The following is a 72,089-nucleotide window of genomic DNA, read 5'->3' as shown; positions in this document are numbered from 1 at the left end:
ATGAATATCACTAAAATTTGTATTCAGGCAGTGGAAGAATTCAGTGCACTAAAAAGTCTATTCCTAAAACTAAAATAAAATAGACAGACTATAACTCTTTGCAGTTAAAGTGAAGACCTTGAATCCCAGCAGATCATTAGTTGCATCCCTGTCTTTATACATGCAGATTTTTAATAGAGAAATGCTCATAGGACATTTAATCTCTGCTCTGTCAGAAACATTTCACACACTCAAAAAGAACCAGATCAGAAAGATAGCTATTCATAGATCATTGACATGGAAAGATTCTCAAGAGGTTATCTAATCCATAGCCTTACAGTTTAAACCTGAATAGAAAAATAACAGTATTCTAATTTTTCCTCAGCTTGTTCTTTATTATCACCAAGAACAGAATTATTTGGTAGCACATAGTACAACAATCACCTTTATATTCAGAATGCTCCTCACAGTTCTCATGAATCTCAATATTTAAATTCACTATTCAAATTGACCTCAGTAGAGACCTAAAATGTCATCTTCTACCAAATCCTCACTGTCTAACCAATACTTCTGAGACAATCACCCCCTCTCCACAATCTGATTGCCATCAAACTCCTTTTTCAGACTTCTCTCATGTCTACTATTACTCTGAATGATACCCAGGCTACTATACTCTTATATAGTCCCTGGGACTAGAAGACCTTCCATCTTAGCTTAGTGTGCTAAAATCTAGCCCGGTCTGTCACTCCTACATAAAGACTTCTTTCATCATGCCATCCAAAAGTGGTAGACTCTTTCTGCCTCTCTCTGGCACTATGCATCTCCAGCTTTTTAATCTAAATGTCAAGGGTGTGTGATTTGCTGGGCTGTGAAATTGGTCCATGAGAAGGTAATGATATGTGCTGGACTTCCTAAATATCTCTGAGAGTTATACTTCCTGTTGACATGGAAAAAGGATAAGAGAGATATGTTCTTCGGATAGTCTTTCCTTTAGATAGTCTTTCTGCTCATTTCTTAATAATATTATTTCCTTTTCTTTTTTTATCCTGTCTGAGATATTTTATCTAATTCTGTATTTTAGCAATACTGACTGTAACTGGTGTGTGTTTGTGAGAGAGAGACAGAGAGAGAGAGAGAGAGAGAGAAGAGAGAGAGAATAAGAAACTATATAGTGCCCACAATCCTAATGGTATTAGACTTGAGTATTTTCAAGTAGAAAACTGGACTTATATTCTCACTTAGATACTATGCAAATGAGTCAAAATTGCATAGCTCTTCACCTCTAAAATAAAAAAGGAAGTAGTAAGACCTCATTACACAGGCAGAAAGTGAAATGAAAGTAGTTCCTAAAAATGTCAGAGTAAAATTTTATTACCTGATGATTTACAGTTCATTCTATGGTTTTAGTGTGTAAAGGATAAGCATATCTAATAGAAATGGATGAATTAGGTCAAGTAAAATTGGAACCCATTAAAATTTCAGCCTAAAACTTTGAGGTATAGAGAAGCTTGGCCACCCAAGTGATATATTATATAGCCCATTATTTGCTTCTGGGTTTCCTCTTTCATCTGACCAAGAAAATGGAGGGCTCAACAATCCTCCCCTCAATCCAAATTCCTTTTGGAATCCAAGTTGGAATAGTTAAGAAGAAATGCAAAATCAGAGTAATGTTTTGCCCACTTAAAGTTTAAAAAAATCCTAATACAAAAAATTTTGAATAACTCAGGTTCTTATATTTATCTTGAAACTCACTTTGTCACATGATGCCTAAACTCTAAAGGCATGTTTCCGTTGAAGGTCATGATTTTGACATTAAAACAAAGGCACCAAAACAAGCCTACATTTCCTATCCATTCAAAGAGGGAAATCTGCATGCTTCTCACTTGTTTAGAACAACTTGTTTCAAACGATGCAGTATATTTATATGCATAAAGCAGTATCCCCCAATTATAATTTCTTTCTGACTATTGAAGAAAAACACAACAGATGTATTTCTACCAACTCTTGGACTGTCACATGGCAAAAGAACAATTGAATAAATGCTTCTAATAAATGTTCAAGCACTTCGACTTGAATAATTTTTAGCATATCCTTGTTGCCATATTATAGCATTTAACCCTAATGCTGTCTTTGTTGGGAATGCAGATGATGAACAAGGTGGTTTGCATTTTACTCAGATCACTTTCCTCTGTGATCAGTAAGCATCAGAAACAGAATCTACAGATCGCAGAGCAATTGCATTTTAAATGTCACATAGCTGCTTTATTATTCCAGCTGGCTTATGGAAAGAAAGGTCCCTCTGTTAATGAGACTAACACTGCCAGTCCCTTTATAATAGATTTAAGCAAATAAATAACATGTTTGCCATTTCTTCTCTTGTTTTTCAAGCACTATTTTTGTCACTGATCTCGTTGCTACAGACATTTGAGTGGAATAACTATAATTGTTGCAAAACTTAGGAACTGAAAATTACCCATGGAGTCTCTATTTATTTTAGACAATTCAGCATGTTAATCCAGCTTGTCCCCAAGGCCTGTCCTCCTCATGGTTCTTGCCCGAATTTGCCACTAATGCTAACATGATAAAAAGATACAGTGGGTTAGGTTGAGTGGGTCACTAATGCATGGTGGTACCTATTGCACACGTGACAAGAGAGGAATAATAACCATGTAACTTCAAAAGGAACAAAGTCTCCTGTAAGCTAAACAAAGGAATAATACAAGTTCTGTCTAAATTATTGCCAACTTTGAAAATAGAGACCACAGCTCTCTGGTCTTATGTATCAGTGAAATTAAAAATCCACTGGAAAAATTCCTATCTGTATTAAGAAGGCATAAATATCATTTTTATGGAAAAGGTGTTTTTTTAGTTGCCCACAGTAAATTAGCATGTTTAGATACTGACTCTGTCAATGAGCAAGTTGTACTATATAACCCATACTTTCTCATTCCTTTTCGATTTAGAGTTCTCATGTAGACACTACATGGATCACATAAAAGTTCTTTAATTTATTGAGCTTTTCACTATCCACAGGCTCTCTCTGGGTCACCTAACGAGTAGTATGTCTCTTTTTTTTTTTTTTTTAACATCTTTATTGGAGTATAATTGCTTTACAATGGTGTGTTAGTTTCTGCTTTATAACAAAGTGAATCAGCTATACATATACATATATCCCCATATCTCCTCCCTCTTGTGTCTCCCTCCCACCCTCCCTATCCCACCCCTCTAGGTGGTCACAAAGCACTGAGCTGGTCTCCCTGTGCTATATGGCTACTTCCCACTAGCTATCTGTTTTACATTTGGTAGTGTATATATGTCCATGCCACTCTCACTTTGTCCCAGGAATAGCATGTCTTAAACACCACCTTATACCGATGACCCCCAAATGTAGAGTTCCAGTCCTACCTGTCCCTAACTCCAAATGCATATATCCAACCGCTTAGTTGACTTTGCTACCTGAATGCTTAAAAGATATCTCAGATGAGTGTAGCCAAAACAGAACTCTTTATCTACAGTCTTCTAGAACTTTTCTTTCCTCATCCTTCCCATTCAGTACATCACATCACTATCCACTTGCTTACTCAAGGCAAAAATCTCAGACTAATCTTAGACTTCTCTATTTCTTTTCTTCATGCCCTCCCAACACACACAAACATCAGTAAAACACATCTATTTATTCTGCCTCCAATATCCCTCTGTTCCTATCCCTCTGTTCACCTCTCTTTTCTCCACTACTAAGACTGTGGTGCCAACTGCTGTGTTCTTTTACCCAGACTACTTCAATAGCTTCTTTGTCCTTCATACCTCCTCCCTCCCCTCCCCACTCCTCTCCACCCCTTATTCTCCTCTCCTTTATTTCTAGGATAAACAGTCTCTGTATATCGTTTTACAGTGAATGGAGTCAAGAGTTTTCTAAACTGCTTTCAAACAGAAAATAAGAATAGTGGAAATGGCATATTAATATTTTTATCTTACAGAGATTTTCAAGCTCAGAGAATAGTTTTACATACTGATCGATTTAAATGCAGACAGGGAATACACCAATAGGTTTCTTTTTTTTAAGGTTTATTTATTATTTATATATTTTATTTTTTTTTTGGCTATGTTGGGTCTTAGTTGCAGCATGTGGGATCTTCGTTGAGGCATGTGGCATCTTTTTGTCGTTGCACCCGGGCTCTTCGTTGTGCTGTGTGGGCTTTTCTCTAGTTGTGGTGCGTGGGCTCTGTAGTTTGCAGCATGCGATCTCAGTAGTTGTGGTGCGAGGGCTTAGTTGCCATGCGGCACGTGGGATCTTAGTTCCCTGACTAAGGATGGAACCCGCGTCCCCTGCACTGGAAGGTGAATTCTTTACTACTGGACCACCAGGGAAGTCCCTCCCCATCAACACGTTTCTTGATGTGTAGTTCAGTGATTCTGGAAACCCTTCCATGTAACATAATCTCTAGCATAAACTGTTCATTCTAATTATTTTTAAGTCTGTTGTGTTATAACAATTCAATAGCTAATTATAACATTTATATTGCTAAATTATGTATCATTTTATATTGGTTTACTGCAGATATAAGCCCTAAATTGTTCTAAATATTTAGGTACTTTTGGAGTTACACATCAAGTTAAGACTGAGAAGTACAATGTCCTCTCAATTATCTTTATTGTTCAATAATTTAGGAATAATGAAACTTAGAATAACTTAATTTTAAAAAGGAGGCTCATATTATTTCACCTACCTGGGATCAAGCAAATGTCAAATAGGTTTACAAAGCAAAAGTAAACAGGCGGAGGAGGTGATTTTGTAATGCAAACATAAAGTTCTTTCTAAATGTATCAGCTATTTTATTGTGTTGTTGTTGTTGTTTTGATGTATTTGTTCTGGGGCCTTTGAGGGGAGAGAGGAGAGAGATCCAGAAATAGTGACATCTGTGTATATTCCAAAGCTGAGAAGTAAAATCAGTACTACTCAAGAAGCAACTCTGAGCATGTCTATCTTAGTATATTTTCTTTTAAGCTTCTGTAGTGAACATCTAAAATTGTTGTAGTATACACAGATAATAATCAGTGAGGTTTTTCACATTGCTTCTGGAAAAACTGCTTTGTGTTCCAGTTTTAATTAGTGTATTATTATCCATTGCTAATTTGAGGGATTTAGTCTAGAATTAGCACACAGCTGCAGAGAATGCAAGCGCATGAATTGCTGAATTAGTTGGAGTCCATACAAAGGGGAAGGAGTAAATGAGGGAGATGCAACAAACCGTATCCTCCAAATAGCTCCTAAAATTTACCAGCTATTACCTATAATTTAAAAGTGGATTCCTTGATGAGAAGGAAACTGTCTTTCTATATTTGGTTTGTTTTATAATACAATAATAAAATATAGAGTTACCTTCTTTTCTTTTTTAAAAAAAGATTTAATACACTCAGAAAACTAAAGAGAATAATTTAACAGACATTTACCTACCACCCAAATTTAACAAATATCATAGTGTTGCCATGTTTGCTGTAGATTTTTCTGAAGGCAATACAACTTTGCAGAGGCAGTTTTAGTTGTCTTTCTAGTCCTTCTCATACCCTCCCTCATTCTTTGCTCACCCTCCCAAGATGTAGGCAAAATTCTGAAGTTAGTAAGGCCACTATCTTGGCTTTTATGCTTTTGCCAGGTGTTTGTAAATTTACAACATAACCAGTATTTTTTTTTCATGTTTGAAGCTTTTATAAATGATAACACACTATACATATTATGCTGCTGCAACTTAGTTTTCTTCACTCAACACTATGTTTGGCTGACTGCTCCATTGTGATACATAAACAGTTCAGTTTGTTCATCTTAACAGCTGCAATAAAAGTCTTGTCCATGCTTCCTAGTGCATGTGTGCTGGGATAGGAATTCTTCATAGCAGAAGTTTTCAAGTGGGCATGATGCTACTCCCGAGGGCACTTGGAAATTCAGGGGAGCTTTCTTTCTATCACAGTATAATCCATTTCTAGGTCTTCCGTAATAAAGTGCCACAAACTGGATAACTCAAACAACAGAAAGTTATCTTCTCACAGTGTGGAAACCCAAGATCAAGGTGTTGGCAGGGCTGGTTTCTTCTGAGGCTTCTCTCCTTGGCTTGTAGATGGTCATCTCTCTGTGTCTTCATAGGTCTTCCCTCGATTACATGACTGTATCCAAATTTTCTCTTCTTAAAGCAACACTAGTCATATTGGATTAGAGTTCCCCCAGATGATTTTATTGTAACTTAATTATCTCTCTAAAGACCTTATCTCCAAACACAGTCATATTCTGAGGTTGAAGGTGTATATAAAGGTGTATACACATGATTCAAGTTACCTACTCTGTGAATTGTTTCTCATAATATTTACTCATTTTTCTAATTATTCTTTATATATTCTGGATACTATTCTCTTATTATTTCTATATTTTTCAAATGTCTTCTCTCAGCATGTAACTTGACTTTAACTTTGTTTCTAGCATCACACTGAAGAATAGTTTAATATAGTCAAATTTATCAGTATCTTCCTTTGTGTAAGTGGTATTTGAGTCATCTTTAAGCCTTCCTTACCTGAAGGTCATAAAGATAGTCTCTTTCATATCTTTTAAAAGATGTAAAGTTTTGCATTTCAAATTTAGGTCTTTATCTAAATTTTTTTGTTATAATGCAAGGTAGGAGTTTGTTTAATTTTTCAAGATGAATAGCCAGTTGGCCCATCACCATTTAATGAGTGTGTAATCATTTTTCTACTTCTTTCAAATAATAACTTTCCCGTTCAGTGCGGTTCTCTTTCTGGGTCCTCTACTTTGACCAATTTGTCTTTGTGTCTATGCTACCAGTTAGAAAGTCATAAATGCTATAATTTTTTGCAAAGTCTTGATATTTCCTAGGGAAATTGCTCCTTATTGTTTTTCAAAATTACCTTATTTTTCTTGGCCTTCACTTTTCCATAGGAATTAGCTTGCCATGTTAATGAAAAAGAGAAATTAGTGAATTTTCTTTGAAAATTAGTTAAACTAATAGATGAATTTGGGAAAAAATATTCATCTTTCAATGTTAAGGCTTTCTATCATGAGCATATTATATCATTAATTCAGGCTTTCAAAAAATTGTCTTTTAGAAATTATAATTTATTTGCATATTATTCATTTTAATTAGCTTTTTCTATATCTTAAAATGTTTATTGATATTATGAATTGTATCTTTTCATTCTCACGTTACTAGATTGAGTAATTTTTAAATTTTGAATATTATTATTTAAAAAAATTTATTTTATATTGGAGTAGAGTTGATTAACAATGTTGTGTTAGTTTCAGGTGTACAGCAAAGTGATTCAGTTATACAAATACATGTATCTATTCTTTTTCAAATTCTTTTCCCATTTAGGTTATTAGGGGTTACTAAAAGGATGATTTTGATTTTTGAACATTGATCTTAGATTCCAGCAAAGTTACTCTAAATTTTCACTTTAGTTCTAACAGTTTATCTCTGGAGCTTCTTGGATTTCATATGTAATTTAATGTTATCAACCACAATGATCATATTATTTTTTTAATAAAATCTTATACCTCTTTTTTTGTTTTTTTTTTGCATTGGCTAGACCTTAATAAAAATGTTAAATAGTATCAATTGGCATATATAACTTTTTGTCTTCTTTTAATGAGAATGCTTTTCAAGTTTCACCATTAAGTGTGATGTGTATTGTAGGTTTTTTATAGATACTTTTTGACAACCACCAGCTCCTAGTTTGTAAATATTTTTCAAAGATTAATCTGTTTTGATTTTTACCAAAATTTTTCTGTGTACCTTGAAATTATCACTTGGTTCATCTCATTTAGTGACTTAATGTGGTGCATTTCATTCATAGTAGTTGAATTCCTGGGACTAATCTTGGTCAAGCTGTATTATTTATTGTTTTTTATGCCATGACAGACTTGCTTTTCTTATATTTTATTTACATGAATGTTTATCAGCATAATGTTTCTGTAATTTTCTTCTTTTTACTCTCCTGTCCAGTTTTGATTTTGCATCAAAGTTACACTAGTTTCAGCAAATCATTTGATTAGTGCAGCAGAGACATCTACTTACCTCCTAAAACTCCCTCAATCTCTATTTTCCCTTTCTTCTCTGACAAGAGATATCTTGTGATATTCTGGAATATTTCCTGTTCACTTTTTTCTAGATTGTGACCAGGCAATAAATTTTAGTATGAATGTCATATTACTATGTAAAATGTTTCTCCTGGAATTATGCACAATATTGGAATCTTATATGATGGCTCTCTATGTGGGGAGATATAAACAGAAGTGTTGCATGAGATTTTTCAGGAAGTTTTCTTAAAAGGGAAGGTATGCACTCTTATTCTTCTGCTTTCCTTCTTCTATCGGGCACATTGGACATGATTGCTAGAGCTCTGTCAGCCATACTGAATCATAACATGACCTTGAGAATGGAAGCCCACATACCGAAAATGGTGGTTGAGATTAGAACCTGGATTCTTGAAGATGCCATAAAGTTGTCCTGGCATGTCAGCCATGAAAAGAGTGTGTGTGTGTGTGTGTGTGTGTGTGTAAGTTCTCTCTTGTTTAAGCTCCTATTATTTTAAGGTTTTCAATAATACCTAATGCTTATTTATTTATTTTTTTTAAGATGTTGGAGGTAGGAGTTTTTTATTAATTAATTTATTTATTTTTGCTGTGTTGGGTGTTCGTTTCTGTGCGAGGGCTTTCTCTAGTTGTGGCAAGCGGGGGCCACTCTTCATCGTGTTGCGCAGGCCTCTCACTATTGCGGCCTCTCTTGTTGTGGAGCACAGGCTCCAGACATGCAAGCTCAGTAGTTGTGGCTCATGGGCCTATTTGCTCCGCGGCATGTGAGATCCTCCCGGACCAGGGCTCGAACCTGTGTCCCCTGCATTAGCAGGCAGATTCTCGACCACTGCACCACCAGGGAAGCCCCCCTAATGCTTATTTGCACTCCTAATATTTTTCTTACTTTTATTTTAGTCACTGAAATAATTTGTTTATGATAAGGATTATCTATCCCTTGAAGTCTTGTTAACAATGTCCTGTAAATACTCTGGACTTAAGTTTGTAGTTTGTCTCACTAACTCCTGCACCTGAGTTTTCTTCTCAGGAAAGGAGGCTGCTGGTAATCATGTAGTTGCTATGCTCCCAACATCCATGAAGTAGGTCTGCATGGTCCAGGGGTGGACTGTGATACTCAAGGAAGTATACTGCTCATACCTTCCTTCAAAAGAAGCTGCCAGGGAAGACAGAGGAGACAGACCAACATCATATGCTGAAGGCATTCCCTACTTATTCTTTTTTTCCCTTCTTTATTCCTTCACAAGATTTCCCTCAATAACTTTCTTCCATGTTTAATTTCTTTAGGGATATACTTCTCAGAGAACTTGTCCTAGCACAGAGTTAAGGCATTAAAAATGAGAAAGAGAGGCACTGTCATCTAAGCAAAGAAATGATCCACTTGGAAGATTACCTAGATAATTAGTAATAAAGTCAGAAGGTCTCAAATTACAAAGAAACAAAAGAATTGTAAAGAAATCTGAGAAATACAAAGCCATAGTAGTAGGACTATGGCTCCTGTGTCTGCAGTTGGCCTCGAGTCCACTAGCCACCTTGGGCTTATCCTACCTGATCAGCATGACGTCACTGAGGAAATAGCTTCACGTGCTGCTCTGCAGGGTATCCATTAGAGAACTCCCACACTGGGCAGAAATAGCCCTCCTCTAGTACTTCTGCCAGGCTCATGCATTGTCTGGGAGCAGTTCAGGGTATACATGGCCTTAGCAAGAATCCCAGGAGGGAGCTGAGAATGCAGGTCAGCTGCAGGCTCTTAGTCAGTTATCTCTCCCCTTGACCTGGCAGCCAGTCCTCTCGAAGGGAAATCTGGGAGGCATAACTCCCTGACTGCCACAGACCCTAAATTTCATTTTGTCTGATATTAATGGTAGAAAATCTATCCACATAGAATATTACACATGCTGTATTTGATATTACACTTGATATAACTGCTATTTCTACTACTACTTATTAGGTTATTGATTATCTAGATTACTTAATGAATTGTTATTTGGTTAAATGTATGCCATTTTCCTTATTATTTCTTTTTGTCTTATATTCTATTTTTTATGTTATTAATATTGCTATACCATGTGCAATATCAGTTTCCTGGAATTTTATAAATGTAGCATCTATTCTCTTCCTCACAAGTAAATACTAGACTTTTTCTCATTTTCGAGGATGTAGAAATAAATAAAAAAATAAGCATTCAAATAGCAGAGCTCTTACAATTATGCATATTCAATCTGAATCTCATAATGGAAAAGGAAGTCTCAAATGGAAAAGTAATTCTCAGCAAATAATTGCAATTATGAAAGATATTGGGGGGAGAGGAGGAATCATAGTGAAAATAAAATATCCATTATCTCCCATTGTCTTTCAGGGACAGCAGACAAAAAATAATTCCAGTCCATATGTGTAGAAATTGTGGGGACTAATGAGATAAGAACTAATAAGGGCCTCTGTTTACTTCCACCAAAACCAATTCTGGTTGGAAATAAAATAGAAACTAAATGACACACCAAATCTGAAAACCTTGAGACATTCCCTTGGAGACTGAAGTCTGTTTGTGAACTGATTTATATGTATTGATTATGTATATGGAGACAGGATATGATAGAGCAGCCTGGGGTAGAAGTCAACCAGAAGTAGGAGGAGATCTGTCAGAGTTGAAAGGTTTTAAGTCCTGCTCTTACCTCTTTTCCACATTGCCTTGGAACAGTCTTTGGCTGTCTCACCTCCATGCAAATCAGGCTAGCTCTGCTTGCATTAGAGAGATATTAACAGGACAGCACAAAAGTCTACTGGGTAAAGAACTTATGGAAAGAAGTAGTTCAGATCCACCACCTTCAGCTCTCTCCAAAGTTCTGAATCCTTTCATTTACGTTAAATACATAATATATAGATTTAAAAAATTATGCCTCTGCTAATGCTATAATCGAGTCCCTTTGAGTTTTTTCCCCTTGTCTCTCATTTTTCTTAGTTTTCATTCAAGTTGAATTATTCCTTTATGGGTGTAGTTACTTTTTACTGAATATCAGAAACTTTGAAGAAAACTTCCTCAACCAGATAAAGAGCATTGATCTAAAACAAAACAAAACTATCTGCAGCTAACATCATACTTAATGGTGAGAAACAATGCTTTTCTCTTAAGATTGGTAGCATGGCCAAAATGACTACTCTTAACCATTTCTGTTCACTGGAGGTCCCAGCTAGTACAATAAGAAAAAGAAATAAAAGGCATCTAAATTGGAAAGAAAGAAATAAAACTGTCTCTATTCACAAATAACATGATGATCTGCATTACAAATGAGAAAATCTATTAAACAGCTACTAGAACGAATGGATGAATTTAAAAACATCATTGGGGACAATATCAATATATGAAAATCAATTGTTTCCATTATACTAGCAATGAAGAATTAGAAACTAAATTTAAATAACACAATGCATTTTACAATAACACCAAAATATGAAATAGTTTGTGATAAATCTAACAAAATATGTGCAAGGTTTATATGTTGAGAACTATAAAACAATGCTCATAGATTGGAGGAGTTAATATTGTTAAGAAGTTAATTCTCAAAAGTGTTCTTTAGATTTGGTATAATCCCAATTAAAATACCAGCAAACTTTTTTGTGTGAAAATCAAATAGCTGATTATAAAGCTTACATGGAAAAAGCAAAGAAGCTGGAATGGCACCCCAAAAGCTGAAAGAAATAAAAATAGGAAGACTCAGGGTACCTAAGACCTATAGTGAGGTAAGTAATCAAGACAGTGAGGTAAAGAGAAAGGACAATCACATAGATCAATGGAACAGACTAAACAGTCCTGAAACAGCCAAGGCATGGAAGCAACCTAAGTGTCCATCCACAGATGAATGGATAAAGAAGATGTGATACATACACACACACACATGCACACACACACACACACAGGAATATTACTTAGCCACAAAAAAGAACAAAATAATGCCATTTGCAGCAACATGGATGGACCTACAGATTATCTTATCAAGTGAAGTGAGTCAGACAGAGAAAGACAAATATCATATGATATCACTTATATGTGGAATCTAAAAAAATGATACAAATGAACTTATTTACAAAACAGAAACAGACTCACAGACATAGAAAACAAACTTATGGTTACCAAAGGGGATAGTGGTGGGGGGCGGGGGATACATTAGGAGTTTGGGATTAATATATGCATACTACTATATATAAAATAGATAAACAACAAGGACCTCCTGTATAGCATAGGGAACTATACTCAGTATCTTGTAGTAACCTATAATAGAAAAGAATCTGAAAAAGTATATATATATATATATGTATGTATGTATAAAAGTATATATATAAGTATATATGTATATATAAAACTGAATCACTTTGCTGTATACCTGAAACTAACACAACAGTGTAAATTAACTATACATTGATAAAATGGTTAAAAAAAATTTAAAAAACAGTCCTGAAATAGACCCATACATATATGGCCAATTGATAATCAACAAAGTTTCCAAGGCAATTTAATGGAAAAATTAGTATTTTCAATAGCTGTCATTGGAACAATGGAGCCACATGCAAATAGATGAATGTCAACTCATACTTACACTTTAAGCAAAAGTTAACTTGAATTGTAGAATCATAAACCTTAATGTAAAACTTAAAATTATAATACTTCTTAAAAAAAACATGGGAGAAATCTTAGTGACCTTAGGTTAGGGGAAGATTTCTTAAGGCAAAACACAAACCGTAAAAGAGGAAAGTGACAGATAGGACTTCAAAATTACCTCATCAAAATTAAAAATGTCTATTCTTTAAAAGACACTGAAAAGACACACCACAGAATAAGATAAAAATAGTTGCAAAATACATATCTGATAAAGGACTTGTATCCAGGATATATGAAGAATTCTCACAACTGAAGAGAAAAACAAAAATACCCATTAAAAATATGGAAAAAAGATTTGAACATCAAAGAAGATAAACTGATAGAAAATAAGCATATGAAAAAAAATTCGACATCATTATTCATGGGGAAATTGAAAATTAAAACCACAAAAAAGATACCAATACACATTTATAATGGTTTACTTTTTTTTAATTAAAGAAACAACAACAACAACTTGACCATATCAAATGCTATCATGTATGTGAAGCAACTGGAACTCTCTGGAACCCTCATACATTGTTGGAGGGAATGTAAAATGGTACAACCATTTTGGAAGTCTAATGAGCAGTTTCTTTAAAAGTTAAATATATACTTATCATGTGAAATCCCACTCCTAGGAATTTATCCAGGAGAAAATATATATCCACACAAAAACTTGTGTGTGTGTGTGTGTATACACACATTCAAAATGTCAAAATGCTTTATTCAAAAATACCAAAAATTAGAAACTATTTAAATGCCCATGAACCAATGAATGATAAACTATGGTACATTCATACAGTGGAATACTACTTAGTAATAAAGTGGGAAAAGATGATGGATTTATGTAAACATAGAGATGAATTTCAAATGCATTATGCTAAGTGAAAATATCCAGATTCAAAAGGCAACATTCTGCATGATTTCATTTATATGATATTTTAGAAAAGACTAAACCACACTGGCAAAAATCAAATCAGTAGTTGCCATGGCAAAGGGTGGGGAAGGGAATTGATCACAAAGGGACTTGACGGAACTTTGGGGGATGATAGATTTTATATCTTTACCATGGAGGCAGTTACATGAGTGTATGTGTTTGTCAAAGTTCATAGAACTGTACACTAAAAAGAGGGAATTTAACTGAATGTAAATAGACTTCAGTAAACTTAACTTGGAAAAAATCAATTAAGGATGAATATGATGTCATTTTTACATTAGTTTTTTAGTAGACAACTGGAAATCTGGGATCATTTTAATCACTAAAATTGAATTAAAGTGACTTGAGGCTGGTATCAGTCTCTGCAACAGCTGGTCTATAACCAAATAAACCTTATTCACGGAGTAAGAAAGTAGCCTTGAGAGTCCTAGCATTAGTGCATAGGTCTCCTAACCCTTGGTGGTTCCTATAGCTTTGCAGTTTGGTCACAAATTTTGCTGACTTCTTAGCTTCTCACTTGCCTATTCCAGAATTGGCAGCTATCCTTAGGAGAAACTGTCCCCAAATGCTGGGCTTATTTCTCTAAATTTCTTGTCTTTTTATTAATTTTATTCCCCTGGTTATTTGCTCTTTGATGGTTATCTGGTATCTTTAAGTAGTTTTAATAACAATAATAAGAAGAATATAAGAGTAATTATCCAAATTTTCTAGTCATTCTCATTGTGAGTGTTGGTTTAATCTACCTATTCCATCATTGTGCAGGGGAGCTCTGCCATTTTCAACATTCATCTTCCAATGCTGCCTTATTCCTATTTCTAATCAACAGGAAAAGTGTGGATGTTTAGAGCAAAAGCTTTTGGGTTTGTTTTATTTCTTTTTGACCATTGAATTCTATGCTTACATTCCATTGAGAAAACTTTAGTCTTGATCACACATCTCTAAGGGAGTCTGAGAAATGTAGCTGTAGATGCACAGCCCAGGAAGAATGAGAGACCAACCACCTTTGCAACATCAGGCCACAAATAATATTCTAAATTAATTCTTTGGTTCTTGTAGCTCATTGACTCAGAGATCTGCTCTTCATTTGAATCTTTAGGATGATAAATATTTTTTCTTGTTATGCAGTATTGTTTCATATGCTTCATGACGAATTTTTAAAAACTTATCCTATAGTAAAGATATATTTATCTGGGCTCACCCTTTGTATACTCTCATGGCTTCTGGCCTGTTCCTCCCCCTAGAGAGAAGATCATGCTCAACTCCTAGTCTAATTCCCAGAGTTTAGCAGGCTTTTGGCCACTACCGTCCTGCTGACCGGAGGTGAATTCTTTGCTTGGTCCTCACTTGCATTTGTGTTTTAATTCCTGAACATGCAACACCACCTCCCAAAGCAACCCACTGACTCTCTGCCTGAATTTCTGTGAGTTTCAGTGGACCACCTCTTTCTGTTCAAAGTTAGAAATCATAGCTAGTGTGAAGGGAAGGAGGAGACAGCATTGTGCTGCCCCAGAATGTAGCATCCTGGGCCCCTAAAGCAGCTGTCTGGCATTGTCTTCAGTATAGACAATTTTCTGAGTCAGGGTTGAAGCAGTAGGAAAGAAATAGGGGACTTTAAATCACTTTTGGTGGACTGGATTTCCACTGTTTCTAATTGTACAAAATCTGGAAGTGGTTTTATTATTTTGTTCCTTTAATTCTTAGATAATTGGAAACTTCTAGATTCTGGTATTAGTTAACTTCAGATCCAGGTTTGGTGACAACATATGAGTATTCATCCATTCTGATTTTTAAAGAAAATATTTTAGTGGGAAAATTGGGATAAGTTGGGTAAATGAATGCTTTCCACATACCATTTTAAATCAGAATATTGTATTTGGCTTATTTTACATGTTATATTTTTTCACCACTTAATCTTGAATTATCTTTAGAAAAATTTCCAAATTCTTCAGCCTCCTTCTTCAGGTTTAGGGACACTAAATTTAAGCCTCCCTAATGTCTGCAGTACTTGGAAAAACAAGATAAATAAAATCAAGGGCGTAGCATTGCAACTGTGAATTGCATTATGTATTGAGAATGATTCACTATTTGGCAAGTCATATGAATAATAAGGAAGCATTAGAAATATTTGCTACTCATATCTGCACAAATTCAAAAAACCGTATCACACAGACCAGAGACCACATTTTGTGTCAGTGACTGTTAAGCTCTAGATGCAAATTTTTAAGCATAAAAAGGGAACAGAGACAGAATCATATAACTATGGAACTTGCTTTTGTGACATTGTCTTGTTTTGTTTTTAAACCCAGTGAATCAATTTAATATGTTTTATTTGTGATAAAAGGGGGAAAAAAAAGAGGTTAACCACTTAATGCATTCCAAAAAGAGGGTGAAAATGAAGGGCAGATTTTCAACTTTCATGGTTATTATTTGTGGGGCTATAATTATATCCTCTAGAATAATCATTATAATTCATATATTACATATACTTAACTCTCATCCTTTTGTGGCATAAAACATAATGATCCTTTCCACATCTACATAATAAACCTCCCCACCCTGTATCTTTACAAATCACTGTGACATAGCTCCCACACTAGACACTCCATTAAATTGATGAGTAAATAAATTAAAGGGAGTAGCCCTCCTTCCTAATTTATATGCTACTTAAAGGTGTTATAAAACATAACTTTCTTTTAATATTTCCAAGCACTCCACTCATCTAAATTAAATAAAATCCACATATTTGATGAGTAGAATATGCTATTTATATTTATGTATCAGTGACTGCTCCCTTTACAAGCCGCTAACCCATCCTCAAGTAAAGCAAACACAGTGCATGATTATTCCACATTTTCGGAAAACCTACGGATGCACGTTGCTTCTACACACACTGGCAGAATGCATTCCTTATGTCTTGGAATAGGAAATTCACATACAGCCAGAGAGGAGGAGATAGTTCACATTTTCTTATTTAGGTATAGTCTGTGTTGCTGTTTCCGCCATGTTTTTGCTTTTTATTCGGATTTTGTTTGTTTGCTCCTCTGTGTGCTGGACGTTGTGTTTTTCTTTTTAATACTAATGGGATGTTCTTAAAAGGCTATCCTGCCAACGAAAATACTTAAGCTCTTGTTTTTACCTTTTCAGAACAATATCCCACTTCATTTTCCTAAAGTCACTAGGCCTTTGTGGTTTTTTCCCACGTGTTCCTTGAGAAGCTTGGCAGATCTGGAATTTTACGAGGGGAACTGCACTCTGGGTTTCTTTTTTCAAATCATGCTTGCGGAGAAGTTTTTTTTCCGCCGCTCTCCAGGTTCAGGTCACAAGCTCTCCTTGCAGCATGTGGGGAGCCAATTAGAGTGCGTGCTGGGGCCGCAATGCCCTCTTCTTTCGGACGCTGCTGCTCTTTCTGAATATGCTGGGCTTTTAAGGCGTTGTTGAAATCGGCTCCTGCTTGACTCCTACAGCTGGTTTTGATCAGGCCTCTCTAAAGAGGAAGTTTCAATTAGCACAGCTCCAAATGTGCTCTGGAGGTATATTTTTATGACTACTCAACTAATAGCACTCTTTGTTCCTAGTGGTGTGTGACTCCTTAACAGACTCAGCCATTTGTGTGAGTCACCAAGTGACTTTACAGCAAGGCTAGGCTTTGCCAAAACCAGAAGAATGAAGCAGGCCAAATTGAATTAGTTGTTGAAACGCATTAATTTATGCTAGATAAATGTTATTGTGGTCCCGTGGGCAAGTCCTCCGGTCATAGGCTTTATGAACTATTTGCAGCAAGAGGGCTTGTGGCAGTCATCAGCTCCAGCAGCAGGACTTTACAAAGGATGTAGAACCACTGACTTTTACTCCCTTAAATTTCTTCCGCCTTTCCCCCCACATCACTGTCTTCCATGGAGATAGCTCACCATTTTGTACATGGTTTTGTGATATTTAACGTATAAGCAGTTGGATTAATGATTTGTGTTGGCTTTGCCTGACTCCGGTGGAGACGTGGCCATCTATTATGCCTGTGGCCCTCGCCACAGGCAGCTGTGTGTTTATCATTCCAGACTGCAGATCTCAATGGGTACAGAACTCTGGCTTAGCACCAGCTTCCGGAGTCTGTGCAGCTGTGCAGTGAATGGAAACCTCGACGCCTCAAACACAGTACACACCACCAAGTCCTGACAGGGCTGTTTCTCTTCTGGGGAAGAATTAGATCCACTTAAGGCCTGATTATTTCTAGAGTAAGAAAAGTAGAAATAAGTGTTTTCTGGCTGCAAATTGTGGCAAGTGAGAGATGACGCCAAGAAAGAATTACGCATAAATGATAGTGTTTAAACTTGTTTTCATGTGTTTAGATGTGTCTCTTCCAAAAAACTGACAAGGCCTCTTTGTTGGCATTTTTTCAGGGAGACCACTCACACACTGAACATTGTCTTTGTAAAGAAATAATTGCAAATCACTGGTGTCTAGGCAGGTGATAACCAGTTTACCTTAAACATGATCTCTTGCAAAATCTAGGGCGAACAACTGGCTGGGCAAAGAGTAATGAATCACTGCCACCCCACTTCACAACCACCAAAAATGCCTGTGCATCAGTCAAGGCCCCTGCATATTTAATGCAATGGATAAGGGCATGGGCTTTGGGGTAGGTTTAAATAGTGATTCTGACTGTCATTGGATTTGCAAGCTTGAGCAAATTGCTACTCTCTTTGTCTTCACATGTAAAATAGAGATAAGAGTAATACCTACTTTTGCGGAATGTTAAGATTAACGAAGTTCATAAATGTAAACCATTAATTAAGTAAATGGGGTACAAGGTAAACTCTCAACAAATGATAGTTTCTATTAATTATTGTTGTTGTTATTATTATTGCTGCTGATCTAAAAGAAGAAAGTCTGTTTCTATTTCAGTTCCCCAGTGGCTTTTGGAAGGAGCTGCTGGTACAGGAGATGTTGCCTTTTTCCTGCCGTAATCTATATACACCTGAAGAATATTCAAGCTATCATATTCTATTCAGCCCATTGACCTTGACCTATCTAACTTTTGGTCCTCCTCTACTCCGCCATGTTTGTTTTTTATACTTGAAGACAGCTGCTGTGGCACTCATCTTAATGTGAGAGCACAACAGGTGCTCATCACATTTCTGGTGAATTCAATTTCATGTTGACAGATGCCCATGTGTGTATGCTTACATGTATAGACTTCTCCAGGGTGAAATTTTCTCTAAAATTCAGCATAAATTCCCAAGATGAGACAAGATATCTTTTTTAGATTAAAAAAGAAAAAAAATTGCTGTTGCCCCTTTTGCACTGGAAAAGAAAAAAGAAATAATGCAATCTACTCCCCAGGCCTTTAAGCTTTCTGAATTAATTCAGTCCTATGAATGTTGCTGTTAGCTGAGTTCCCAACTAAAGCTCATTCAGCTGTTTGAATTTAATCTATTGTTTGCTCTGCAGTCATTATCTAGTTACCTGATTTAAAAGACAAAAACATAAATTTAGTCAAAACTTTCTAACCTATCTGTGTGGGTAAGAAATTTTTATTTGTCCTACTTTCCATTTTCAGTTGGACTTCCACTTTAATTGGACCAGATCCTATGTCTTCTCAAATTCAAAAACTGTCAAGTATCTTTTTTCAATATGTACCTTCTGAATATTACATAAAATGATATACACAGCTTATTTTCTCATGGCCAATCTAACTTCCTAAGTCATCAAACAGAATTTTTCATCCTATGGGCTTTTTACTGAGTTCCTAAGGAACGTTACAGTAGTCTCCACTTATCTGCAGGGGATATGTTCCAAGACCACCACCCCACCATGAATGCCTGAAAGCGTGGATTGTACGGCACCCTATATACACTCGGTTTTTTTTCAATACATACATACCTAATTAAATTAAGTTTAATTTATAAATTAGACAGAGTAAGAGATGAACAAAAATAACTAATAATAAAATAGAACAGATATAGCAATGTACTGTAATAAAAATTATGTGAATGTGGTCTCTCTGTCAAATAACTGTACAAATTTAATGCCTCTTCTGTCTTAACTAAGCACTTATCAAGCACTGTAGCCATAACTTTTGTAGCTGGAAGTGTGACAGCAAAATTAGCACAGATTTCTTTTTGCTTCTTCACCATTTCACAGATAGAAAATTTATTCTTACATAGATCTTAATAACTTCAGCATACAGCTTTTTTTCCTTTCCTTATTAAGACAATAGCTTTCACCTTTTCACTTAAAGGAAGCAGTTTATGGCTTCTCGTTAGCAGATCGGAATCGCCAGCATCACTACTGTTGGGCTTTGGGGCCATTAGTAAGTAAAATAAGGGTTACTTGAACAGAAGCTCTGTGATACCACTTGTTGATCTGATAACACAAGCCTGATACGAACAAGGTACGCTGGACGAGAGGATGATTCACGTCCTGAGCAGGACAGTGGGAGACTGTGTGAGATTTCATTGTGCTACTCAGAATGTCGCACGATTTAAAAACTTAAGAATTGTTTATTTCTGGAATTTTCGGATCATGGTTGACCTCGGGTAACTGAAATCAAAACTGCAGAAAGTGAAACCGTGGATAAGGGGGACTCATGTGAGTATAATCTAATGCAGAAATCATTGATGGGCTATTTCAAATACCTGAGCTTTTCAAAAATCTGCTATCCTTCATACTAAAAGCTCCACAGGAGCAGGGATACTGACTGTCTTCTCACTCCCTAGTTCAGTCTCAGTGCCTGGAACGGTTCTCTGACACACAAGCCCTGAGGTATTTGTTCACGTAATTATCTAGTTAGTGAGAAGCGGTTGAACAATAAACTGACTTATTCCTTCTCCATATTTCTGACTTTTCCATCGTCATGTTTTATTGTTTTCTTCATTCAGATAAAACTTTTTTTTTTTGCTTCTTTAACCATATATTTTTTACTACTGAAACCACCTCCTCAAGGATCAGTTTCTATGAATAAAAAACAAATTGGAACTGATAGTATTGTTTTATAGTAAACATACCGTGAAATTTGCATAAGAATTGGTCTCGGGCTTCCCTGGTGGTGCAGGGGTTGGGGAGTCCGCCTGCCGATGCGGGGGATGCGGGTTCGTGCCCCGGTCTGGGAAGATCACACTTGCCGCGGAGTGGCTGGGCCTGTGGGCCGTGGCCGCTGGGCCTGCGCGTCCGGAGCCTGTGCTCTGCAACAGGAGAGGCCATGGCAGTGAGAGGCCCGCGTACTGCCCAAAAAAAAAAAAAAAAAAAAGAACTGGTCTCATCCCAAGGATGCTGAGTTTTAAATTACAACCAATAAATGTGGTTTCTCGTGACAATTTTTGAGTGGCTCAAACTGCTAAGACAAGTCCTTGGTATGTTAACAGGCTGTAGTCCAGTGGGTAAAGTCACCAAGAGCATTTGTCTGGGGCCAGGAGTCATGGGGGTTCTTAAGCTTCCCTTGGAGATGGTTAATCAATAAAAGTTCTGTGCTTGGGATTTTGTACATTTTGTTAATTAGGCCAAAGCAATAGGCTTTTGTGGCAATTATTCAGACGGTGATGTAAAAAGATAGCCAGAAAAACAAACCTCGGTAATCCACTTACGTCTCACAGAAGCCAAAGGGTTGGAAAAGCCTATTAACAAGCTCCCTGCCTGTCTGTTTGGAGACGTTGTTAAATCGAGACTCTCAGCACCTGAGGCGGTCTGTTAATAAAGATCGTTTGTAGCAGATTTCTGTTCCACTAAGAATGGACATAAAACGGCATAATTTAAAACATGTCAATAACTCAAGGCAGAAATGCCAAACATAGTCTGTTCTGTCTTCGTAAAATGGAGCCAAGTATACACAAGAAAAGTGCCAGGAAGACTTCTGCTGACTGAGTTTAGAGATTGTTCATGATGAATAACGTCATCCTTCAAGTTAAAACGACGTCATGGGTGGGTATCTCTGTGTCTTTTCTGCACTAAACTCAAGGGATCTTTTCTATTTTAGGACCAGTGAGATTCCTAACCTCCAATCCCAGAAGATGCCTGGAAACCTGTGCCCTTTGCCAGCCTCGTGAATTCATAATAGCTTGTGAGTGCTTAATTTTTGTCTTTTTGTCTTTCTCCTGAGTGGCATTTATGGGTTGTTTGGGAACAGATCTTTATGGACACTGAGCTAGGGTTGGAATGTCTTAGGAAGATTCGCTAAAAAATCTAAAACCATGGAACACCATGTCACCCCTTGTTTTACACATTTGATTAAATATGCCAGTCATTTCAATGACTGTGTTGTATTTTCAACACAACAACAAGGGCCAGCAAGTCAGTATTTCTCCAGCATTTCTCTGGCACTTACTGTATTACGGTGGTGAAGGCTGACTGAAGGCATTCTCAGTGAGTGCTTTGGAAGGAGGAGAAGAGGATATAGAATGGATGACAGTGCATTACTGCAGGTGTGGACTAAATCCTGCCCCGCTTAACAGGCCGCCTTAGATTAAAATTTAACATGCTGTGTCTCCCACATCAGGTTTGGGTAGATGGTTGAGTCTGAGTGATATTGTCTGCTCTATTAGAAGGCCTCTCATGAAGTGAGTGGTGGTTTTAATTAAATCCAATAGGTTGAGAAGAGTGGTTTGGCAGTTTCAGTTGATTTATTGTGTTTGTGACATCTGGTCCTGATTTATCATATTGACTTGAAGAATTGTTTTTGGACACTCACCCTACATATTTTCATTCTGGTTTAGGAACTCACCTGGTTAGGAACTTCTGGAAGGAAGTTTAGGAACTTCTGGTTTAGCCTATTAATTTGTAGCATTTTAAGTCTACTGTAATTTTATATTCTCTTTGTATTTTTCTTATTTTGGTAGGATAGTGAACTATTGAATCCATCTTGTTAAAAATGTGACTGTTTGAAAGCATGAGGTTTTGTGGGTCTGTGTGTATGACAGGGCTGCTTAAAAGTAGGACTGGGTTGAATTCATTATCATCATCCCACCTAAATTTGTGGGAGGAGAGAGTGAGAGATTGACAGTTTTTTCCTTTAATTTAGTCTATAAATTGATCAACTGTTTGCTCTGTGTTATTATGGCTTTCTAAATTTTAAAGTTTGGATTTTAGATATAAATGTGAACCCTAAGTCATAGAAAGTTTGTTTTTAATTCTGAAAATAGTGAGCATGTCCAGCTGGACATTACAGCCAACTGTCCCCTAACCTACATGTTACTATAGGCAAGTCAGTTTTAGAAAGTCTCCATTTCAAACTCCACAAAGCATGTGTAAGAAAGGATGGGAAAGAAGGGAGGGGAGAGAAGAGTCAAATTGTAATTTCTGCCAAAGGAGGAGGGCAGAGAAGCAAGCAGGTCCCAATCAGCTTGAATGCTTTGCTAGTGTATGAATGAGTGGTTGCACATCCCGGATTACAGACACCGTAATGATGTGCATGGCTCCCAGCATTATAGCTCTCTATTTCCTACAGCTGAGGCCACTTAGCCCCTACCTGAACCCCCAGCCCAGCCAACGTTCTGGAACAAATCAGGGAATGTAAGGAAGTCTAGGTAACTCTCTCAAGCAGATCAACTTCAGGTCAGCCTGTGGCTTAGCTCCCTTTGAGCTTCTGCCTCAGCGTTAGAGGCTGGACACTGCCATTGTTCTTTGTAGTCAGCCTGTAAGGGAAGTTTAGTCCACTTAGAATGGCTTCCTATTTTTCATTCTTGAACCCACATCTCTATGTCTGTAGACTATCCTGTTTGTCTTCATAGATTCTTTTCCAAAATACGCAGAGTACTGATTTGAGACCAAAGCTGGGACATGTCTTATACTAACCACCTATTGCCTGCTGCCGATTCCACTGATGACCACATATTGCCCAGATGTTTCTCTGTGGGCTACAGACTACTCATTGTAGTCTGTCCCAATAAACTAGGCTCACTCTTATATTGGTGATTATACCTCTTAATGCATAGCATGATCTTTAGTCTTTCTTTTAAAACCCTGATTTTTTTTCATTTCCTCTTGTGAGGTTATCAGTTTAAATAGAAAATGATTGCTCATAGCTATGTAGGGTTGATCTGAAAACTTTTACTTTATTCTCCATGGCACCTGAGTTGCTTCAGATAACTCATGAACTTATTTGGTTTTCTGGTAGCTGTTTAGTATAATTGTCCAAACTGGATGAGATAAGAAAGGAAAGTTTAAAGGAAACTCAGTCATAGGAGGCACTTACTGATCATCCACCTATATTTCAAACATAAACAGGCATGGATTTTCAGCCCAGCATAAAATCTACAGGGAAAAACCTCATCCATATTAAACCTAAGTAGGAATAGGAAATAATGCCAAATTTCTTTTTTTTAAACAGCTTTGCTGAGATATAATTTACATACCATTAAATTCACCATTTAAGTGTACAATTCAATGATTTTTAATAAAATTTTACAAAATTGTGCAGGCTTCACCAAAATCCAAATTCAGAACATTTTATCACCTCAAAATAGCCTCATCTCAAAGAGATAATTAGTTAAGATTTTATGTGCGATTTATCTTAAGTTAATCATAGAATGATATTTTGTAAGTTAGGAAGAAAATATAAAGAATATTATATGTTTAAAAACAGCATATTGGAGTGCTCTCATGGTTGGTTACTTCAGATGACCTCGTTGCCTTGATCCAGGGATATAGGCTCTGCAGTGTTGTCTGTCCTTCACAGAAAAAAAATCTGAAAGAATTTTGAAAATAATTCGTTCTAAAGTCAAATAAATCTATATTGGGCAAAAGTATATCATGTATTAGAGAGATGGAAAGAACTGTGGCTTCTGTGGTTAAGTTCAGATGAGGAAACACATCCTCATTATTAAACCATCAATCTGAGTTACCTGTGCACTGGGCTCCCTGATCCTGTACCTGTAAGCTCCTGCACCTGCAAGGTAAACACCAAGATTTCTGGAGCCACATTTCCTAGTGACTGCAAAGAGCTGGCCTTGGAAGTACAGCATGAAGAGAAGCTGGAAGGAGCATTCTCAGCAGTGGTAAGTGTACATTTCTTCACTGTCAAAGATAATGACCCTAATGGTGTTTATCAACTGTGATGGTCATACTCAGTAGACTAGAGTGCATACTAGCAGGATTTCAGATGTTTAAAAAATTTGGTGCATGAGCTTGGTGTGAACTTAATGAAGCATCCCTAATGAGAAACTCAAAAATTCATTTGAATTATTCAAAATAAAAGGCTGACTGTTTGCTTTTACTTGCACTTAAAGATAATATGACACCAAAGAAACAGCAGTGATTGGAATGAAGAGTTTGGTTTGGCAGGTTCTCCAATGTAGTTTACAAGTGTTTTTCAAGCAATTTTCTTTTTATGAACAAGACTCTATTAGACCATAGAAAGAAGTGCATAAGCAGATGTTCAACCTTAAAGAGTTTATAATCTTAAAGTTGAAGAAGTGGACAAATTATCAGAGTCAGTTCTTACTGCAGGAAGTACCTTACTTTAAATAACTGTGATAGTGATTGGATATAAAGGAAATTTGCCAAGATGGATACTTGGTGATGTCTGATAAATATGGTCATAAACAGAAGCTACCTAGATCCACCATCCCTTTCCTTTCTACCTCTTTATCTAAGGAAACAGAAAGTTTCCTGTTACTGAATTGATCAGATAAGTAGTAATTCCTTATTTTTACTGGATTAACAATGGATTTTCAGAGTAGAAAAGAAGAAACAAAGGAGTTGAACAAGGCGACGACCGAATTCCTCTGAAACAACTCTCCATTTTTCCTACAAAACATTCTTCATTCCATGTTTGTATCTTCTCTGCAACAATCTGCCAAGTAGTTTTCCCTGGCATGTAGCAAGTATTGGAACCCAGCAACTCCTGGGATCACTCTTTCTAAATATTTATGGATAGATCAGATTTCTAGGAAGAGCTTCCTTGGGGTGCAATGAAATCTGTCTCCTATAGCTTCTACCAATAGATCCTACTTTTGCACTTAGTGGATCATGAGGAATATGAGCCTTTAAACCATTATTGGGAAGAATTGTGCTAGAACCAGACTTCCTTTCTAGCACCAAATCCCTTTCTTCACCATCTAATGTCCTCACCGTTTCAGACCCTCCTTCTAAAACTAACCCTCCTTCCTGGACCTTCATCTCGGCTGTACCCCAATTAGTAAAGGAGCTTGATCCAATTATTAGTTCTTTTCTCACTTGAATCCCTAATTACCTTCCCTCTACTTTCATCACTCCCTTTATGAATTTGCTCAGGTCTACCTTGGACCACATAAAATAAAATAAATAAAGCCTCGTCTTAGCCCTGCTACTTCCCAAACAACCACAAAATCTTGTGCCTTTCTTTTTCTGTCAAGGTGTTTTATTAGATTTGTATAAACAGTCTGTTTTACATTAATTTTTATAGGCTGCAAAAGTGCTATTCAGGGGCCTCCCTGGTGGCGCAGTGGTTGAGAGTCCGCCTGCCGATGCAGGGGATGCGGGTTCGTGCCCCGGTCTGGGAGGATCCCATATGCCGCGGAGCGGCTGGGCCCGTGAGCCATGGCCGCTGAGCCTGCGCGTCCGGAGCCTGTGCTCCGCAATGGGAGAGGCCACGACAGTGAGAGGCCCGCGTACCGCAAAAAAAAAAAAAAAAAAAAAAAAAAGTGCTATTCAGCAAACTGCTTAATGGATTTGAAATAAACCTAGTAGTTGACAGAGTTCCAAAAGTAGGCAGTGTTTAAGTTTTGATAGGAACTAGTTTATCAGATTTAAACAAACAAGTTGATAGTGTCTAATGGATGCATGCATATCTCTAGTCTAATCTCTTTGTATTTATGAATAATCTTCTAGGAAGATTTTTGTGTGTATTTCATATTTAAATAACATAACTCTCCTTCCCAAATTCAACCATGCAAAGTGGGAGTGGAGTAATATACTATTGAAAGATGTTGTAATCTATTAATTTTTTGTGATGAGTAGAACACATTAATAATGTAGTATGGGGGCTTCCCTGGTGGCGCAGTGGTTGAGAGTCCGCCTGCCGATGCAGGAGACACGGGTTCATACCCTGGTCCGGGAAGATCCCACATGCCACGGAGCGGCTGGGCCCGTGAGCCATGGCCGCTGAGCCTGCGCGTCCGGAGCCTGTGCTCCGCGATGGGAGGGGCCACAACAGTGAGAGGCCCACGTACAGCAAAAAAAAAAAAAAAAAAAAAAAAATAATAATAATAATGTAGTATGTTATTACATTATAATAACATATGTTATTATATATAATATAATGCATTACATATATTGTATGTAATAATATAACATTATTACATTGTAATAACATATTACATTATAACATAACTGTAATTTAAAAGGAAAATCCCAATTACCACAGACTTATTGTATCGCTCAATATGCGTGTGGCAGAATGGATTATCTGATGCCCTTTGCACACTTATTTTCCTTCCCCCTCTCACCCTTGAGAAATGGGAGTCTTTGGTAAGACACATTAAAAAACAGAGACCGTTACCATGAAAGCATCAAGATTTTCTATGAAAATATTTAATAGTCAGTATTTTTAAAATAAGGGTTTATTTGTTTTATGGATATGTTACTCTGAATAATCTAAAAATATAAACTCAATCCAAGGACTATTGTAAAAAGCTCCTGGTCCTCCCTGACAAAGGAGAAAATGAAAAAGAGAGCAGAGGCGTTAGAAAAGACCTGGGAAAATATGAAGATAAACCCCACTCTCCAAAAACAAATGCCAAAGAGAGCAAATTTTTGAAAAAATAAAGATAATTATTCATAATATAAAAATAATTCTTCATTATACAGAATTTCTAACAGGGTTCTCTTGAATAAAGAAGTCCACTGGCACTTCCATAAGTGATTCATTCTCTGATGATTCAATTCTTGCGATATAAATTGCAATTCTTGCAAATAAAATTCACTTGTATTTATGTACATTAAAATCTTATGAAATAATCCAAACTCTAACATTCTCATATTTCAATAGATTTCTGTAACACACAGTAATATTCTAAAGTTCCGTAAATTCTGAGCATCATTTATAAAATCAAATTTGATTAAATTGGTTTCCTTCGATGGAAGAGAACATTACTTAAACCTTTGTGATTTGTGACCTATGATTGCTCTCTCTTAAATGTGATTCGAAGGTCTAACTTAATGCCATGGAACATGGCACAAATTCATTAGCTGTAGTGGCACAGCTAAGATCCCATGAACATCTGTACCTCTGACCCAGAACTGTGAAGGAAATCCATCTCTCTGATGTTGCAAAATCATTCTGTCCTGCATTAATGAGATCGCAGAGGCCCTTAAGGAAATAAAGGTTTACACTATTCACCAAAACATCTATGGAAATACACTACTGCTGTCCTAAAGTGCAAATGCAGATCACACAAAAAGGAAAAGTACCATGTATTTCTTACCAGCAAATGAAGTCACTAATAGATGTGTTAACTCTATGAACTAGGTAGCTTACAAAAGCAAATGAGAAAAGTAGCTAACAAGCAGAATTCATTATGTAAGTTCATGAAGTTTCTCAACTGGAAAAGATTTTGAAGTTAATTCAGCATAGTCCCTTGTTTCAAAATTAAGGTGACCAAAGACCAGAACATTTAAATTACACAAGATTGTACAGCTTGTTAGAGGCAGAGCCAAGGTAAGAGCTCCGGACTCCTGACTTCAGTCTAGAATATTTTACCAACAATTGGTTGCTAAGACAACTTTTTATTCATAAGATGTCTTTAGGTATGGAAAGTCAACTACAAGAAGCATATATTTCCCTAGACTATGCATTTTCAACAAGGGCTATGTCATCCACAAAGTGGGTGAACATTAGTTTCTGGGGATCAAAAAATTCTTAGCTGTTAGATATTACAATGGTTTGCGGCCTTCCTAAGGACCAGAGTATATAATCAGATATAGAGTATGTCTGTGTCTTCATCATTGTATACTAGAGGACAAACAAGAAGAGGTTACACTGTGTGCTCAGTTCTATGAAAAAGGTACATGTAGGGAGCATTGGAATCCAGAAAAAATAGGCTTAATGGAAAGAAAAATACAAAGAAAGTTCTCAGGATCTGAGTCTCACTTCTGTCATGTATTAACATTTACAGTATTTGAAAATTTTTCTGTTGAGGTTCTCCAAGTCTCAGTTTTCTTACCTATAAATTACCTATCTGACATGATTTGGGAAGAAATAAAAGAAATAACATATAGAAAGCAATAAACCGAGAACATGGCATACACCAAATAAGTAATAATCTGTATCGTTATTACTATTACCTGTTAATACTTCAGAAGCCGTGAAACCTACACTGGTTCTTCATCAGTTTACTCAGTTGGCAATTTGTTCTTGGAGACTTTCTCATCTCCTTTTGCAAAAAAGTCTCCCACTTTGTCTTTGCCCCCCACAACCTCATTTCATTCTCTTCCACTCTTTGACACTCCCTACCCCTGCCTTGGGCTCCCTGGTGATCTGTTTGCGCCCAGTTCTGCCTGCACAGGGATACCTGAGCCAATGGAACTATTGGGATTCAGCACAAGCATCACCTTTACCATATATTTCTGCCCTCCCATCCCCAAGATGCTAGAGGAAGATATATCATTGATTTATGTTTCCCCATAAGACCTTTAACTCCTTAAGGGCATAGGTTCATTTATTCAACAATTATGGGTCATTTACTCTATGCCAGGCACTGTTCTAAGTGAAACCATTCCAAGTATTGTTCTCCAGTTGTGAAGAAAACAAACAAAACGACTGCCCTCGTGGAATCTGTATTCCCACAGGATAGAAAGACAGTACTGTAAACAAGTGAACCATAGCATTTGTTAAAGGTAAATGTCTAAGAGGTAAATCAAGTAATAAAGGGGGATAATAAGTATAGCAAGGAGTATAATTTTAGAAAAGTGGCCACATGAAGTCACACGTGTGCGCGCGCGCACACACACACACACACACACAGCCATTTAAGAATAAGATTTAGAAGAAATGAGTAAATGGGCCATATTTAGGGGAAGAATCTTATATCCTGAGAGCAGAGAGGCACATTTTTATGGCTGCCACAGGGCCAGATGTGTAGGCCACGTAGATCTTTTTTTAGGATGTTGGCTTTTTACTCTGAATGATATGGAATCATGTCTTATGCTTCTTAATACCACAGGGACTGAGTCCAACGCCTAAAATATATTAGGCATTGAATAAATGATTGATGAACAAACCAGTTCAGTCAACAGTACATGTACATGCACACAACCAATTAAATGGCATGCAAAGACTGGCTTTGTGATGTCCTATTTAGACAGGTACACATAGACTATGTATTCTATTCAGATAAACATAGAATCCATTGCAGACAATATCATTTAAAGAAATCATAGCAACATATATGGATTTATATCTGTCAGTTGTATGTTAATAGACAATAATTACAGATTCGATTAAGAAGTTGGGGAGAGGTGTAGGCAGAATGAAGCGGTAGGGGGAGTCTCAGCCAGCTGGACAGCAGCTAGAATTGTTAGATTTAGCCAATAAATAAATACATAAACAAACTAAGCAGCTCTGGATGCCAAGTTAGGTTTGTATTTCAGGTAAATAAGTAATTTTTAGTATAAGTATGTCCCATCAGTAATGTAACTGGGTGTTCAGTGTTTTACATGGCAAGCCTACCTCCAACAGACAAGAGTTAAATGGAACCTTGGTGTCAAAATTGAATTCTCAGCAGGGCCTGGCTACTGTGAGCTCTCACCTAAGCAGTCTGGTTGAGATGATTCATGGAATGAGTCAAAATAATCAAACTTTTACCTACATAACTTTTTATCCCATCATTTTATATTTATCTTGTTGTATATATTGTATAATGTATATAAGTAGTATAATAGCACAAGAATGTGTATAATTTACATATAATTTATATATAAACAATTTTTGGAACTGAGTAGTCAAACCTTTATTCCTGATAAGGAAGAGGAATAAAAAAATTTGGAGACTACTGTTCTATTCAATAGATAAGCAGCATTGAGACAAAGAACATCTATTCCTTTTCCCTTAAAAGAAAAAAAAAGATACTCATATCAAGAAAAACTTTTATTTGCTTGGTAAAATTGTCACTAAGCTATTTAGTTTGGAGAATTTGTTAAACTGACCAGATGTGCTGAAATATACTTTCTTGTCACAGATTAGCTGATAATCCACTAGGATAAATCACTGCGGGGTAATGACTTTCAAACAATTCATTTGATGCATTCTTCACCTTACTTAGGAAAACAAAAAGTTTGTTTGGACTTGATACTTACACTTCACATGGTCAGTCATATTTGGTATTTTTGTTCCAACAGTTGCCTGTCCATAATTCAAATTTGAAAAGATAATCATGTGGAAAGAAAACAAGAAGTCACAAACCACTTCCACTGTGCAGAGTGACAGCATTGTAATACCACAGAATCTAGAGACAGATGGCAGCTTATAGCGGACATCAATCTCCAATGAGAGTAAATTTAGGATAATGCCCCTCTTTGGTAATGGACATATCTTTGCAAAGTTATTGCTGACAGCATCCTCTAACATGCTGATTTGCTAAGACAAGGTTTTTATTGCATCTAATCTTGTCGTAAGGCATGAAAAAAGTAGTTGGGTACATGTTTTTCATGTATAGTTTTTACAAGAATTGCTTGCATTAGAGAGTGGCTAAATTGTTTTCCATATTTTATGGCACATTTTTAATGTTCCACCACACACAACATCGATCACTCAGTCCATTAGCTTATTATGATATCCTGAAAGGAGACACTTCCTTTGGGAAAAGCTATTGTTTGAAATGAGATGAAGGCTCAGACGACATAGGACAAAACCGGATGGGATTTTTTGAGCAGCTGCTTAATTTCATCAAGGGAAATAGCCAGGAAAAGAAAAAATATATGTAAATGTATATATTTTTTCAAAATGCCTGACCTATCCCAATATGCTTTGTTTTCTGAGTATCTTCTAAGTGTCTTCTGAATTGGACTCTTTCCAACAGCTCAAAGTATCCCCAATAAGGACAGAAACAGCTTTTATGATACAAAACTTTTTCATAGTTGTATACATTAGGAAATATTCATAGTATTATCAGGGTTCTAATAGGAAAATAGAAACAAATAGAAGGACTTTAACAGTTTGTAGAAGAGCTGCAGAGGCACACAGGGGCTTTGGAACATCCCAGAGATTAACACCAGTAGAAAGTGCCAGCACCACCAGGTGGTATTTCCAGATTGGGGCCATCTAGCTGGAGCTAGATCCAGCCTGGTGCTGTCTTTGGGAGCTGGGACCATGAAAGGAAGGGTTTTCCAATAGGCCTGGAATCACTGTGGAGATATAGCCCCCTGGAGGAGACTCCACTGAAGGGAAATGAGAAAGTACTTGATTCTCCCCTCTTCCTAACCTCCAGTTTCCAACAGTTCTTCCCTTTGGCAAGGATGCCTTGTAAATGCAGTTCCCAGTAATGCAGAACCAAAAGGAAGGTCAAGGAATGAAGCTAGGAGCCAAAAGATAAACAGATCACTTAAACACATTAAAATACCTTCTTTTCTTCCACACTTTTTAAAATATGCTTCTGAGCATTGTAAACTCTTTTCTACACATAAAGATACAATTTTTCCCAACCAGTAAAGTTTGAAATCGTTACCAGCAAGGGTAAGGGTCAAGGTGGAGGTTGGGGACGTAGAGGAGTAGGTTTCCTCAGAATGTATTTTGATAAAATGTTCTGAGATGGCTTTTCAGGCTCCTAATGCACTTGTGCTTTAAGAAATGTAACCGAGTGGGAAAATAATGGGTGCCCCACTATATTCCACACCTACTATATCTTAGAAGCAATGCAAGGTGCTTCTCCACATGTCACTTCCTCTTCAGAGGGGCCTAAAAGGGGAATTCATGTCTCTGTAGGGATATAAGCTGTGATATCTTTATCTCCCTCTGAAATTCCCAGTTCTCTGTAGGGGGTCCTTTGTATCTGCTGTTGAGATAGGTTGACAATACCAAGTTCTTCTTTGACAAGAAGCACAAACAACTCCAATTATGTAAAACCTCCCATCTAGGAACTTAATAACACTTGAGTTACTGTAAAGTATCCGGCCTCGGGTCCAGTCAATTATTTTGTCTCTGACAGTAACACAGATGATTTAAGGACTGTCATGTTTGTTCTCAAATAAAATTCTTAAATACTTTTAAGGTTGGGCTCCAACTAATAACAGCTAGCACTTATTGAGTGCTTACTAGATGACAGGCACTGCTGTAAGCATTCTACTTTTATTAATTAGTTTAATCCTTGCTATAAACCTGTGAATTGGTTTTATTATTATCTCCATTTTACAAATGAGGAAATAGAGGCAAAGAACGTTTATACAATTTGTCTAAATGTATTGAGCTAGTGATGGGCAGAGTTGGATTTGAATCTTGTGTCCTAAGAGTCCTAAATAACAAGACTTTCCAGTATACCATGATGACTTGTGGCTCATGGATTTTATGGATTTGTGGCTCATAATTGTATCTAATTCTTTGTATAAGAAATTTCCTAATGAATAGTTGTGATTATTTCTCTTGAGGAAAGGCAAAGTTACAGTCATACTAAATATGTGCATGTTGAAATATTGAATAGGTTTGGTTATCACTGTGCTCTTTTGAGTAAAGAATTAGATACATCTTTTTACTGGATCACAACATCTGACCATAAATATTTTTTGCATCCCAGTATTAAAGTAAGTAAAATTTTCTTTAAGCCAAGATAAAAGAGTAGGAATAATAATATTAGGATTTTTGTTTCTTGGAATATAAAACCCCAGGGGAAGGGACTGGTACAGATCTGTTCTGATGCAGGGACTGGGCGCTGTGATAACCCTGGAGCCTAGTCAAGTTATGGAACCACAAAAGTACCCACCTGTTTTCTCAGATTACATTTGAGGCCTGATTCGGTATCTTTGTCTTTTATTAAGCGAGCAATTGGTGATATGGGCCTAGCACTAGACAAATTAGAGAATAACAGAGAGCACAAACACAATCTAATGCCAGCCACCTCCACCATGAAGAATGCTAGGACAATGAGCCTATCCTGTCTTAGGGCCAGGGGTGGAGAATAAGTGAGTTTTTATCATTTTTAGTCATCTCCTTCTCTGTCCACTGCAACCAGTATATGGTTACTGCTCTTTTTATAAATAAAACTTCATGAACAGGTCAGGATGGTTCTTAGCTCTTATCTTAATTCCTCTTGCTAACTTAGAAATTCATTGCAACACTCACCTTTTAATTTACTTATCTGTGCAAATTTTGCTACCTCCAGGAAATCCATATTTTTCTACTACTCACTGCAGAGGGAGGCCTTGGTATTTGCCTGAAACTGTCAGGAGCAAATGTCACTTCTCCTCGTAGTCTTTGTCTTTGCTCATTTTATCACCTTTCATGATTTTTTTAATAGATCACTATCTTATCTCCTAGCATAAATGCTACAGATTTAATAGATTTATCTAATAGACTTAATACATTTAACCTTTAATCCAGAGACCTGTAAGTTTTGTTTTTGATAAGCAGCCCCATTTTCCCCATTGTGATGATATAGTCACACTAAGGGGTCACATGAGCTTATTTGCCACGTTCATCTGCATTCCATCCCTACTTGATCCTACTTAGGATTCACCAGACCAGCGTCCATGGTAACAGACATCAGGCTTCTTTTGTACAGTTGGCAAACTGTCATTTTCCTGGCCAGGCCTCCAAGCTCTGAATGCTTGCCGTGTCCCTTCCCTTCTGAAGGCAGAGCCTAACACTGCTGCTTCCTCCAGCATGCTTTGTCCTTGGGCAACTGTCCCCCTGCTCATGTTCGAGCTGGATTGGCTTCTGAGAAGTAGCCCGGCTGTAGAACTTGGTTAATAGATAGATCCTTTTCTGGAGAGGGAAGAACTGACCCAATCCGATCTTCTTGTGGAATGTTTGAGTGTGAAACACAGAGAAGGAAGGACTGATAATAGAGCAGCATAGAAGATGAGAGCAGAGAGGACGTAGTAAGCACAAAACATGAGAAAATAGAAACACCTAGAGTGTAAACACATGAAGTGGAGAGCAAATTTGTAGCCACAAGCACAATTAGGATCAGGGTCGAAAAACCCAAGAGGCAGAGACCAGGGGAGCTGGCTCATGGGAATATCTGTTTGACTGTTGTTGGGACTTGGGAGCTGGAGTATCTGAACTCATGTTCCAGGGCTCCCCCAAAACCTGTTGCACACCAGATGAGTCCATTTTCTGTGCCTCCTTACTTCAGGGTATTTCCTTAAAATAAACTCATGTCACCATGGTAACAAAGACCCTATCTCAGGTGCTGCTTTTGATCTAAGAGAGGCCACACAGGCATAGTAATCATAGATTTAGGGTACCTATACACATTCTTCATCTTTTCAACAATTTAATGCAACCTTTTCTTGCTTTTGAGCCTAAACTTCTAGTGGGTAAAAATATGCATTTGTATACCAAAAGCCAAATTCTTTGGTGCTGATCTAGCTGTAAAAATAATGAACACTCATTAATCATAGAGAAATGTATCCCTAAGGTACTAAAAACATAGGTTTTCTTTTGTTGTATAATCTGGTGTTCTTCTCTGACCTTTTGCATTTCTGTTGTAAACTTTTGTTAGGACAACAGAATGGATGTCAGTTACTACTTTAGGCTCTGTAGGGGAGGACGGTTTTCCTCAGCCCTCTCAGGGTCCCTGGCTGGGTCTGAAACGTAAACTGACAAAGACAGATTAACGGGAGAAAAGTATACAAATTTATTTAATGTAAGTTTTATGTGACACAGAGGCTTTCATAAGGAAATGAAGACCCAAAGAAACAAGCCTGTGTATTTTTATGCTAGGTTTGAGGAAGAGTGGAGAGTTGTGGAGGAATATGACAGGTTAAGGAGCATGAGGTAATTGTAGTAAACGGGGGGACACTTAGCAAGGCCTGCCTGTTAGGATTCTTCTTGGTACCCTTTGTCTTTGGAGATAAGAGTTCTCCTTCCCTCTGGGTATGGAGAGGGCGCCTCTCACATGAAGAGTTTATAACTTGCTTCAGGGAAGAGCAGTAAGTGGGGGAGGAGGTCTGAATGACCTGTCTGCTTCTGCAGGAAACTCTTTCAGCTTAAAATATTTTCCTAAGGTATTCCAGAGAATAATAGCTCTGAGCAATGTAAACAGTTGTTATTAAGAACCTGTGATCAACTGGGTGTGAAAAAGCTGTGGAAGTGGGAGATTTAATAAGATGATTTTCCCAACTTGTTTGTCCATATATTTTTCTTGAAAGGTATCTGTGGAACCTACCTGGAGAAATACTACTTTATGGCATCCTTGGTAGAGTCCAGCATTTTATTGTTTATATAAACTTTTTAATGAACTATAATAAGCTCAAGGAAAGCTGCAGAATTATGAGTATACAGCACAAGAGATTTTCTTAAAGTGACATTCTTGTACAACCACCACTCAGATCACAAAAAACAAAGCAGAGCAAAACAAAAACACCAGTATTATACCAGAAGCTCCATATTACCCCACCCTCTGAGCACTATCCCCGTACAGGTAACAGCCATCCTAATTTCTAACACAGACATTAGTTTCAACTGTTTCTCAGCTTTGTATAAATGGAATCATTTAGTGTGTGCTCTCTATTTTAGCTTCTATGTTCTGTGTTATGTTTGTGAAATTTCTCAGTATTGTTACATGTAGCAGAAGCTTCTTCCTTTATATGTTTGCATACTATTCCATTGTATAACTATACCATAATTTATTTATCCATTCTGTTGATGGACATTTGCATTGTTTTCAGTTGGGAGATAATACAAATAATGCTACTCTGAAGCTTATTGTACAGGTTTTCATTGCATATATGTACTTCTTTTTGTTGGGTGTATACCATGGAATAGAGTCATGTGATATGAATAAGTTCAGATAAGATTCTAAAGAACATTTATGACAATGCAAATTGCTCCACATTCTTGCCAGTACTTGGCACTGCCAGTCTTTTAAACTGTATCTATCCTAATGGATGCATTCACCGGATAGCTAACATTTATTGACCGTGGAAAGATCTATTTGTGTGTGTGTGAACTGTCTGCTTGGGTCTCCTTGTCCACTCTTTAACTTCATTTTCTGCCTTTTACATATTGATTACTAGGAGTCATTTATGTGTTCTGGATATGAGTCCTTTGTCAATTACACTTACTGCAAATATATTTTCCCATTTTTTAATATTGGCTTTTCACTTTGTTAATGGTGTCTTTTCTTAAACAGAAGCTCTTAATGAAGTAAAGTTTATGAATTAGTCCAGTATCCTTTGACCTGATTATGGACCATGTCATATTGCTCTGATGTCTTTATGAAATAGTCTTTAATAAATCATTCCTTTACTAGGTTTAATTAATAATTTGTAGCCTATTGTCTCATTTATAAAATTTAGGATGTTTCACCATAGATGACTTTCCTCATCCTTGCCCACTTCAAAGCCCTAATGCCTTTTATTTAGATCCCTCTCATAACGTTACCATAATTTGTCTTGTATGATAAAATGATTCACTACCCAGATGGTTCTATCAAAAATGTGAGTTTCCCTGGACATTCCTTCTTTCATGACAGGTACAAATATCATAAATGTAATTTACCCTGGCACCACTCCTTGTGGGACCATAGTTTTCCTCTTCTTCATTCAAAATGGTTCATTCATTTGCTTATTCAACAAACACTAATGGAGTGACTGATGTAAGTTAAGCACTCTACAAGACACAGTTATATAATAGTAAACAATATTGAGCACAGCACTTACCTTCATGCATTTTAGAGTCTAGAGGGAGAGAGAGACATTACATCAATTATTATAGATATTTATGTAAAGTAATTGTGGCAGGTGCTATAAAGGAAAAGTGCCATGGTCAGGGGATGGCCATTTTTCCAGGCAAGTGTATCAAGGGCTTTGTTTTTCCTTGTGGATCAGACACAGGAATGTTAAGAAAATAATGATTCATGATTCCCAGGAGTTTGGGTATGAGGAATTACTCCAGCTCAGTGACTGCACCAGTTGAGAGCATATGTGGCTTGTGATCTGCTTAAGTGAGGAAACATGGTGGCAATAGCCAGACCAAGAAAATCAGTGGGTGTTAACTTTGGCAACTTGTGATATAATATTTCAATCTTCATTCTGTAAATATTTGTTTTGAAAGAATTCCTGTCCTAAAACATTTATTATAATTTCTTCCAATTGATTGGGTAAAAAGTGTTCATGAATGTTCCAAGAGGTATTTTTCCTATACAGGAAATACTGACTGACAGAAATCCTGTGGTGTCTGTTTTTTTTTTTTTTAATTTTTCTCATTCTACCCACCTTTCCTAAAAACGTGGGATTTTTTAATTAATTTTTTTAACTTGTGAAAACATTTCCAGCAGTAGAGATTTTGTAACTTTCTATTATTATTTTTATGTCTTCTTCGAAGCTAACGGTTCTTTAGTCTACTTAATCTAAGAGAAGCCACCTAATTATTTGCATCCAGGAATGTCTATAGGGAAAAAAATCTGCTCATATCTTCAATTCTTTTTCTTTTTCCTTTTCCTTTTGATTTTTTTATCTGCATTTGCAGTGGACACATAATCCAGCATTGTCCAATGGATTGCAGAGCAAGCTTCGTTTTCCATATAGTTATTGGATTTCCTTTTATCTGATATTTTAATTGCCTGATGTCATATAGGTATGTTATTAGTTTATTTCAAATGACTGATTTTGGCATTCTGTTTTTTATAGCATGGTAGAATGAGCTATAGTACCAGCAACACATTCTAAAATAATAGTTTATTTTTTCCCTTTGTTATTAAAAAGTAACATAGACTTCTTTTAGGGAAGAGTGATTAAAAAAATGAAAATTTAAACATTATCTTTTAGAATTTTGATATATGTTCTTATAGTCATTTATTTTGCTATAGCTTATATTTATTTATAGAAATGGTATCATACTTTGTATGCTGCCCTTTAATTTGCTTTTGTCATTTTACACTAGGTAATGAACATCTTTCTGTTATTACATAGCCAAAAATTAACATAATTAATGACTACTGCATATTTGATCATTTAATGTTTCATGATGTATTTAACCTTAGTTTCTTGGTCTAATTCAACCACACAATAATATTTAAAAGTACAGTGTGTGACTGGAAGACCAAAGGAGCATGCAATACAAATTTAGATAAAAGAAGATAGCAAAAAATGACCACACAAATGAATCAGTAAATGTTTTTCATAAATAGTAGATGAAAAATAGAGAATATGAGCCATGTTTACTTTACCAGAAACAAAAATTAACCAAATATTTTAAATCTGTGCTGAAATCATAGTAAAAATTGGATTTATATCAAAAGATCATCAAATTTATAGCATAGGTCAAGAAAGTTGAAAAATGCGGTTTTTGTGTCAATGCACAGATTGAACAGCATATACTTTGCTTGAATTATCACATGGTTTACTGGTAGTCTCTAATATGGTGCATCCTTTTTTTAGGTGAAACTCAACCATTCGCTATCATTTCTACATCCATTCATTCAGCAATTGTTTGTTGAGGACGTAGTGTCTGCCAATGTCTTTCACGACCTAAGGGTCCAGTAGTGAACCAGATAATACAGCCTTTCCTTTCAAGAACTCACAAACTAATGAAAAGGGCAGAATTTAAATATACCATTACACATCTAAGGGTAGTGGCCTAACTTTTACCCTTCATACTCTTTTGCTCTTCAGATCTGGCACAAATAAAACCAAGGACACATAGGGAGGCCAAAGGGAATGAATCTTGCTGGGATTCGAGGTTCTTACTGTCTTGAAATCACACCACATTGAGGCTAAACCACCGGGTGGTTATTCTTCCTTCTCTTGCCTCACAGTGGAATCCAAAGCTCAGCTTCTCTTTCCTATCCCCCATCAGCTGTGTAGCTGAGTCCAAGAACGCCAGAGTCCACAGGGAAAGGGATGTAAAGAAGCTGCAAAGCCAGGAGGTTTCCCTCTTGGTTGGAAAGACACTCTGGATTTATGTGTCAATGTATCTGTGTTCTTGGATGTTTAAATTTGGGAACATAAATACCCATGCATGTTTAAAAGCTTTTAGCACAACTTATTCTACTTTTCTCCCATTTACTTACAGAGGTATGTTGAGGGACATGAGAATCAACTCTTTAAGAAATCTTGAGGACTTCTGGTACAATATGACCAAAGAATCAGCTAATGCAATTGTGTATCTGGCTCTATGAATATACTCCCAATATATAACTGCATGTTCAAATGTCTGTGTGTGTGTGTATTTTATAATCCTCTTGCTTGTGCCCTGCTATATCTAAGACCCTGGAATAATGTTTCTTGGCTGCACTCACTTTAGAATCAGCTGGATAGTTTAAAAAATTTTTGACTCCTGGGTTCCACCTCCTAAGAACCTGATTTGATTGGCCTGGAATGTGGTCTGTGCACATTCCAGACCAGTGTGCTGTAACTATAAGTGTTATACTTGGAACTTAAACTCTAAATATTAATTACTGTTTTCTCTTGTTTTTCTATTTTGCCCCAATACAAATGTCTGAGATAGAGCTGCCCCAAGACTCTCTCTGAATTCTACCCCTCCACTCACCAATTTTTGCTTATCATATGCATCCCAACTTCATGTGGCCTATGTGGGGAACTTCAAATACCTCTGAGAAACTCTTCCCTGCTTACAGCTTTATACCACAGGAGGAATGGAAATAAGTGTCATTAAGATAACAATTCTATTATCACATATACTGCTTTCTACTGCATTTATATTCTCAGAACTATGCTTCTTATGGTGAATATGTATAAATCTTACTTCAGAATATAGATGAAATTACACCTAGAGCACATATTTAAATAATGTAGAGCTACATGACTTAAGGTGAGGAAATAAACGTTTTCCATTTACTCTGTGGCATTTTTACACAAAAAATAGAAAATTGTTAAGCTTCAAATAATACATTTGGTTTCTCTTCTCTAATAAAGATTTCCTTGAGGTGGGGATGAGAGCTTTAAACTGAACATGGGATATATGATTTCAATTTCAATCTGAGCATACCCTAACTTAATCATTCATTAAATTAAAATGTGAGTTACTATGAGTGTTAGATAATTTCATGTGTCAATTAGATTTTTCTTTAAAATGCTCACCACATTTAAATTGGACATTGATACTTAAATATTTATATTTCCAAATGGTCTACTTTCTGAAACTTGGAACACAAGCATCAAGTTCAATTTGTTCACTTTCAATTTTTTTAAACAAGTACTTATTGAGTGCCTACTATATGCTAGACAATGCTCAGCACTGTTATACTAAATTGATATTGGATTGTCTTATGGAACTCATAGTGTAGTGAGGGATACAGGTAATTAAAAACATATGCTAATAAATACAAAATTATAAATTGAGATAACTACAATGAAGTAAATGGAAAATGTTCTCTAATGGAAAATAAAGGATGAAGAATAAGAGATTTTAGACTCTTGCAAATTAAAAAGCCCAGGATGGATGGGGTATAGGAATAGTATTTTTAGTCTTGGAAACAGTATGTACTAAAAGCTACCAGATATAAGAGAACTTGAAGTGTTCAAATTCATGTGGCTGGAGTTTATTGACCTGCTGGTGAGTAAGATATCAGATGGCCTTGAAAGATAAGTATGACTTTGCAGAATAAGGTAGCTTTATATTTTATTTAAATGGGATGGGAAGCCATTAAAAATTTTTAAGCATGACCCAATTCATATTTTAAAAATGTCATATCAGTCTAGAAAATTACATTTAAGGCAAGTATAAAATAAGAAAGATGAATTAATAGTTTATGGCAGGAGTCAATATGAGAGATGATGGTAGCCTAGATTGTGAAGGGGGCAAAGGAGGTTGATTTGGAATGGACTGGATGAGAAGGCTTGGAAGAGGGAAGACTCAAAACTTACTGTAGGTTTCTCAGTTGAGGAACTGGGTATATGCTGCAAGAATTACTGAGATGGAAAGACCAGTAGAAAACAGGTTTTATTGCTCTTGTTATTATTATTTTAGTGGGACTTGTGGAATTTGAGTTGGGTTTTGTATACATTAAGTCTGAGATGCCTATAAAACAATTATACTTTGATATCTTGGTATAATTATATGTAGCTCCATGTGCAGAGGAGGGGCAGGACTAATCTAGATTCAGTCAGCATCAGCATATGGATTTTTAAAAATGTTTTTATTATAGATTAAAATGTACACAGAAGTGGAGACTAGAACAATGAACCCCCATGTGCCCTTCACCCAACATCAACAGCCATCAACTCATGGCCAATCTCGTTTCAACTATATCCATCCATTCTACCACCCCCACTGCTCCCCTCCTTCCACCACCACCACTAACACTACTGGATTATTTTGAAGCAAATCCCAGGTGGAATATAATTTCCATCATTAATTGTTCAGTACAGATTTCTAAAATTGAGGACTCTTTATAGAAATATAATCACAATATCATTATCACAACTAAAATAACAGTAATTTCTTTATATTATCTATTCAATCAGTGTTCCAATTTCCTTGACTATCCATAAATTATTTGTTACAGATTGTTTTTTAATCAAAATCTGAATAAGTTTTATACATGATAATTTGTTGCTTTTTCTTTTAAGTTTCTTTTTCTTTTCTCCCTCTTTTTTCACTTGCAATTTATTTGTTGATAAACTAAAGTTATACTCTTATAGAGATTCTCACAATCTGTATTTTCTGGGTTGCATCCCCATGTTGTCATTTCCCGCATTATTCTCTCTTTCTCCCTTGTTTCTTGTAAATTGGTAGTTAGATCTATAGTTTTTTACTTGACACAGATTTGACTTTTTTTTTGTCAAAAATATTTCATAGATGGTGCTATGTACTTCCGTCATGAGGCACACAATATCTGGTTGTCTTGCTTTTTCTGATGTTAGCAGCCACTGATGACCATTGCCCAGATCCATTATTTCCTTTAATGTTGCAAAAAGTCTCTTCAATTTTGTTTCTGGGCAATTTGGACACATTTCCTACCTTATACTTGGATTCAACCGTTTCTCTCAGGAACTCGAGTTCCTTTTAGTTGAAAATGGTATTTCAAGAACACTGTCTGGGTATTCATTGTTACTGGCTTGCTCACTTTGGATACAGCTAGGAGACGTATCACACATTCATACTGATATTTTTCTATTAAAATCAGAATTACTAGGTTTTTACTTAGCTGCTTCAGTCTAGAATAGTGATTGTTTCTAATGTCATCAGAAAAGAGTGTGGAGAGGGCCCCAAACTGGAGTCCTATGAAGATAGACATTTAGGGATAGAAAAGAGGAAAAAGACCTGACAAAGCTGGTGGAGAGGAGCAAGTGGGTGTGCTGCCCTGAAAGCAAGGATGAGGTAGTGTTATAAGAAGGAGAAGACAACTGTATTGGATGATCCTGAGAAGTTAAATAATACAATGTGAAAATGTGTGAATTTGTATTTGGCAAAAACGAAGCAATTTCTTGCAGTGGAATGACAGGTGTAGAAACCAGTCAGAGTGAGTTGGTAAGTAGCTGGGAGATGAGAAAATGTAGACAGTGTGAATAGGGGTATATCCTGATTCTGAAAAATGGAAATAAAGTGGCCATTTATATCTGTTTTGCCTGAAGTATTTCTTAATTGATAAAACCTAGGTCTCAGTCAGGGCAAGTTTCTTCTTGAAGAAATCTGAGAGAGTAAGACATCCATGCTTACAAAATATAAATTATTGGGGAATAAATAGATTTCTACACAGTCTCCTTTTACATTACTAGATTCCTTAGTGTACTAAATGATTCAATATATGAAAATGTATTTACACACAATCCTTTTGACAAGTCTGTCATGAACCAAGAAAATTTCCACCTTCACTGAGCAGTAGAGGTCTATAGAAACTGTAAATTACTGATGTCTTATCACTGGTCACATCACTCACATTTCATTTTCTTACATTAGCCCTAGATTCCTCTTTCTTTCAGCCATTTCATTGTTCAGACTGTAAGAAGATTCAGAAGGTAAAGAAGAAAATCCAAACTTTCTGTCGTTTGCATGTGTTGTAGTAGATTCACCTAAAGTGATTACCTAAACTATGTATTCTCAGCCTCACTGGCTTGGCCAGATGGCGTGTTCCTTTCCTCTACAGCCCGTTAGTTTATTTTAGCAAACCCTTGAGACTGCTTTAACCTCCCATAAATGGAGTTGATGAAGGCCAGGTTCTTTCTAGGTTAATGATTTTGAGATCAGTATTTTTGAAAGCTAAGCACTGTTTCAGCAAAGAAAAAAAATCAACAGATGGGAGAGAGGGTCGCTATCTATCGGTGATTATGATGGCAATAAAACAGCTTACAAAAGGAAAAGAACAGACCGTGTAGCTGAGTTTAGTCCTTCCCCGTAGTTAAGTGGTAATAGATACAAAAGTGAATCAGGCCTGCCTGTTGCTTCAGAGTCTTGAGGAGTAAAGGTAGATGGTAAAATGACAGTAATTATTTTCATGCTATTCAGTTTGGAAGTGTTTCACTTCTTACTAAGTGTTATTTTTCCAGGATTACAAGGCCCACCTTTGAAATGAAGAGGGTAATGTTATTTGAGTAACTTTTATTTTGTAACATACAGTCAGTAGCAAGTAATTTTAAATGTTTTTGAAGAATAGCAATCTTGTGAATCATAGGAAGGCTCCATTTAAGTGGACCCAGTGTGACTATTCAAATTCAGCAAATTATTTCTCTGGAGGGAAAATTCTTTTTAATAACTATGATTAAAAACAGCTTATCTAAAACAGTACTGGCAAAGACATGGGGGTTTTTCTTACAAAGAAGTTCTGGAAAGGGAATGAGGGTGAGTTTTAAAGAAAAAAAATATGAAGGATTAATAGTGTACTCTGCACTGCATTTCTTTTCTTTGCACAGGTGTGGGGACGATAAGGACCCACTCTGGTTTCGGGTTTGCCCTCTCTCTCTTTTATCTCGATTGTGCTATCACCAGAGAACTTTAACTTTCTAGCATCATGTAGAACAAAGATCAAATTAAAACACCCTAGGCAGAAGGGGTTGGAGGATGGGTACAAGAGGTGGAGTTGAGTATGGTTAAGGATCACTAATAGCTATAATTTTGTGAGGGAAAATAATTTTTGAACTTAATATCCCAGCACCTAAGCTATATTTGCTGATTCATATATAATGGTCTGAAAGAAATATTGTACTGAAGATACCAGGAATATAGATTGAATGTCATGAAGAATGGCCTTCAAAACTTGCACCACATAATTATAAATGCCTCTCTTAATTGGTTAGAATCTTGAGGCATGTGTAGACTAGAAGTTAAGCTGATTTTCAGAAATTTTGGACCTCAAAAATGACTGACAATGCCAGCTTCACTTCTACTCTAAGGTAGATAGAATCAGTATGGGGGGAGTAGACCATTCCCTTCCTAAGTATGAGGTCATGGATACAAACCAATATTTCTTTACTGATGAGTTTTTTATTATTTTATGTAAGTTACAGGTATACAGCATTATAGTTCATCATCTGTATACAGAGTGATCACCAGCTATTATCCATTACCATAAAGTTGGCCTCCTGCACCCATTTCACCCACCCCACAACCCCCTACCCTCTGGTAACCACTAATTGGTTTTCTGTATCTTTGAGTTTGTTTTTGTTTGATTTTGTTTGTTTGTTTTTATTATTTCCAGATTCCATATAAATGAAATCATATGGTTTTTGTCTTTCTCCAACTGACTTATTTCACTTAGCACAATACCCTCAAGGTCCATCCATGTTGTCAAAAATGGCAATATTTCATTATTTCTTTATGTCTGAGTAGTATCTCATTGTATATATATATATACCACATCTTCTTCCATTTCATCCATCAATGAACACTTTAGGTTGTTTCCATATCTTGCCCATTGTAAATAATGCTGCAATAAACAAAGGGGTGCATATATCTTTTCAAATTAGTGTTATCGCATTTTGTCATATAGCAATTCTATTCCTTTTTTTTTTTTTTTTTGGTTTTTGTGGGGTTTTTTTGCGGTATGCGGGCCTCTCACTGTTGTGGTCTCTCCCGTTGCGGAGCACAGGCTCCGGACGCGCAGGCTCAGCGGCCATGGCTCACGGGCCCAGCCGCTCCGTGGCATGTGGGATCCTCCCAGACCAGGGCACGAACCCACATCCCCTGCATCAGCAGGCAGACTCTCAACCACTGCGCCACCAGGGAAGCCCTTTTTTTTTTTTGAGGAATCTCCATACTGCTTTCCATTGTGGCTGCACCAATTCACAGTCCCATCAACAGTCCATGAGGGTTCCCTTTTCTCCACATCCTCTTCAATATTTGGTATTCCTTGTCTTTTCAATAATAGACCAGTGTGAGGTGATATTGTGGTTTGCATTTCCCTGATAATTAATAATACTGAGTATCTTTCATGTGCCTTTTGGCCATCTATATGTCTTCCTTGGAAAAATGTCTGTTTAGATCCTCTGCCCATTTTTTAACTGTTGTTTTTTGTTGTTGTTAGTTGTATGAGTTCTTCATATATTTTGGATATTACCCCCTTATCAAATATATGATTTACAAATATCTTTTCCCATTCATTAGGTTGCCTTTTCCTTCTGATGATGGTTTCCTTTATTATGTGGAAGACTTAGTTTTAGGTAGTCCCATTTGTTTACTTTTGTTTTTGTTTCCTTGTTTTTGGAGTCAGAACCACAAAAATATATCTAAGACTGATGTCAGTTAGGTTACCAACTGTGTTTTCTTCTAGGAATTTTATGCTTTCAGGTGTTACATTCAAGTCTTTAATCCACCTTTAATCCATTGTGAGTTAATTTTTGTGTATGGTGTAAGATAGTGGTCTAGTTTCATTCTTTTACATGTGACCGTCAACTCTTTCAAGCAGTACTTATTGAAACAGTGTCCTTTCTCCACTGTATGGTCTTTGCTCCTTTGTCATAAATTAATCATCCATATATGTGCAGTTTTATTTCTTGGCTCTCAATTCTGTTCCATTGATCTGTCTATTTTTGTGCCAATACCATGCTGTTTTGATTCCTATACCTTTGTAGTATACTTTGAAATCAGGAAGCATGGTACTTCCAGCTTTGGTCTTCTTTCTTGAGATTGTTTGGCTCTTCAGGGTCTTTTGTAGTTCCATACAAATTTTAGATTTGTTCTAGTTCTGTGAAATATGCCATTGGCATTTTGATAAGCATTCTACTGAATTTGTAGATTGTTTTCAGTGGTATGGACATTTTAATAACATTAACTCTTCTAATCCATGATCATGGAAAATCTTTCCAATTTTTTTGTATTTTCTTCAATTTCTTTCTTTAGTGTCTTATAGTTTTCAGTGTACAGGTCTTTCAGCTCCTTGGTTAAATTTATTCCTAGGTACTTTATTATTTTTGATGCAGTTGTAAATGGAATTGTTTTATTAATATTTCTTTCTGATAGTTTATAATTAATGTATATAAATGCCACAAATTTCTATATATTGATTTTGTATCCTGTGACTTTACTGAATTTATTTATTAACTCTAAGTTTTTTGTGGAATCTTCAGGGCTTTCTATCAGCAAATAGTAGAAGTTTTATTGATACTTCTTCCTTTCCAATGTAGATGCCTTTTATATCTTTCCCTTACCTAATTGCTGTGGCTAGGACTTCCATTACTATGTTTAGTAACAGTGGCAAGAATGGGCATCCTTGTCATGTTCCTGATATTAGAGGAAAAGTTTTTGGCTTTTCATCATTGAATATGATGTTAGCTATGGCTTTATCATATATGGCCTTTATTATGTTGAGGTATGTTCCCTCTATACCCACTTTGTTGAGAGTATTTATCACAGATGGATGTTGAATTTTGTCAAATGATTTTTCTGCATCTGTTGAGATTATCATATAATTTTTACCCTTCATTTTGTTAATGTGATGTATCATGGTGAATGATCTGCAGATGTTGAACCATTCTTGCATCCCTGGAATAAATCCCACTTGATATTGGTGTGTAACCCTTTTAATATATTTTGGATTTGGATTGCTAATGTTTTCTTGAGGATTTTTCATCTATGTCCATCAAAGATATTGGCCTGTAATTTTCTTAGTTTTGATGTCCTTGTCTCTTTGCTCAGGGTAAGGCTGGCTTTGTAAAATGTGTTTGGAAGGTATCCCTTCTCTTTAATTTTTTGGAACAGTTTCAGAAGGATAGTTATTGAATTTTCTTTAAATGTTTTATAGAATTTTCCAGTGCAGCTGTCAGGTCCTGGGGTTTTGTTTGTTGGAAGTTTTTGTTTACTGTTTCAGTCACCTTATTAGTAATTGATCTATTTAGATTTTCTATTTCTTCATCATTCAGTCTTAGAAGATTTATGCTTCTGGAGATTTATCCATTTCTTCTAGATGGTCCAATTTGTTGGTGTATAATTGTTCGTAGTAGTCTCTTTTGATCCTTTGTATTTCTGTGGAATTAGGTGTAACATCTCCCCTCTCATTTCTGACTTTATGCATTTGAGCCCTCTTTTTTTTCTTTGTTAGTTTAGCTAATGGCTTGTCAATTTTGTTTATCTTTTCAAAGAACCAGCTCTTAGTTTTACTGGTCTTCTTTATTGTTTTTTTTTTGTTTGTTTGTTTGTTTGTTTGTTGGCAGTACGCGGGCCTCTCACTGTTGTGGCCTCTCCCGTTGCGGAGCGCAGGCTCGGGACGCGCAGGCTCAGTGGCCATGGCTCACAGGCCCAGCCGCTCCGCGGCATGCGGGATCCTCCCGGACCGGGGCACGAACCTGTGTCCCCTGCATTGGCAGGCGGACTCTCAACCACTGCACCACCAGGGAAGCCCCTATTGTTTTATTTTTTAAGTCTCTATTTCACTTATTTTCTTTCCTTCTACCAATTTTGGGCTTTGGGTTTCTTTAAGTGTAAAATTGGAATGTTTGGGGGGATTTTTCTTGTTTCTTGATGTAGGCCTGTATTGCTATGAATGTCCCTCTCCAAACTTCTTTTCCTGCATCCCATAGATTTCGGTATGTCATATTTTTCATTTCTTCTCATTTGTGTTTAGGTATTTGATTTCTCCTTTGATTTATTTGATGACCCATTGGTTATTCAGTAGCATATTGTTTAATCTTCATGTTTTTGTGTTTTTTTCCATTTTTTTCTTATTATTGATTTCTAGTTTCATACCATTATGGTTACAAATGCTTGATGTGATTTCAGTCTTTTTGAATTTACTGAGATTTTTTTGTGACCTACATGTGATCTATCCTAGAGAATGTGCCATGTGCATCTGAGAAGAATATGTATTCTGCTGCTTTAGATGGAACGTTTTATATATATATCTGTTAAGTTGTTCTGGACTAATGTGTTTTTTAAGTCCAATGTTTCCTTATTAATTTCGTCTGGATGATCTATCCATTGATGTAAATGGGGTATTAAATTTCCTACTATTATTGTATTGCTTTTCATTTTTCTCTTTAAGTTCATGAATATTTGCTTTATATAATATATATTGGTGCACCTATGTTGGGTGCATATGCATTTATAAATATTTTACCTTCTTATTGGATCAACCCCTTTTTCATTATGTAATGTCCTTCTTTGTCACTTATTACAGTCTTTGCTTGAAAATCTATTTTGTCTGCTCTGATTATAGCTACTCCAGCTTTCTTTTCATCTCCATTTTCATGGAATATCTTTATCCATCTCTTCAGTTTCATTCTGTGTGTTTTCTTCTGAAGTGAGTCTCTTGTAGGCAGCGTATAAATGGGTGTTGTTTTTTTTATCCATTCTGCCACTTCCTGTCTTTTGATTGGCGCATTTAGTCCATTTACATTTAAGGTAATTATTGATAGGTATGTACTTATTGCCTTTCATTAATTGTTTTCTGGCTGTTTTTGTTTCTTCTATGTTTATTTCTTTTTCTCTTTCTCTCTTTCATTGTGTTTTGGTGGTACTCTTTGGTGTTGTGTTTAAATTTCTTTATTTTCTTTTATGTATTTGCTATAAGTTTTTTCCTTGTGGTTACCATGAGGTACACATATACTATCATATGTAAATAGCAGTCTGCTTTAAGTTGGCAGTGACTTAAATTTGAACACATCCCGAAGGTTTATAGTTTTGCTCCCCATCCCACATTTCATACACTTCACAGCACACTCTACATTTTAAAATTGTATTATGATTTTATTTAATTTTACTACTTTTGTCTTTTAACCTTCATGCTTGATTTATAAGTGATTGAGCCACTACCTTTATTATATATTTACTTTTCCAGTGGGATTTTTACTTTCATATGTTTTCTTATTATTAATTAGTACAATTTCTTTTCAGCTTAAAGAAGTCCCTTTAACATTTCTTGTAGGGTCCGTTTAGTGGTGCTGAACTCCTTTAGCTTTTGATTATCTGGGGTATTCTACGTATCTCCTTCAATTCTGAATGATAACCTTGATGGGTAAAAGAATTCTTGTTTGGAAGTTTTTTCCTTTCAGTGCTTTGAATAGGTCATGCCACTCTCTTCCGGCCTATAAATTTTCTGCTGAAAAATCTACTGTTGGCCTTATGGGGTTTCCCTTATACATAACAACTTGCTTTTCTCTTGCTGCTTTTAGGACTCTCTCTTTATCCTTAACTTTTACCATTGTCTTGGTGTGTGTCTCTTTGGGTTCATCTTATTTGGGACATTCTGGGCTTCCTAGACCTGGATGTTTGTTTCCTTCTCAGATTAGGGCAGTTTTCAGCCACAATTTCTTCACATACTTTTTCTGGCCCTTTCTCTTTCTCCTCCTTCTGGGACCCCTATAATGCTAATGTTATTCTGCTTGATATTGTCCCAAAGGTCCCTTAAGGTATCTTCACTTTTTAAAATTCACTTTTCATTTTGCTGCTCTGTTTGTGTGTGTTTTGTTGCTTTGTCTTCCAGCCCACTGATTAACTCTTCTCCCTCATTCAATCTGCTCTTGAATCTCTCTAGTGTATTTTTCAGTTTAGTTATATCTGTTTGGTATTTTCTTACATTTTCTGTCTCTTTGTTAAGGTTCTCACTGTGTTCCTCCATTTTTGCTGAGTTCAGTGAACATCTTTATAACCTTTACTTTGAAACTCTATCAGGTGGATTGCTTATCTCTGTTTTGTTTAATTCTTCTTCTGAGGTTTTCTCTTGTTCTTTTGCTTGAAACATGTTCCTCTGCTCCTCATTTTGCCTCCTTCTCTGTGTTTGTTTCTATGTATTAGGTAAATCAGCTACCTATTTCAGTTTTGAGGAAGTGACTTTGTGAAGGGGATGCCCTATGGGGCTCAGAAGCACAATCCTGCCTGGCCAAAGTGTCCCTTATGTGGGTTGCATGTGCCTATTGTGGTCAGGCCATGCAGCTGCCAGACACTGGTGGGCACAGTTATCACTAAGCTGGCTATGAGGCCTGGCTAAAGTGCAGGAGTGGGTAGTGATCTTGATGGGGCACACCTACTAGCACTAATAGATTAGATGGTGTTTTGAAAAATGGCGCCCACCAGTGCTGGTAGTAGCAAAGTAGCCTGAGATCACAAAAAGGGTGCCTGCCAGTGTCTCAGTCCCCGGGGATCGTCCCAACTGCTTCCTTCCTCTCCGACAGATACTTCAAGATTAGTAAGTAGGCCTCTTCATCAAGATCCATGTGCTTTTCAGTCTGGTGGGGTTGTTTTTGCTGGGTTTTAGGTCAAGTGAGTCTGTGCAAGAGCCCTTTAAGAGGCGGTATTCCATTCCCTGTGGTTCTATAGTTTTGCTGGACATATTCCTCATGGTTTTCTAAAGCCAGGTGTTTTGGGTGCTTGTTTCTCCTGTGCAGGATCTAAGTGATGGAGTACCTGATATAAAACTCAAATTCCTTACTCCTCAGGGAAAATAATCATACCTTTGTAATCCTTCCTGGTTGTGGATTACTGTGACTGGGGTGTAGTTTTCTTCTTGGTGTGCCTGTGTCCTCGTTTCTGCTACTTGTCTTGTTGCTGTCCTTTTGCCATTTGTTGTAGAGACTCTGCTCATCCAATTTTCAGGTCCCTTTCAGATGGAATTATTCCATATATGATTGTAGATTTCTTGTGCCCATAAGAGGAGGTGGCTTCAGGATCTTTCTTTGTCACCATCTTGAACCCCCTCCTCTCAATTCTCCCACTGATAAATTTTCAATTACCTATACAAGCTTCATATTAAAACAGAATGATTTGGCACAAAAGATGCCGTAAATTTGAAAATACCTAAGTTGTACAGATTGGGCTGTAGCTCTGAGTAGTTCAACATTTTTTTTTTCAGAAATGATCTTATCCACTTGGAAAATATGCCTTCTCACTGATTTCCATTCATTTATTTAAATATTTAAACCTAAAAAGCACTTAGCTCCCTTTTACCAAAATGGTTCATATCCTGACACAATCAAAATTGCCCATGTAGATGAAAGTAAGTTATGGGTCTGAAAGAATAAGGGAGTAATACTTCGCACTTTATCTTATTTTGAAATTTTTCTTGTATAAAAATTGTAGGAGGGGAGCCCCCTGTGTCCTTTATCTGTCAGATCATGCACATGTCAAAGTCCAGCTATCTACCACATAAAAATTAAAACCCTTCTAAATTCACAGTGAGGAGCTGAAAGCATACAAGAATCAGTGGGCAACAGCCAATATTCTGGGTGTCTTCCTGTCTATCTCTATGTAACTTCAGTATATTCTATTTCAAATGCATTGTCTTTCAGTCCATTTCTAATTGTCCCAAGGAAAACAATTTCAAAGTCTCCTTTAAGCATACAAGTCAAATAGTTTTTTATGTATCATCGTAAGAACAAAACATTGCCAATTTTTACATTTGAATCAATTTCCATCATTTGAAAAAATAATTATAGTGAAAAGTTCTGCCTTTGCTTTCTGAAATGAATTTAGGAATGCTTTTATCTTCCATTTGCAAAGAAGTCCTCCATTTTTCCTGTGGAGTCACTTTCTAATCACGTTCCCTCGCATTCGGGAAATCCCATCTGTTTATGTTAGCAATGAACAGGCTAAGCAGAAAATGGAGAAAAAAATCAGAGGTGGGAAATAGAGTCTTGAAAACATGTGAGAAATGCTCAGAAAATACACACATACATACATATATTTTAGCAGTTTCCTGGAAACAATGGAAATCCCTTCTCTTCTTAAAAAATCTCCCTTCCTCCCTCTGCTCTCTAATTCCCATCCAAAACCCAGTGTTTTAACAGCAGTAATGTTCCCAGAATGAAACAAAGTGTGTTTCAGAGGAAGCATGGGAGACTGAGAGCTGTGAACATATGTGCAGTGTAATGTGGTACTAAAATATAAGCCTTTTTAATTAGATCCTAAAACTGCTTTTTTAACACTATTTCTTTGAAGTTAAAGAATTGTATGGTTTTCTGTCATATAGATTCATGCTACTACCAAGCTTTCTTTTTAATTAATACGCAAATAAAGGATACATAAAGGGTTGCTCAGAGATGGCACATTTATCCTCACTAATGAGGACAGTGTGTGAGGATGCTCACTTCTTGCCTAAGGCTACGCTGTTTTCAGTTCTTCATCCTGTAATTGCGGAATTAAATAGTTTACACTGGCTTTGTGATTAGGAAAAGGAGAAACACATTTTAAGAGGTTAAAAGTCCACTTGGATATGGCATAGTTACAATTTCTGTTAACACCAAGCCTTTAAAATTTTCTGGATGCATGATTCCTATCTTGCCAGCATCCACCCCCAACTCCAATTCCCAGAACAAAAATATTTGGTTGGGAAGAATTAAATGGTAAGAGTTCAAGCCCCTCTAAATGACCAATGAGAAATACTGAGCCAGATGCCTGAAAAGGAGTTGAGAGAAAGTGAGCAACAATGGCAAACAAATGTCTGGACAGGGCAAATACTAGCTCATCAGGCCTTGAGCAATAGCTTAAAGATGGGGCTTTTGTTGAAGCTTCTCTGTTAGATATTTTGCTAGGTACAACAATGAGTGAAAATAAAACCATGCCATCAGGCGCTGGACCATCAAGTGAATGAGATGAAACAGATATAAATAACTGAAATATAAGGTAGGTCAAGTTTAGCTGTGAGAGTGTCAGTCTGTTAATGATGGGCAAAACTTCTTAGAAGCAGTGGGAAATCCAACCAGTGAAAAGGCTTAGCAAGACATGTGTTTCAAAATTGGGCTCTTTGCATTAAAGAGAGAGTTTTAATTTATTATTGAGGTTGTTGTTTAACATCTTTTTCCCAGTCTCCTGTCCTTATGTGCCTGGTACCATATAGACCAGGGAAAGAAAGGGCTCAGTGAGATGCAGGGAAGGGCAAGACTCAGGGATTCAGTAAGGTCAATGACAAATTGACATTTGAAAATAGAAGCTTAGTGCAGAGATATAGTGCTTTGCAAAATAGAAGAAAATGAACATCTCACTTTCTAATATTCCTCACTTTATGACCCTTAGGGTAGGGATATCCTACAGTCCTTTCATTCTTCACACACACAGAAATTTCAGTTGGGACCAAAATAAAACAAATAAAAAATCTGTTTGCCATTGATATATGAAATATTAAATTGTCCTATTTCTGGATGGAAACATACATGACATAAATTACTTACTGACATGAGTTTATAAATTCTAATGATGAGGGAGTTCATATTAATAATTAGCCTGAATTTGTATTAATACATATCTTGTTTTGTTTTTTAAATGATGATAACATATGTGGGTTACATAGAGGAAAGTCCATTCTTATTTTTTTAAATTAATTTTTATTGGAGTGTAGTTGCTTTACAATGTTATGTTAGTTTCTACTGTACAGCAAAATGAATCAGCTATATGTATACATATATCCCCTCTTTTTTGGATTTCCTTCCCATTTAGGTCACCACAGAGCACTGAGTAGAGTTCCCTGTGCTGTACAGTAGGTTCTCATTAGTTATCTATTTTATACATAGTATCAATAGTGTATATATGTCAATCCCAATCTCCCAATTCCTCCCACCCTCCTGCTTTCCCCCTTGGTATCCATACATTTGTTCTCTACATCTGTGTCTCTATTTCTGCTTTGCAAATAAGATCATATATACCATTTTTCTAGATTCAACATATACGCATTGATGTACGATATTTGTTTTTCTCTTTCTGACTTACTTCACTCTATATGCCAGTCTCTAGGTCCATCCACATCTCCACAAATGACCCAATTTTTTCCTTTTTTACAGTTGAGTAATGTTCCATTGTATATATGTACCACATCTTCTTTATCTATGAGGAAAGTCCATTCTTATAAAAAGATTGTATCTAAATTGATTTGTGCAATATCTAGCTAATATCTATCAATACCATATACAGACAAGAACACTTTATTAGAAGGGAAAAAAAATCTATGTTCCAGTACAGGTTATGCTCATTAGAAGCACCATGTCCTTAGAGAAAGTACCAAAACTTTTATCTGAAAAATTAAGCATAATATTCATAACTCCTTTTTGTAGCAATTTTTGCGGTACAGGGGCCTCTCACTGTTGTGGCCTCTCCCGTGGCGGAGCACAGGCTCCGGACGTGCAGGCTCAGCGGCCATGGCCCACGGGCCCAGCCACTCCGCAGCATGTGGGATCTTCCTGGACCGGGGCACGAACCCGTATCCCCTGCATCGGCAGGTGGACTCTCAACCACTGTGCCACCAGGGAAGCCCCACCCAGTATAATTTTTGTAGGAGTCATCTGTAATGTTTCATTTGTAGTTTCATTTGTTTTCATTGCTACGTAGTACTCCTTTGTGGAAATATGCTACAATTTATTCATTCTACTATGGTTGGAAGTGTGGTTTGTTTTTCACTTTTGGCTATTTTTAAAAAGTGCTTCTAGGCAACAAAATAAAAAAATAAGTAAATGGGACTACATCAAACTGAAAAAACCTTTGTACAGAAAGGGACACCATGAACAAAACAAAAAGGCAACCTACTGAATAGGAGAAGATATTTGCAAATGATATGTCTGATAAGGAGTTAATATTCAAAATATATGAAGAATCCACACAACTCAATATCAAAATAACAACACAATAAAAGAAAATGGGCAGAGGATCTGAATAGACATTTTTCCAAAGAAGACATACAGATGGCTAACAGACACATGAAAAGATGCTCAACATCACTAATCATTAGGGAAATGCAAATCCAAGCCACAATGAGATATCGCCTCACATCTACCAGAATGGGTATTATCAAAAAGACAACTAAGAACAAGTGTTGGTGAAGATGTAGTGAAAGGAGAACCCTCATGCCCTGTTGATGGGAGTGCAAATTGGTGCAGCCACTATGGAAAACAATATGGAGGCTCTTCAAAAATTGAACTGCCATGCAATTGAATAATTCCACTTCTGGGTATTTATCTGAAGAACATGAAAATGCTCATGCGGAAAGATATATGCACCCCTATGTTCATTGCAGCATTGATTACAATAGCCAAGATATGAAAGCAACCTAAGTGTCCATCTATAGATGAATGGATAAAGAAGATGTATATATATAATAAAAAATGCTCAACCTTAAAAAAAATAATCTTGACATTTGTAACAACATGGATGGACCTTGAGGGTATTAGGTTAAGTGAAATTAGTCAGACAGGCAAAGACAGATACCATATGATTTCACTTATATGTGGAATATAGAAAACAAAACAAACAAACCAAGAAAACAGAAACAGACCCATAGATACAGAGAACAAGCTGGTAGTTCCCAGAGGGGAGTGGGATGGAGCATTGGGTGAAATAGGTGAAGAGGATTAAGAGGTACAGACTACCAATAAAAATAAATAAATAAATAAATAAAAGTCATGGGAATGTAATAAAAAGCACAGGGAAAATAGTCAGTAATATTATACTAACTCTGTACTGTGACAGATGGTTACTAGACTTATTGTGGTGATCAATTCATAAGGTATATAAATGTCAAATCATTATGTTGTATACCTGAAATTAATATATTGTATGTCAACTGTATTTCAATTTAAAAAGAAAAAGAAGGGCCTCCCTGGTGGCGCAGTGGTTGAGAGTCCGCCTGCCGATGCAGGGGATACGGGTTCGTGCCCCAGTCTGGGAGGATCCCATATGCCGCGGAGCGGCTGGGCCCGTGAGCCATGGCTGCTGAGCCTGCGTGTCCGGAGCCTGTGCTCCGCAACGGGAGAGGCCACAACAGTGAGAGGCCCGTGTACCGCAAAAAAAAAAAAAAAAAGAAAAAAATGTACTCTGTGCACATACTTTAACTTGTCTCTGGTGCACATATTTGTGCTTTTCTGTTGGATGTATACCTGGGAGTAGAAATCCTTGATCTTAGGTTACAAGCATATTCAGGTTTAGTAGATACTGATAGACAAATTTCCAAAGTGGACATAGCAACAACATATGGCTTCTCCAGTTGCTCTACACTCACAATACAGTAAAGTAAATGTAAATTAAAACCACTATAGGATGTTAAGATAATATAAAATTAAATTATACTGTAGTAGTACATATCCAGGATGAAATTAAGAGTACATTAATTATAGCATTTTTCAGATCTAGAATTTTCTTTTAGAAAATTTAGAATTTCTTTTATCTAGATTCCTTTACTCAGCAGAACATCTCCCTCTTGTTGTCTATTTTTTGAGCATATAAGTCACAGTTGTATTAAAATCCATGTCATATAACTCCATTGTCTAGATCATCAATGCAACTCTTTCTATTGTCTGCTTTTCCTCTTGGCCCTGTCTCTTGGTATGCCTTATATATTTTGATTGAAGGGAGGATGTTTTAAGAAAAGTTGAGAAGCTTTGGAAATGTGGCCTTCCTCCAAGACTGGATTTTATTTAGGTTCTTGCAGGTTGTTAGAGTAGGACTAAGCCAACCTTATCCAGTCTCACCCTGAATTGATTTGGGACTGAATTTTAGCCTTTTTAAGGATTGATTTATCTTGTTCAGATGTCTCAGCAGAAGGCTGGACTGTTTACTAAGGTCTTTTGACATTGGTAGGCTCTTAGCTCCAATTTTTATCTCCGAGCACAGTGAGACTACTGATAACTATACTTAGGTTTTCAGCCTTTTAGCAACTGTTTTCTGCTTGGTTCTCCAGACTCTCAGTCTGTTTCATTTATGAATGACAAATGCTTCTGGGGAAGGCCGCTCAGACTGCCAGGTTTCCTTCTCTGTACTTCCCTTCTCTTCAAAATATTATTCCCTCATACTTGAGCTGCCTTGCTAGCCCTGAACATCAAAATTTTTCTCCCCAGGTCCATGAGACTCCTGAAGGCTATTTTCAGCTTCTGTACCCCTTAGTCAACTCTTTCTACTTAGTTTATTATTGTGTCAGGCAACACTGCTTATGAATCAGCCAATGGATTGAGGTAAAAAGCAGTATGAAATGTCATGTTTACCTCAATGAATTTCTCTTCTCCCAGAGATGTTGACCCATTAAGCACTGGGTGTTTTAATAGCTCAATAATATTTCAAACAGATTACTCTTGTATTCTGCCCAGTTTTTGCAGTTGTTTTTATTATGAAGATTGGTGTGCTTCAAGTTAATTCACCATAACTAGAAGAAACAGAGTTCTTCTCTTTATCTCTTCCAGTGTATGCTGACATTATTTTGCTTTTTCTCAATTTAGGCTTTTTCTCAAAGGCCTCTCTGGAGCCTCATGACTTCCAGGTCCACTACTCAATAGATATTGAAGGAAGTTTTGTGTCAGTTCCAAATTTTCAAGGTGAAATCTAGTTGTTTGAGCATTATAACTGACATTTGGTGGGGTATCATTTGGCCTATTATCTAAATCACAGGGAATCTGAGAAAAACTTCTCTAAGAAGCAGTAGTGGGATTTGAAGAAGGGAAAAGCAAGAATAATAGTACTCAAAAAGAAGCAGAATCAAACAGAGAAGAAAGGCAGATAGATATAACAAACATATGACCTGAAGTCTCAAGTTGCAATCTCCAAGGCTCTGTTTCCTGAGAGCTGTTTTTTTTCTTTTTTCTTTTTTTAAAGTTGGAAGCTTCCATGGAGTCTTTCCAAATTACAGTAGTCAAAAAAAAAAAAAAAAAAAAAACACCTGTATGTGCTTAGTCTAGTTTTTTGTTGTATTTCTGTGACACATTCAAAACATCCTGACTAATAAATAAAACTCAGCCTCTAGGATGAAAAAATTATCTGACATAATACAGGTTACAAAATACTAGATAGACAATTTAAACTCCTTTCACCCTTGTATTGCTCAATTCTGTTGATCCTCTTCAGTAGGTCCTTGATCTTAGCACACAGCTATGCAGTGGTTTGTAGTATTTTGATTCTCTTTGCATTTCCTGCTGCAAGAAGCCCTATGAAGAAGACCAACAATCATCGAGAAACTGAGAGGCCTGCTGCCAATAGCTACGCTAGTTGGTCTTCCAGTCCCAGTCAAGCCTTAGAAGTAACTACAACCCCAGTGAGCATCTTAGTTACAGCACCATTAGACTTCTCCAGCCAGAACCACCCAGAGAAGCCACCTCAAATTTCTGATTTCTGATTTCTGAATAAACAATAAATGTTTATTGTTAAGTCACTCTTGGGGGGTGATTTACTATGCAGCAATAGATAACTAATATGCTTCCAGGAAGACCAGGGCCAGTGCAGTTGAAACATTGTGAGTAAAACAGAGAATGATAAAAGATTAACTTAGAGAGAGGTTTGGGGGTAGATTATTATACAGGGAACCACAGAGTATGATAAGGAACTTAATTTTATTCCAAGTTCAATTGAATGTCGTCAAAGAGTTTTAAGTATAGAATTAACATACTGCGGAGAAAGAGAAACCGAATTTGTTCATTCATTCACTTAGCAAATATTTGTTAAATGCATGTTTATAGCAGTTATTGAGCTAGGTACATGTGATACAATGATGAACAAGATACATAAAATGCCTCCTTTATAGAATTTTCATTTCAGTGTTCATGGCAATAACAAGTAGACAAGCTAAAAGTAAAACATAAATTTAGATTGTGGCAGACTGTGAAGGGTGAGTAGTAGTAGAAGGAATAGCGTGAAAGGACAGGGTTGAATGAAAGAAACTACTTTGGGGTCAGGAAAGACCTCATGAAGATGATAAGGTCCAAGTCCATGCCTTTAGGAAAAGAAGGCAGTAGGCATGGAGAAGTAGACGATAACTATCTTCAGGCATGTTGAAAAGGTCTTGAAGTGGGAAAGAATTTGACAAAATAGAATAGAAAAGAAGTTAGTGTTGTCAGAGCAGTTCAAGCAAAGAGTGGGTAGGATGAGATGTGCTTTCAGAACCAGACAAGAGTTAGATCATTTAAGGCCTCATGGACCATAGAACGGCATTTGGACATTAATCTAAATGCAGGGAATAACCACTGGAACTTTTTGAGCAGATGAGTATTAAGATCTGATTTATATTGTAAGAATCATTTGATGCTATGTAAAGAAGAGTTTTTAAAATATTTTATATAAAATATAAATAATTTATAAGAAATATATGAAGTACTCAAGTTTATATTGTAAAGGGAGCAGGAGAAAAAGCAGGAAGACTAGTTAGTGGCTTTTGCATCAAGTCTGGCTAGAGAAAATCTGTCCTGGATTAGTCTGTGGCAAGCTGTATAAAGAGAAGTAGATGGATCCCATGGATACAGGATGTATTTTGGAAATACCTGTTGGCATTGCTGCTTGATGAGGGTGGGAGGATGGGTTAGTGAATGCTAGGGAGGATCTCTTTGCCTTTACAATTTAATGGCATGATTGTTTTCCTGTCTAAGGAATTATACGCAAGTATTTTAAACAATTTTAAAACTGAAAGCAAGTGTAAATTAATTTTGTTTCCAATTGCTAAAAAAATTTATAATACCTCTTGAAATCATTAACAAAATAAGGAATTACTGAATTAGTAGGTAATGCTAGTTCTTTGACCTTTCCTAGGGTATCTGAGAAAACAAGGAGAAAGTATATTTGATAATATGTAATAATAAATCCTGCAGATAGAAAATGCCAGCAAGGTCTGATGGGGCAAATATAATGAGAATGATTTTCTGTGTGGACCTCCCTTTACTTAGAAATTAGATGTAAAAGCTCCTTTTTTGCACACACGTGCATTTATTTATTATGTATGTAGATACTTCATATGCATTATAGGTGCTTGTATTTTTACTGTGATCAGAAAGTCTCATTGCTTTCCTGTCCACCCCTCATACAATTTTAATGTTGTGTTTTTTATTATCCTCAGTATGTTATTTTCACTTCAGCTCCCCCCTCCCATTTTTTAAGGAAAAAAATCAGTCAGTTTAGGAGATTTTTATTATATTTCTTAACCCGTTATAATATTTCCTCCAAGAATAATACCTATGCTGTCAATTGAATTACCTAGTGACTGCTGATAAATATCTGGAATATTAGATTACGCTTCTTTCTAGGCATCTAAGATCAAGCATTCTTATTTCTTGACAATTGTTCAAGTTGATTTCCACAACTCTGCCATGTGTTTGCCCTTGAAATTTCTCATCCTTTTAGTTGAAGCATTGCATGTTAAGCCATATTGTGTTTAGGGAAGCATAGAGTCTGCAAAGGTGTGTGCCCAGTTAAAAAACAGTTGCCTTGTGGTAATACTTTTCTCCCAAGGCCATTCTTTACAGATTTTGTAAAGCGGGACATGAGGGAAGATCTCTGCTTGGAAGTCTGGAAGCAACCTGAAACACGTTGTGAAATCACAGCCACTCTATTCTCACTTCAATAAAAATCTGTTCTGTATATTTTTTTCTCCCTAAAGTGATGTTAGTTTCATTGATTATGTGATTCCTTTCTTCTCTTACATTTTATTCCCCACCTATTCTTGTTCACCTATACATATCTTTTTATTGTCTGTAACTCATAGACTGCATCTCTTCATGAACTCGGCTACCATCTCCACACTCTGCCCTAATCTCATTTTACTCTATTCTTTTTTTGTTCTTCCTGATTTTCATACCTATATCCAATATGTGTGTATACATTTTTATATATGTACATGTGCAAAGGTATACAGGTGTAAGAATTTGTACACACCAGTGAGGCTGTAAACAAATTGATTTCTCACACTTTCTTCTATCCCCCTACCTAAGCACTGCCTTCCTCGTTTTCATTTTTAATCTCTCCTGGAATGAGGCCATGCACCCAGCTTTAATACTCTTGTTTCTGAATAACAGGTTTTTAAGGGTGAGAACTCTACAGTCAGAATCATGGAGCTTCCAGCCCCAGAGATTTTTATTACCACCTGGGAATAGCAGAAGTTACTAGAGATGGATGAGAGGAACAGGCTTTCTAGCAGCTCTCAGAGGAAATTGGGGAAGTACAAAATCATGCTGGGGGCTGGAATATGTTCTCTGTAGATAAGAGCTGTTTGATTGGAGTTCCTTTTCTTTTTTTCATTATGGTAAATGCACATTCAGGAGAATGTGACTGATATATATATGTGACATACTTATTTTTCTTCAAATTTCTATGTATATAAATATAATAAATGTATTAGATGTATAACCACAATCCAATTTAAGAAATAGAATACTGTCTGTTTCTTAAAAAAACCCTTTGTGCCCTATCTCGACACATCCTACCTTCCCCTCTAGGGTAACCAATAGCCTAAATTTTGTATTTATAATCTCCTTACTTTTCTGTAAAGTTTTATTACCTATAAATTGGCAAATGCTCTAAAGGGAAAAGCAGTGCAAAATGCCATGTTCACCTTCATGAGTTTTCCTTCTCTTCAGGGTATTTACCCTGCAAGTCTTTTTTGTTTGGTTGGTTTTTATGTAGCTCTTCTAGTAATTGTTGATAGGACAGTTGGCTTAATAGGAGCTAGTCCATCAATTCTAGGTGCAGAATTACTTCCATATTTAACTAATAATATGAAAAGTTCAGTGTGACATGAAGAAACCTGAACTCAGGCTGGGAGGCTTCTTGTATGAGAGAACATGGTAGATGTTTAGAGGTTTGCTGGGGAGGAAGGAGGAAGGGCATTTTAGGAAGATGAAATCAGGCAAAGCAGAGGGGATGCGGAATGACTTGACATCGCTGGGAAATGGCAAAGTGTCTCCCTTTCCTCCACCCCTCTTTCTTTTGACGCTGAGGCTTGCCAGTTCCAAGTTGTCCTGAAAGCTTGAGTAATATCCCTTTCTTTAAGAGATGGAGAATCAAATATGAATTAAAGAAGGCCAAGATAAATAGCATGTCAGTATGAGTTTCACTACCAGCCTCTCTTTTAAAAACTCCTCCCTTGCTGTCTTTCTCAAGTGGACTTTCAGTATCGTATGTTATGCTTCTGAAACAGTTGCCGTAGCTACATGCCTGACCTTACTCTACCAGGGCCTTGCTAGCTTACTAAGGATCTGCTGTGTACCCATCACTCTTGCCTGAAGGAGCTCATTATCTAGTTAGGGAGCCAAGATCTAAATACACAAAAAAGTCAGTTCACTTTAACCATGACTCATTAACACCTGCTATGTCTGGGATGGCACTCATCCCTGTGCTACAACATGAATAGGAGGTGTACATGTATGCCTGGAAATGTGTGCAAGAATTATCTGGATGGGGCTTCCCTGGTGGCACAGTGGTTGAGAGTCCGCCTGCCAATGCAGGGGACACGGGTTCGTGCCCTGGTCCAGGAAGATCCCACATTCCGTGGAGCGGCTGGTCCCGTGAGCCATGGCCGCTGAGCCTGCGCGTCCAGAGCCTGTACTCCGCAACGAGAGAGGCCACAGCAGTGAGAGGCCCGCATACCGTAAAAAAAAAAAAGAATTATCTGGATGTAATAACAAAAAAGTAGAAACAGTAAAAGTTTTTGTCAATGGAAAATGAATAAACTATGATATAAACATTCAATGGAATGTTACAAACAAGACAAAATTAATTCATTCTCTTTGAATGTATCTACATGGGTGCATAAACATTATGTTGACTGAGAAAAAAAGCATTGTTCCCTTTTACATAAACCTTGACCACACACATATATACAAACATTTGTACTAATAATAATGATAGCCAATATTTATACAGAGCTTAACATGGGCCCTTAAAAACACTTGCATGCATTTTATTCTCACAATAATCATATGTTAGACTCTATTATCTTCCCCATTTTTTCAGATGAGAAAACCAAGGAGTTTAATAACTTGCCCAAAGTCACACAGGTACAAAGTGGCAGAGCTGCCTCCAGAATCTGTGCTCTTCAATGTCATGCTGTGCTGACTCATGAAAGCCTGATACTCTTGATGGGTGGAATAGTCACCAACTTCATAATAATAGTTATCTCTCAGGGGGAGGATGGAGGATAGGATAAATGGTAGGACTTTTATTCTATGAATAGTATATTATTTCTTAAGAAGAAAGGAGACTTATAGGAAATTTGGCATGATATTAAAATTTCCTTTATCTCAAGTTTCTCATGCTAATGTTTCCCTACTTTTCAGTTTATTTACAATGTGCAATTAATTGATTTTTTTAAAAAGATGAGTCAGAAAGGGACTTCATGTCTGGTAAGAGAAGGAACCATGAAAATAAAAACTATCTTGGTACAATATTACTGCTATAATTAGCATAGTGATTAGAGCACTTGAATGTGTATAAAGCATTATTACCTCATACATACACAGCCCTGGGTAGTGGGTAAGACAAGCACGTAATAATTTTACACATACGCAAACTGAGGCCGAAAGAGGGTACATAACCTGCTGAGTCTGTGTAGCGACTGGTCATTGATAAGCTAGTTTTTGTTGCCTTATCAAATGAAGATGGCATAACAACAGCACTCCTCTCATTAAGAATAGTCTAGAAACACATCAGGCGTGGGAAAGTGCTTAGAAGAAAGAAATCCAATCAATAAGACACTAACTCACTCATTCCTTTTTGTGGCAGAAAGAATGCTTCCTTGTCTCTTATTCATCAGAAATGGTGAATTAAACTTGGGGAAGAGCTCTGGGATCTTTCCTTTCACATCTCCCCACCATGACTACCACCATGACAAAATGAGAAGAGGCATAGATGAGGCGATCTAGTCTTCATGCTTTTTTTTTCATTTTCCCAAGATTAAATGATTATTAAAAAAGCACGCCACACTGTATAGAAATCAACTAGCGTGGGCTGTTCACAGGCTTAACTCCAAGACTGTGTTCAGAGGTCCTTGGAACTGTGGTCCATGGTAAAGTTTTACAGCATTACCAGGAGTGTGACAAGGCTGAGGAGTCAGGATCTGGAAATGTACAGAAAGAAGTTTCATCTTCCTTTGACCAAGTTATCAAGGAGACAAGAGATGATGGCTCATTCTGCTGCTACTCTCATCACACATCCCTTCCACATGATCACTCTGAGAGCTATGGTACAATTCATTGGCAGAGAATCCAAGTACTGTGGACTTTATGACTCCATAGCAACTATCTATCAGGAAGCGAGCATCCTAGGATTTTCTACGGGTCTTATTCCTCACCTTGTAGGTGACATCATTTCTTTGTGGCTCTGTAACTCACTGGCCTACATCATTTGTGCTTTCTTCTAGACCTGTGCTGTTCACATGTGGCTACTGAGAACTGAAAATGTGGCTGGTGTGACTGAGGAATTGAATTATAAATTCTACCTAATTTAAATTTAAAAACTGAAGCAGTATAAAATATATTGTTCATAAAATGCAACTTTATTATTTTTAAGACATGTCACTTTAACATTTGCTTCATGTGAGATACTATTGTTGCCTTATCATGCCCATGTCAGACTTGTTTTACAGATACACATATCACCATCGGAGTCAGATTTAGTCAGATCTAGTCAGTGTCAGTGGATTGATTCAATTTGAATGGCTTTTTTTAATGCCCAGGTGTACCACTGTAATATGTTTATTTAAATATTTTATGCAAACAGCACAAGTTACAGTGATATCTACAATGCACAATTTATTTATTTCAACATTAATATGAAACTTTAATCTACCTACTGTATTACAGTTTTGTAAATTTACCTTTATAATCATGTGCTTCATAGAATTGTTTGCAAGTGATCACGTCATATGCCTTAAATACTTAATTCTTTTTTCAGAATACTGTCATCCCCTCAAAAAATTTTACTTTAAAAGCCTAATGTAAAAAGCATTTAGGGGCTTATCAAAGTGAGAAAATCAAAAAAGACCCAATCCCAAGACCTGGCTTAACAGACTCTCCCCTGTTCCTTGAACACAACTATAGATGGTAGGTGGGGTTACATGGACATAATAGGGCCAGAGATTCCCCACTCAGACTCTAGAAGGGTAGGAGACCAAGTAGCTTTGCATATCACAGAAGTGAAAACTGGAAGTTTAGGGGTAACTAAGCATGAGTTCAGAAAGGTGGGAAGAATTCATGACCCTGAATCTTTGTCGGGGGGAATAGCTGCTCCTTCCCTTCCTAATGAATCTGGGAGATGGGCCCTATTCCCCACCTCTTAGCTTAGCCTTAATGAAATTATATATGGCTGTTCACCACTATGCCTGTCTTCCACCCTTGTACATACTTTAAAGTAGTAGGAAGCTTGCAGTTCCCAGAGCTGTGTGTGTAGTTGGGGGGTGGGGGGGGAGGTACTCTCAGAAAGGTTTCTATGGGCCTGTTTATCTCCCACCCAAATGAAAATGACTCATGCTCAATGGCCCTAATCACAGACTGTCTCAACACCCTTCTGTCTCAACGCTAGAGAGCATGCAGACAGCTCTGTGTGAGTGGTACGTGTGTGTGAATATGTGTGTAGTAACTGTGACTATCTACTGGACACTATGGACCCAGGGTGGGAGTGATGGTAAGAGAATGCCTCTTCTCTGCTTTTCTTTCCTCAAGTGGGGAAGGCCTAAGGGAAGAAGGAGCAGAGGAAAGGTTTTAGCAAAGATAGGAGGGGAAGGGGAACATGGTATTTACAGGCTTGGACTACATCTTGGAGTAGTATGCAGGTCATTCTCCAGCCACTAGATGGGAACTGGATTCAAACCTAGGGCCATGATAATTGATTCCTGGCTGAGGCCAGCTCTCTCATTCCATGACAGCCCAGCTCTGAAGGGGATCATGGATAGGAACTTTCTCCTGAAAACAGTGATTTGTTTTTTTAATAGTTATAATAATAGTAGCCAGTGGCCAGTGAACATAGAATAGAGCAGGCATTGGTTGGGTGTACATGTGTTGGAGATGGAAGGGGTATTGCTGTGAGGTGCAGGAGACAAGAGCCTGGGAACAGGGTAGATAGTGCTCAGAGATCTGTTGTGTCAGTCTTTCTGGGAAGTAACTATACAAGACGATGGTTTATGCCCATTGGGTGGGTACCTTGGGGATGGGAAGCCTCTCCACAGTCTATCTTCACTGGGCCTGCCTTGATGACATAATTGCAGAGCACAGGATTCTCTTAGCCATCAACAGTGCTTGGGGAAAAAATAGGGCAAATAACAAGGAAGAAGCCAGGTGTAGTGTGAGTAGGAAAAGAAGCAGAAGAGTAAAAAGAGGAAAGAATGGACCAGGTTGTGGGAAGGAATAGAAATGTTCCCATCATCTGTTATCATCCCTCTTCCCCATACAGACACACACTCAAACCCCGATTCAGGCCCCATCCCATTACGTCTGATCAGGGCACTGTAGAGCACATTGGTGCCATCTTGGCAAAAGCATTCATGGACTTTTCTTCGAGCACAAAGAAAACATCTGCATGGATGTCCTCAGACATGGCATTACCCTCTCTAGTGAAGGAGACCACAGTGACTTCTGTCAGCCATGCTTGATTGTGACATGCAGATTTTATCCTTGATGCAGTTTAACCATCAGAATGGGGTACCACATGGTCATGTTCATTGACTTGGCAGAGCCTTGGATACCTCCTCCAGGGACACCTGCAGTTGAGGCCCCACAGGTGGGTCCTGAACCCTGTGCCAAAGATTCAGCCCCTACTCAGCCCATTGAAGCCTAAGTAGCCAAAGTCACCATCTTCAACGGTTCCATGGCATCTGGATCAAAGCAGTTGAAGCAGGTGAAGGACCAAGTGGAGCAGCTGCAGACAAAGAATAGTTTGAAGAGGTTGACAGAAGGAGGCAAATGGGTGAAGGGGTCCCCATGAAAGATGTAGTGAAAGCAGACACCAAAGCCACCTGATAAACTACCACTGACTAGGCTCTAGGCCAAAAAGGGTGGAGAGAGCGGGGCAGTGCAGTTCGCCCTGGCTCCATTCTACTTTCTTCATCCTGCCCTAGATCTCATATCACTGACCCTGAAAAGCAAACTTTAGCTCCTAGAGAGGACGTATAGCCTATAGCTCCAGAAGCTGATTTTTCTGCTCTTAATAACATACTTAATAATATTGTACATCCATCATTTTATTTGGCTCTCTCAACTTAAACTTCAGAGAAGCTGATTTACTCCATAAATGGAAAATCCAGGACTCGAGAACTCAGGGGATGTGCTTTTCCATGATCCCATGGACCAAAGCTAAGTCACCAAGGGAGAGATCTGAGTGACTGGCCTTCAGTCATACAGCAAGTCATATCTGGTTCCTAGATCTTCTCTTATCTTGAGAGACACATGGGTTGAGGCAATCAGGATGTGCACACGCACAAGGGGGCTAGAAATGTGACATGTCCAAAATGAAGTGGGAGCACAGTTCAGGGAGGATCCCCCACCCTTACTCTGCCTCTTGCACTGTTTCCCCTTCCCTGACCCATGATCACAGAGAAAACCCCCAAAAGCAGGAGACTTCTTTCCCTCCTATCTTGAAAATTTCATCAAATGTTTTGTGTAACACCAGTGGTGCATGACTCCAGAGGGCATCATTTATTCACATTACAGAATTGTGCCCCAGGAGGTAACGTAAAATAACGATAAAGATTCTTGGAGTCATATAATCTCAGGTCCTAAACATCTAATGTTAGGACAGCTAAGATGCCTGAATGGTCTGGCACCTTGCAAATGGAGTGAACACAAAGTCCTTAGAGCTTAGCTGCTGAGATCACAGATTTCTCTCTTGAGGCCTATCCTAAGGGGATTCTCAGCGGAAACCTCAATGCTGAGAGTTTCCATTAAGAACTGAAATAAGCTTTTCAAGGCTTAGAAAAGAGACCTAGGAGACTTTGCATCTATTTGTGTGCCCAGTAGGATAACCCTTGGGAACATGTGGTAATTAAATATTTAAATTAATTATAATAAAATAAAGTAAAAAATTCAGTTCCTGGGCTTCCCTGGTGGCGCAGTGGTTGAGAGTCCGCCTGCCGATGCAGGGGACATGGTTTCGTGCCCTGGTCTGGGAAGATCCCACATGCCATGGAGCGGCTAGGCCCGTGAGCCATGGCTGCTGAGCCTGTGCGTCTGGAGCCTGTGCTCCACAACGGTAGAGGCCACAGCAGTGAGAGGCCCGCGTACCACCAAAAAAAAAAAAAAAAAAAAATTCAGTTCCTGTTAGACTACCCACATTTCCCTTGCTCAATAGCCACATATGCTTAGTGGCTATCATATTAGGTAATGCAAACATAGAGCATTTTCTCCCTCAAAGAAAATTCTGTTGGACAAAAACTTCTATTAGTCCTGGAATCCAGAATCTAATTTAACCTCTTCTTTTCCTGTGATCATCAGGACAGCTTTGGGTTTCATCAGGAAGGCCAGGTGCGTAGTAGGTAGGGAGGAGCAAGTCCTTGCAGATACCTGCCCTACAGAGAAGGCTGAAATGATCAGCATTGAGCAGTCAGTGGCTGAGACATTAGGACAGAAGAGGGGGTGGTTCTGGAGATCAGCTGTATGAGCAGCATTCGTGAGCAGGTGGTGACAAGTTCCCTAAGTTACAGGGTCCTCTGTGGAAATAGCTTCTCTAACAGGTCTTCTGCCTTGGATTGTTGCTGGAGAAAATGTCCAGTTGGGTGAAAAGAATCTTTTGATTATCTAGTGAGCACAAAAAAGATGAGCTTATCTGAGGGCAAAATTGTGTAGATTGTCAAAATGTCATTCTCATCCACAAAGGATATGCTAGGGAAGATACCTATCACCTGTTCTGTATGTCAAGAAGAAGAGAATATAGCCACATGAACTGTATAGGCCGTCCATAAATTCAAAGCACTTGACATTTTCTATAACACATCCCCATGATATGAATCATCCACTGTCCAGCAAATGGGTTATGCTGAACATTTGCATTCATTAGATGAGCTGTCATAAAGACAGAGTGTTGGAATTGTTACTTCTAGTCCTCATTCTGTGCATTAGACACTTGGGGATCAGGCCAACGTTGCCCACGTAGCCCATGGCAGTTCTCTGCATGTGAGCCGCCATCAGCATCTTTCTTCTCTCTCGCTGGGCTTTTCAGTGAGTGCTAAACAATTGCTTTAGGAGCTGGAGGAAGCTGTCAGATCCCCTGTGAGATTAGATGAACAAGCCTAACAGAACAGAAAGGCAAAAGGAGACTTGCTCATGCAGGGGCATACTTGCTTTGGCTCACAGCTGTCAGGAAAAGAGGGAGCTCCAGTGCCAGCAGTAAAAATAAGCTCCTCCTTCAGTCCTTAATATTATGGTTTTCTCAGAAAAGTACAGTTTTCTTGGGCATGCCCATTTCGACACTTTGGAGAGAACACTTTGCCAAAGGGAATTTGCTGTCTTCAAAATGCTTCTGATAATTTGCAAACCCTCCCACACAATTAAATGCTTTCCAGGAACTCTTCCCTCCTTACAGCAGTTACTCTTGGAGCCAACCTACAGATGTGTATATCTCCTTTGGGATATGATTGCCTCCCATGCACTATGCAAACCAAGACCTCTGCCTTCAGACTCACCCCTAAGTCCCAAAATACGCTTTCCTGCTCAGGCCCAGCAGAGGCTCTGAAAGATGGTGACAACATATGATTTTCTTGTGAATAATCAGATTCGCTTTGATGACATAGCACACCTTTGAAACCATGCATCCCTCACAGACACCTACTTCTCATTCTCCTTTGCTGGTCCCTCCTCATCTGCTATCTCTTAATGTCTAAGTGCTCCAGAAACCAATGCTTGATCTCATCCGACCCCCTGACTTTAAGTCCCACGTATATGCTGCTGACACCCAAATTCAAAGCCCCTTCTCCTTAAACATCCCAAATTTAACTCCACATGTCCCCCTCATAAATGTGGTACATGCAAAGCATTCTCCATCTTCGTTGATAGCAACTCCCTCCTTCCAATTGCTCAGGCCAAAAGTGTTAGTGTAACCTTTGAAATCATCTGGTTAAGGCACTGGTAAATGTTCCACAGTCAAGTCTCTAGGAAAAAAAGAATCATTTGTTGAGTTTGCCAATTTCCATGGTGCAAAAGTTCTCACCATGGATAGAAGCCATCGATGTGAGTTCACTTGGGCCAAGATAAGAAGCAATGGCACAATCAACTCTCCTCTCTAGAGCTGCAGCACATCACTAGGCTCTTGTCTCTTTCCCTCACATCCCACCTTCAATTCAGAAGTAAACACAACTGGCTCTACCTGCAAACCACATTCATACTCCAGCTCTTTGTTCAGCCCCTGCTCTGTGCCATTCATGTTCCAGTCACCATCATCTCTCACCTCAGGTTTTGCAGTAGCCTCTTAACTAATCTCCTTTGCCTCATATAGTCTATTCTGAGCCAGAGGAACCTTTTTAAAAGATAAATCATGTCATTCCTCTGTTTGGAACCTTCTAGTAGCTTCTATCTCACCAGGCAATGTAAAAGCCATCAAATAGTAGTGCGTTCCTACTTTATTTTCCTGTATTTATCTTATCATTTTCTAATATAATAGTTTACTGTTTTATCATTTATTTGTCTGCTTTCCCATTCTAAAATGCAAGCTCCATAATGCTACAGATTTTTGTCCCTTGTGTCTGAAGCCCCAGCTCCTCGAAGAGTAAATAGACATACAGTAAGCATTCAATAAATAATTGTTGAATGAATGAATGAATGAATAAATGACTCTTACCTCTTCTCTGCTTTGACCTGGTTGCTCCTCATCTTGCTATCCTCCTGATTCCTGGGCCTTACCTGCTCCTAACCATAATGTATCCTGCCTCACTCCCGACCTGGATCCCTGTCCTTCACTGCTTTAGACCTCACACTTGATGGGTCAGGCCCTGACAATTCCCTAGTTCTTACCCACTTCCAGCACTGCCTGTTTGATCTGCCTCGTCGCCGGCCACTACCTGGTATAACACATGAATATTCCTTTTCGACTTCCTCCCAGCATCTTCACATTTTTAGAAACCTGCCCAAAGTGAATAATTATATAACCCATGTGCTCTCCTGCATCTGGCACTATGACAGTCACTGAGAACTAATAATTTAGGTGAATGATTATCCCTCTGTATTAAGCAAATACCCATCATCACTAGTGCAACTACATAAAAAGGCAATTAGTAGGCGAGTAAATAATCGAGTCATGACCATTAATATTTATGGAACTCTTACTGTATGTTGGGCACTCTGTATGCTTTATCTCTTTT

The sequence above is a fragment of the Mesoplodon bidens genome (genome assembly GCF_964165515.1).
Source record: "Mesoplodon bidens genome assembly, chromosome: 4".
In the NCBI taxonomy this organism is placed as follows: domain Eukaryota; kingdom Metazoa; phylum Chordata; class Mammalia; order Artiodactyla; family Ziphiidae; genus Mesoplodon; species Mesoplodon bidens.
Note: the sequence above shows the minus strand (reverse complement) of the source record.